Below are 71,813 nucleotides of genomic sequence, written 5' to 3'. Positions count from 1 at the left end.
TTTTACTACTCTAACTGCCTTGGTAACCAGTTAATAAGGGAAATAAGGAATCTCTGGGAATTGTGCTATGTTGCCAATATATAAATGTACAAAGCTAAATGCTGTGTCCCGGCACTCTGATGCGTTGTGCCGAACAACGTAGTTGTGGTGTTTTGGCCATATACCACAGCCCCTCGTGCCTTATTGCCAACATATACCACAGCTATCAGCCAATCAGCGCTCAGGATTCGAAACAACCACTTTATAACTGAAAATAATTAATGTCCTGGCCAAATTGACTCTTTGAACGTCATTTGATCTCATCTTTCCTAACATATGAATCATATGTCAATGAGGTAGACCTATTAACATTTATAGTTGAGTAGACCAGTGAACATATATTAACTTTACCATAACTGCTGAAAATAAATATAGTGAAAAGGTGGTCAAACTTTGAACATTTATGAAAATACAAATAATAAAGTTTGTTCGTGAACAGAGCTGAAGTTAGAAAATATGCTAAGCAGCATAACATCAGGGTCAATTTTCAAACATTTCAATATGCATTTGTAAATGGTCATTAACTAGATATTCATACTCTTGGGGGCTATTTGGCTCTTTATCAACCCTTTACAAATGTTACTTTATCATAACAACTTTTTTGAGCACATTGGCTGCACCTAATCAACGCCCAGATCTTGACTGCCAGAGTGACAGGGAAGAGGGGGAGAGATAGGGATGTGAGGAAGAGGGAGGATGAGCTGAGCCTCTTATAGGTGGCTAGTAGTGAACAGTAGTGAAAATACTGATTACAAAGCATTCCCCCATGTAAATGCATCATACTCACAGACAGCTGAATGGAGTTTAGAAAACCTGCCATCAATTTGTTTTGTCAATTATAAAGCATATCCAACTGACTCCCCTGTTGTTCGGTACTTTTTCATGCTCATGTTATGTGACTCCTAAAAGATATCAACCCAAATGTTTTCACTGTGGTTCTACTATTTGAATATGTTAGAACAATTTACTGCTTCTGAAACTTTTCTTTGGTTTATATCCCCCGAGTGGCAGCTTCATCAGAGATTGGTATGACGTACTGTAGGCTACCTTCACTCTTCCTTATCTAAGTATTTGAACACATACTGTAGTGAACGACACAAACTGATGTCAAACGAATCCACTTTGCCAAGTTATCAACATTTCCAACCTGATACACTGTAACAGTTAACAACTAAAACCAAAACACAGACTGTTATCTCAGCATAAAGACTAAGTAGTCAATCATTTCAGCTTTAAGATTTACTATCGAATAATGTTTCTGGAAGGACTGATCGCCCTCTCATCCCAGTGTGCAACACTGGTGGAGGGAGCCCCTAGATGAGAGCTATTGTAAGACCTGCTAATATGAACCAGATGTTCAACTTGTGTCTTCAAAATGAATGGGCCTAGTGGGAAACCAACGGCAGGACTCAGGGGACATTCCAGCAAAGGCTAAGCTGATTGGTTCGTATTGAAACAACGAGGCCAAAATAAACGAACGATTTTCAGATGGGGGGGTTCTGGACTCTAGTTTGAGTCTAAAATAAATCGTTAGGGCTAAAGGAGGAGCTTAGCTCATCCTCTAAGGAAAACAGAGCATTTTGCAAGTGACTGACACACATGATGACTGTGGCGCCAGAGAGCCTCGGTCTAAGGCCCAGTTGTGGGCTGCTGCCGGGACAGCATGGGAAGTGGGGAGCATCGGGGCCCAGGCAGCGCTTCCTTTGTACTGATGTTACATAGCATAGAGGCTACAAAACTGCAGGGTATTACTGTTTCCAAATCGTTCTATTTATTTTCCCCTCACGACTTGGACGGGCTGTTTTTGGAAGAGAAAAGCGCACAGCTCAACTCAAATGGTCTTGTAAAAGACAGAGTGGCAGCAGGATAATACTGTTGTTTATTCAATCTGATAGAAAGGCTTTCTGAAGCTGTAATGCAGAGCATGCACATGACATCTTATCTGATTGTATGTTTCCTTTTATCTGCCAGGTTTTCTGCCCCAATCCAGGCAGTATGTGAAGAATGGTTACAATTTCATCGGGTCAAATTTCTTGATAAACCATTAACAAGTTGTTTTATTTTTTATGATTGTTGCAAAAAAAAGAAATAATATTAGCTCTTAATTTTTTAGGCTAATGGGCAAAGTACAAACACATTTGAACAAGACTTGAAGGTTTTAGGGTGATCATTGTGGAGGCTCTCTTTACAGCCCATTGGACACATGAGTCCCTTGAGGTCTTTTTCGACACAGGAAGCAGGTCTGCGGCCACTGTTCGCCCCTGAACTACATCGGACAGTAGTTCTCCCACTTTCACCCACATTATGGTTAATGACATGCAGGTTCAAATGATTATGTACAGCCTATGAAAATCTATGGTTATGAATGAGTCATGACTTCCTTATGTAGGTAACCTTCAATAAAGGGGTACCAAATTCTCATTATAATACAGTAGTGTTTTTTCTCAGTGAGATAGGGCAATCATTTTATTGTTTCATCTATAGCTTAAAACCGTAGTGTAACAGTTGTGTCACAAGTGACATGTTAATGAGGCAGGCATGTAGCTTTAGTCGCTGAGGTAATTATTGACGCTGAGGTCTTCCAGCACTGAGAGCTGTGTCAGTGCTCAACAGTACAAAGGCGACGGTCTAAAAAGAGAAGCCCACTTCCACACAATAGCTGGAAAGAAGGAGTGCAGCGTTGCTTTCCTCTGTCAGTGGGCCGGCCAGCCTGTTTTGTAAGCACTTCCATCCTGTGAAAGCCCCTGGTAGACCTCCACCTGCTAGCTAAGCCCAGCCAGGTCGGGAGGAAAAGAGAGGCAGAGAGAGAAAGAGAGAGAGAGGAGGGAGAGAGGGAGGCGCCTCCAAAGCCAGCCTCTCCCCCTCATTTCACTGGCGCCAGTGCTCAATGGGCCCTGCACTTTGATTATTTGTGTTAACAGTTAATTTAGCACCACAGACATGTGCCAAAGCTGGCTTCACTTCCTCATGCATCACCAACAAATGGGACTTTTATGAGTTCCTTTTCACAGGGCCACCCCCTCTCTTCTCCACTCGCCGACTCAATCTCTCTTTCGCTAACCCTCCTCAAAGTGGGAGACTGATGCTCTGCTGCTAACCACCTCCACACCTCTTTCAAAGCACCCGCTTCCACTTGCTCACTGTTTGGTTCTGTCCTAATCTCTTCCACATCTTGCATGCAAAAGTTATTTCTGGCTCTTCAGTTCCCAACGTTTGTATTATCAAGAATATATTTCATGCCAATTTATGGTCGGTTAATACCACAGAGAGAGACTTTCTTATTGATATTTGCTCTCAATCCAGTTAAAAAGAAAAGCTTAACCCCCCCCCCCCCACACACACACACACACACACCCTAGAAGAAATTACCTGAAAATGTTTTTCCCCATTTGGATCATGCAGGGCTTACAGAAAGAACTGCTGGAAGAATTAAGAGAATAAGTGTTTCATAAGCCTTACTTAAAGTCACAATTACAGGCAGTAAAAGAGCAGACAGTTTATTGAAACAGTCGACTGCCAAGTTATATATTCTAATAATTATAAGGACTCTGAAACCCTTGAGGACCACCGTACAGTTCTGCAGAACAAAGTTTAAAACTGTCATATCTAGATAAAGCTGATCCTCTGGCTACACATGCTCGGTGTCCGTGTAATGGAATAACTATGGGCTATGTCGTCCTCTTAAAAGAAATCCCCACCCATGGTTCTCAGTGGAACAACATCCCAAGAGTGTTTTAGGGGGAGTGTAAGTGAGTAGGGTAGAAAAGCATCTTGGATGACAATATGGATGGCTAGTTTAGTTAAGACACTGATACTTAAAGAGACTGGGATGGAAACAGTGCTGAGAGAGCACAAACTAGCCACAGAACACATGAGCTCATGCCAGAAGTATGCTAGTAGAAGGCCACAGAAGTCATGGAAATATTTTGAATTTTTTTTTTTTTGCTTTCTCCGTTCGTCTGCAAAGTAACCAACTGCATCATCTTCTATGGTTTAGAGGCACGTTTTCATGTGGCTTGAGGGAGTCAGAGTGTCCAGACGTTCGGTCTCTCTTGTTTATGTTTTCTGAATTTGAACGGCTTAACATAACAAAAATGATGCTAGGTGTCCCAGCTTGTACCATATAGTAAGTCTATGCAAATGTCGGTTGTATAACTAATGGTAAGTACCAAACAAATTCAACTCAAAAATGACTGGAACACTACATGGGGATTCACTTATCTCTTTAACAGTATATGCATAATATATACAATTGTAAGTAGAAATTGTGTAAGTAGAAATTTGTAAGACCTGATAAAATAAAGGAGAATATGTTTTGTTTTATAAAACATGTAATAGTTCAGTCATTGTGTAGAACATTTTTCTTGTGTTTTTGTTGGGAAACTCAGCAGGTCTAATAACACAACAACCCTATCAATCCCAGACTGCCTAGAAAGGGTCTTTTTTGCATTTAACTGCCACACTTTGCTTCATACAATAAGTTTCCATTCCTCCAGTCACACAGGGGTTTATGGCTGATATACCATGAAATCATTAACCATGTGACAGTCAGCAATGTTTCTTAAAGGAGAAACCCATTCAGAGCCATACATTTATACAATATACACAGTTAAACGATACAAATACATTAAAACAATTTATGTTGTAATTTATTTAGTATTTCATAGTAATGGTAACTTAGCAGCCAGCATGAAATTAGTTGAAGAAATCTATAGAGATGCATGTTTACTAAGAAACATGCACTGCAATGCTTTGTCTGGGTCAGAAAGTACATTTTTAACTCAAGGGGCTTGCTAAGTCAGTAGAAAACATATCAACACAATAATTCAAAGCACATTTGTAAACACACTATACACTATCAATTCAGGGCTTTTAAACTTATTATGGTCTTCTTAAGTGGTAAAGATGAAATTTCTTGCTCAAATTATTTGTCTGTTCATTATAAGTCTGAAACAGAGATACCAAAGAAATGAGATCTGATATGCAATTGTCAATTAATGGAAGAAGGTGTAAGTGTCCACCCAGCAGACAGTCAACCAATCACGTTCCGGTTGTCATATTGTATCACCCAGTTGTTAAGCTAATGCTACTCATAATTGCACATGCAGCCAATTGATAACAAATGGCCAACAAAATCAAGGTAAATTCCTTGCCCACAGTCACTTCGGTGCCACTACTATGAGAAATACCCATGGTAATGGAGTAGTCTTCATTCCTTACATAGTGTGTGTTTGCTTTCGTGTCTACTAGTTTCAAGCTGTTGGGCGTGCAACCCTTCTCAGTCCCCCTTCTTGCATTTTCCTTGGTAGCAACTGGCTCTGTGGGTTTAATACCTTCCCTCTGGTGTCCCTCTATACATTACTGTCCTGGTTGTTTGGCGACACAGTTCACAAAGCCTACCCAATGTAAAGGTTGGCACGGTTGATGGCATGGAGCAATCTCCACATCCTCTCATTGCGTACAGTTTATGTCCCTTGGTAACTCAACATAGGTTCAGATCTTCTCTTCCTCTTTGGAATGGAGGCTTCTCCTCTCTGTATTTGTGTAGATCTAGGTTCGCCAGAGCCAGCACAGTTCTCCTTACTTCACAAGGAAACATGCACTGCCATTGTTTCTTCATGATGCAAAGTGGACGGGTTAGCGCACCAATGACTCCAATACGCATTTCCACTTATAGCTGCCGTCCAGCCCTCTCTGGGCCGAGTCCACTTTGAGAGTCTGTCCCTCCTCCTCGTGGCTCCACACTGGCCCAAGGAGCTATGTGGTTTCCTGGAGTGTTTCCATTTGTTCGACGGATCACCTTGGCATCTACCAATCCAGCAGGACTCTGGCTCTCCCAAGGTGGAGTCCTGCCCCCACGGACCAGGTCCGGCACCTGACAGCCATGTTCGGAAACTCAAGTCCTGGGAGTGAGGCATATGTGTCCTGCCCCTCAGGTGACGCCTGGCCCCAGTTGGCTCTCCTGGGAGGCCAGAAACACCTGTACACGTCCCTGTCCAGCAGTCACCCGCCTCTGGTCTGAAGAGGGCACCAAAGGTGTTACCCCTGAATGGGCTCATCTCTGCGGTCACGCTTCACTTCCCAAACAATGACCGTTCCTCTGGTTCATAGGTTTATTGTGTTGAATTACCCCTTTAAATGGGCCGTTTGTGCGATTTTCACAGTACAGCAGACATCTACAGGGAATGTTTAAGTTCATGTTTCAAATCATTAATTTTATTAAAATTGTTACAAGTGCCTTTGATGTTCCCCATTTAAACTTTCTACCCAGTCTGTCCCTCATACTGGCTTTAGACACTTGCGTTACTATCCAAAATGATTCATGTGGTGTAGCTAAAACTATTCCCGGCCTCATTTGGGAAGGGGAGGAGGAGACTGAAGTCACGTGATTCAAATTCAGTCTCAGCGTAAACGTTAGAGGCAGGATTCTATACAATGCCATTTCAAGACAGGGATTTTTTAATTGTTGAACTCTTATATGCCACTCATCTGAGTACATGAAAGTACAATGGAAACCTGTCCTTTGTGTACATTTTGTGCTTTGAGTAACCTGTAATGCTGCAGAAATGATAGATCCAGATCTGTTACTAAATGACAGTTGAAGATTAAAGGGAGAAGAAAACATATATATTAACCCTCTAAGGCATGACTTTGTATTTTGGGAAAAAATTCTTTGGGAGCTTGGGGGTCCCTGATTATATATCCATCATAAGATTTGTCCCCCCCCACCCCCCCAACCAGATATTGGTTTGTTGCCTCAGGGCAACAGTGTGCTACGAGGGTAATGAAACACCCAGGTTTTCTATAGTACATATGATAAGTGGAATGAGAAAAACAAGTAATATATGCATCAGAAAAAGTTTTATTTTGATAAACATCAACCACAAATGTTTCCAACCTATCACAATTAGAATCCTTACAGTCAAAACATCAAAAAATCTAATTAACAAACTACTACTAATCACAATTAACACCATGTATAAATGTTTCTCACATTTCATATAAACATACAAACCAACATCCAAATGCCTGTGTGTGTGCATGAGAGTGGAGGGCGTGGTTAAGTCAAAACATTATGACCACCTGCCTAATGCTGTTGATCCTCCACACCGCTAAAACCGCGCCGACCTGCCGAGGTATGGACTCTATAAGACCCCTGGAGTCCTGTGGCACCAAGACATTAGCAGCAGATCCTTCAAGTTCTGTAAGTTGCAAGTTGGACTTGTTGGTCCTGCACATCCCACAGATGCTCGATTGGATTGAGATCTGGGGACTTTGGAGACCAGGGAAAAACACCTTGAACTCTTCATGTTCCTCAAACCATTCCTGAACAATGTGTGCAGTGGGGCAGGACGCATTATCTCGCTGAGTGCAGCCACTGCCATCAGGGAATACCATTGTCATGAAGGGGTGTACCTGGCCTGCAATGATGTTTAGATAGGTAGCATGTGTCAAATTGATGTCCACATGAATGCCTGGACACAGGGGTTTCCAGGTGAACATTGCTCAGAGCATCACACTCCCTCCACCGGCTTGTCGTCTTCCCACAGTGCATCCTGGTGCCATTACTTCCCAGGTAAACGGCACACACAAACATGGCCGTCCACTTGAAAAAAAATTGACTTATTGGACCAGGCGACCTTCTTCCACTGCTCCAAGGTCCAGTTCCGAAACTGGCATGCCCATTGTAGACGCTTTTAAAGGTTGTTGGCTTCATCTGTGAGTGGTCATAATGTTTTGGCTCATCGGTGTATGTGAAGGTGTGTGTGTTTCAGCGTGTCTGAATGTGTGCATTGTGGGGTGGTCTCTACCGAGGTTGGCGTGGAACATCTGCAAAATTTTTATCCTCAGTCTCATTGTCAACAGACAGGCATTCTCCTTTAAAAAAGAAAGCAGGACATTTTGAATGTGTCATATACCCTTCTTCATCCACTGACATGCATGCTAACAAACACACATACTGACGCCTAACTGCTGACTGACCCCTGACCTTCGGGGATCCACTCTTCCTGACTCTCTTTTAAGCTCACTGTCCTCACTGTCCTAACTGTTGGTTAATTTTCTTGTTTTCATAAAATGTGCTTGTTTTCATTTCCTGTAAGTATTAGTAGATAGTAAAGTACAACATTGACTATGGTCATAATTATGCATCCGATCACATCTACACACTAGCATAATATTGCCCGAACAAAAGTGGTCTAACTGCACAATGTTGCCTTGAGGCAACAAACCAAAAAACACAGTTTTAGTACATACATTTAAAAAAAGTATTTAAACGATCAAACATACTTCTTTACATACTCATGCATGTAATTTTTTATTTAACATTATTTCCATTTAAAGGGACATTTATCTTACCAATTGGTGGCACTGTGTCACATGCGGCTTTGCTTTCCTGAAAGGACTTCTCCACCCAAGACAAAAGGCCACACACAGGGTGAGGTCCAAAAAGGTGGTTTATTGCCTGAGGGCAACACTATGCCATAGAGGGTTTATCAAAGACATTGGGATGAACCAGAGACAGAGAGATTATTATCATTCTCTGAGTGTTGACCAAAGCAAGTCAAGCCACAAGCACCAGGGGACAGAGCGATTTTCCCTTCTCATATTCCCTCTGCTCTTTTCTTCTTCTGTTTCAAGATGACCCAGAGGGACAGGCAGTGACGACTCATCATGAGGAAAGGCTCTTCTCTTTTAGATAGCCAGGGCTGAGGATGACCACTAGGCCCCATCCAACACAAAGCCCAGGATCCCACCTCTTCCTTCCCAGTATTGTCTGACATCCTGCAATGCCAGGCTCCCCGGTTCTTTGTGGCCGCTGGATGCCACAGTACCACCATCCAACGAGTCAGCCAGGGAACCCTGGGTATGTACTGAAGAACTGTCAGAGACGACAGACAGCAGCAGTCACCTCAGCTCGATGGGACTAATAACTGTTGAAGATGTGTGACTAATAACTGATGAAGATGTGTGACTAAAAACTGTTGAAGATGTGTGACTAATAACTGATGAAGATGGGTGACCATTGATTGTTTAAGATGTGCGACCATTGCCTGTTGAAGATGCAAAAAACGTATCTTTCAACGCCTAAAACCACACAACCATCTAATGCAGAACTGTCAGACACATGTGCCAGTGATTCCTGTCTGCAGGTACCCCCTGGCCAGTGATAAACAAATCTGGAATTTGAAGCCAGTTCCACTCCATCTTTTTATTGCAACTCCCCAATCAGGGATTAATTTTGACCTGGGACACCAAGTGGGTGCAACTAATGATGAATGGCAGAAAACTATCAGGCTCCGGCCTTCGTAGGGAATGACTGGATTACTCGTGCACTAGGCCCTGCATGTTTGACACCCCTGGTCTGGCCTCTTAGACAGGGACGTTACACTAGCTCCGGCTAACTTACGTTGGACAAATGTGTTTAAGGTGGAACGCCAATGTAAAGCAGTGATGCCTCACAACATCAATACAGTCAAATGCCTTTCTTCAGCAGAGCTCCAGAAGGTACTGGATTATAGTCTTAATAGCAACATTGCATGAAGATGGCCAGAAACCGCTAATTAAAACCTGATCACAGTGTGCTGCGTTTGTCAGGAACCATACAGCGTTATTAAGCACAAACAACCGTTTGCAAGGTAAATCATTAGTACGACCAGACTTATAACAGGACCTGTAATGCTGACAGATGTAGCTCTTCTCACAGTCTTCTACTAAAATATGAAAGAAGTGTAAATGAATCAGAAAACACAACACTTAACCACGCCTTCAACTGTTTTGCGGTGGAGATTTCTGGAAATGTAACATCCAACTGAAATTGTAGCAATCGAAGCCATCGTTTCATTCAAATTGGTTTTGCAATTCAAAAGTTCACAGAAAGGTTTACACCTCCATGAACGCGTGGGAGACTACCACTGATTATATTACATTTCTGTTGAAATCGTTATTACATCCTTCAAATAATTTTGAAAAGAGGTCCACACGGACACAAAGTAAGATCCAAGTGTTATACACAGACTACAATAAAAAGGAGTGTCAATGTGATGGGCTGAACCACCTCAAAATGTTGATGTTCCAAGTGGCCATAGAGGACTAAGAGAATAGTAGACTGGACAGTCATCCTGACTCCAAGGTTTTGTTACTGTTGCACACAGTCCTCCCCTCAGTATTATTCATAATATTACTGATGGCACTGTGCTGAGAGGGTAGGATTAGTCCATACACTTCTGGAGGACAGTCGCCAGCCAGCCGCCGCGTTCCCCTGCTTGGCTACTATACATATGGGATTTGACTTAACTTTCTTAAACACAGCGAAATGGGAAGCCAAAAATATTTGTCATTTAAGAGCAATTAAGTGGATCCCAGTCAGAATCACTGGCTCCAGTGCACCGCAGAGGGAGTGGGGGGGGTTATTACCCATTTCCTTTCCCTTTGCACCAGCAGCAAGAATGCTCACATTTCTTTCACTAAGCCACATTTCCAATGCCAGAAACACACATACAGGGACCACCATGATTAAGTGTGAGCCAGTGCTTCCCTAAACATGCGAGGAGACATTATAAGAGGGAGACATTATAAGAGCTCTCTAACACTACAAGTGTTGTGTTCCAAAAATTTATAGTGAGGTAATTAGAAACATCCAGCTGTAATTTAATAGTTCCCGCAGAGCAGAGACATGAAGTCTGCTGACTTTTCTCTCCTCCGTATAAATAACTGCAATAAGTACACAGCTTATTTGTTCATAGTTTTTTCTCAGCATTCGGTCAGTTGATCTGAGGCATTTTTTTATGTCACACTGGCACAATAAAGCGATTTCAATCGACGATAAGACAGCGTGTAAATTCTCTTCGCAGAACGTGGGCTTTAAGATAGAGAACTTCCCCCTAACTATCTGACCTACCCTTCTATGGATCTTGGATTCCAACAGCAGTGAACACAATGGGCCATGAGCATACACAGACCTAGCTATCTGTATGAGTATGCCTGTGAAGTGCATGTCAATAGCCACGGGAGCCAAGACTGCATGCAAACATGTGGTTCCAATCTGTCCCTTTTCTCACAGTGAGTGCAGGCCATTCATGTACTAGCTCACTGTAAATACAGCACTTAAACACACAACAGACCTTGTTCTCACAAACCAAAAAATTATTATGAGCCGTTCGCCCAACAGGAGAAATGAGTTGTAATGAACAACAGAAAAAGTATCCTCTAACATCTACATAGATACACAAGAAGTCTGAGTGAATATATGGTTTGATATTTTTCCACATCGCCAGTGTTGCCTGTACATCCTTTGTTGAAAATTGGTCTGAAATTGCTTCAATCCCAGAAGTAAATTATATTTATCTTTTCATTTAGTTTGTCTACTTCAGACTAATTTTGCACAAGCTCAGCCCCAGACTAGCATTCGGTAAATCTTGACAAATGTATACAACAATGTGTTTCTGACAGACAGACGTTCTCCATTACCACCCATTCCTCCTGTCCTGTGGGTTGTAAAAGAGACAAAGCTTTTTACAGTACGGACAGACAGAAGAGGTGACCTTTTGGCCCCGTGGGGCAGAAGGTGACAACTCTGGGAACCCACTAAGGAGAGCCGGCCCCAGCAGCCTGTCTGTAGACTAGCCTCATGTCCTCCTCACCACATTCCTTCCCAACTTAGATCACTGAAACGCTCTCAGGCTGCCTTCAGCTCTTTCACTAAAACCTAAACCAACCAAGTACTGATTTCACACGCTCACAGCTGAAGGAGCATCGGTTCCCTGACTGCATAGGTCAGGAGCTGAGCACAGGAGAACTGAGTGACAATTTGGGGTGTGAAAAGTTGAGTAATCTCAATATAAGCTACAGTATAAACTTCCTGTAGAGAAGGTGGCCAGAGAAAATAAGACAAATGATTAAATGTCTTTGTTCAGGTGTTCTGAGTTAAGAATCAGATTAGCGTGACAGTACTGGAGGTGAAACAGTCAGGTGTGGATTTGCTGCACCCATTATTAAGATTAATATCTTAGGTTAAATGCTTTATTATGTGGAGAGAAGACTTTATTCAACATGCCGTTAGTATGCATTAATATATTCCTGTGCATGTAATTGGGAATGGGAAAGGTTAATAACGCCTTCAAAAGAATGACTTGTAGGAAATGCAACGGCATAGGTTTGTATTGTATATTGGGGTGGGCAGGGTAGGGTCAATCTATCCCAGGATTTTCACTCTTTTTAAGGGGGGTCACATTGACCTGTCTGTAATATTGGGGGGGTCATGACCCCCCCGTCCCCCCCAATTCTTTGCCCCTGAGTAAATGCATGGCTCTTGAGAAAGATCACCAGTTGTTAGTAATATAAAAGTAAACTCCCTGTGCCTTTAATGCATTTTTCCACATAAGGTGGATAAACTGTCATGAAACACTCACATCCCTATATTCGAGAAAATATATAGAATATGCCAATCATCCAGCCTCAGTACTTTTAGAGTATAATTTACTGTACATACTTTTTTTGTTCTGTAACCTAATAATCTCCCCTCTCAATGTAGTAATCAGGAACTCCCAAGGATGGCCCTATGTCATTACAACTCCAGGGCAGGTGTGAGAGACGTCCCGCCATGCACATCTCACTCTATTTTCCTGCTTATTTTTACTACCCCGGCGACCAGGAAGTTTACACAAGCATACATTCACTGGAGGTAAGCCAATGTGAGGCATTTACTTGATTTCCTGCGCATTCTGTCACAAGATACAAGAATACATGGAGAGGATTCCATTGTATTGTAATGACAAGTAGAACTACAGAACGTAGTTCCAGTTCATTTCGAACCCATTCATATACCACACAACCCTAGGTGCCGACCAACAGGTTTACTGCCTATAGGGGCTATGCACTCCATTCACTCCATGAACAGCAAGTCATAACTTGTGCAGGCCATAATTCCAGTAAAATACATTACTTTTATTAATATTATGACACCTCTCATTTTCCTGCGCAAACATTGCACAAGACATAATTACATCAGCACAAAGACAACAATTAAGATGCTTCTAGTTCTCCACTATAGAGCGGACATCTTGGGGATATAATCACACGCGGGTGTCCAGAATGATGCCTTAATTGCAGAAATTAATCATTCATAGCCTGTGCTTTGGACGCCATTTGATAAAGCATAATGAGGACGTGTGATAACCAGCAGTTAATAACAGGCCATCAGCGCAGCATGGGCAGCTAGTGCTATCTCCCTTCCCTTTGGCTAGCTCAGGCTGAAGCATGTCTGTCTCTGAAGAGTCATGTAAATGAGCAGCAGTGGAGGCCCTGGAGACAAAGCCAGGCAGGATCACACTGCTGCCCCTGCTTTTGAGATCTGTTATGGCCCCTGGACAACATGACTGGAACAGAACGCTTCAAAGTGAGGACACCTCGCAGCAGAACTCACAGGCATACAGCTCCCTCTAGGGGATGATGTCAGAGCAGATTTATTATACAAGGGCTGAGGATTTAATCATCTTCCCTTGATTCCTCCTTGAGCGCCTTCTCAAATCACAGTAGACTTCCAGGATAGGGAAGATAAAGGATCAAGGAAAGAATATTCAGTTGACCAGGGAAGAGATCCCCCAACACTTACCACATCCCCTCTGTTCACAGCTGGTTTCTCACCATCATCAGGAAAAATGAGCGGGTAAATTAGAACTGTGACTAACCCAACGTGATGTGTACAAATCAAAACAATATGGACACTTATATGGTGTGCTTGTCAGAATGGGTTTCCTTTGTATATTTATGTTCATTTAATGAGTTATTCTGCTGTTACCGAGATGGCCATGCTGGTGTGCAGTTCAACATGAGTGTTATTTACAATACAGAAAATATTCGGATAGTGCTTCGTTTTCCCTCTAATCTTGTGGGATAGCATTTATTCAGCGTTTTCTGTTCTGTTGAATATATCCGTTGTTTATGTAAACCTATCAGCCTGAGATGACATCTATGAACAAATCCAGCAGAGAATGAATGAGCACATCTAACAATGGAAATGTTTGTGTGGCTACGCTGACATTGAGCTCTCCCATGCTGAGGTTATGTAGTGTGTGCGCACACAGTGTGTGTTGTACATAATCAGATGTGGTGTCCAGTCCATAGCAATGTAGGCGGTCTACTTTGCATTGGACATGATGTTTAGCCAGAAGACAGTCAAGTGGTCACTAAACAATGCAGTCCATTACCCGAGTGTCCCATCCCACAATCCTTTGTACCACGTAAGCAGAAGTATACTGCTTCAGGACACTAAATCTTGCAATACAGCATTCTGAAAAAGAAGACTAGTAAAAGGCATGTATTTAATGCCCAAAATGCTAATACAATGAATTGGTACATGGCTATTATAATCTGATCAAATAGCCTAATGTCATTAATGTAAATGTTTTGATGCAAATTTCTACTTCACGGCATCTCATTGAAAGAGAAATGGTACCAAAAAACCTGCTTCTCTGCTTAAAAACTCATCACTCAGAAATAATATCACTCAGAAACCTATTACTGACAAATGTAACAAAAATATGTGATAATTATGGCAATAAAAGTCAGCCTTGTCTAAAACAGATTAAATGATACATAAAATGGTATGTCAGAGACATTTTGTTGTGTTATAGACTTCATTTATAATTGACCAAAAACAACATTGCCATGAATCTACACACAATACAAAGTGCCCATCTACTAAAAAGAAAGGGTCTAAAATTATTCAGACCCTTTATTCAGTACTTCACAGCTTCAAGTCTTCTTGGGCCTTTACCAGCTTTGCACACCTGGATTTGGGCAGTTTAACCCATTCTCCCTTGTAGATCCTATCAACCTCTGTCAGATAGGATGGAGGGCATCAGTGAAGTGCATCATCAGTGAATCTTAATGTCACCCCACATACAGTGGAGAGAACAAGTAATTGATACACTGGTACTCTAGGTACTCTTCAACTGTGAGTGACGGAATCAAAAAAATCCTGAATATCACATTGTATGATTTTTAAGTAATTAATTTGCATTTTATTGCATGACATAAGTATTTGATACATCAAAAAAGCAGAACTTAATATTTGGTACAGAAACCTTTGTTTGCAATTACAGAGATCATTATACGTTTCCTGTAGTCCTTGACCAGGTTTGCACACTGCAGCAGACCTTATACAGACCTTCTCCAGATCCTTCAGGTTTCGGGGCTGTCGCTGGGCAATACAGACTTTCAGCTCCCTCTAAAGATTTTCTATTGGGTTCAGGTCTGGAGACTGGCTAGGCCACTCCAGGACCTTGAGATGCTTCTTACGGAGCCACTACTTAGTTGCCCTGGCTGTGTGTTTCGTGTCATTGTCATGCTGGAAGACCCAGCCACGACCCATCTTCAATGCTCTTACTGAGGGAAGGAGGTTGTCGGCCAAGATCTTGCGATACACGGCCCCATCCATCCTCCCCTCAATACGGTGCAGTCGTCCTGTCCCCTTTGCAGAAAAGCATCCCCAAAGATGCCACCTCCATGCTTCACAGTTGGGATGGTGTTCTGGGGGTTGTACTCATCCTTCTTCCTCCAAACACGGCGAGTGGAGTTTAGACTAAAAAGCTCTATTTCTGTCTCATCAGACCACATGACCTTCTCCCATTCCTCCTCTGGATCATCCAGATGGTCATTGACAAACTTCAGATGGGCCTGGACATGCGCTGGCTTGAGCAGGGGGACCATGACAGCGTAGTGTGTTACTAATGGTTTTCTTTGAGACAGTGGTCCCAGCTCTCTTCATGGCATTGACCAGGTCCTGCCGTGTAGTTCTGGGCTGATCCCTCACCTTCCTCGTGATCATTGATGCTCCACGAGGTGAGATCTTGCATGGAGCCCCAGACTGAGGGAGATTGACCATCATCTTGATCTTCTTCCATTTTCTAATAATTGCACCAACAGTTGTTGCCTTCTCACTAAACTGCTTGCCTATTGTACTGTAGCCCATCCCAGCCTTGTGCAAGTCTACAATTTTATCCCTGATGTCCTTACACAGCTCTCTGGTCTTGGCCATTGAGGATGGAGTCTGTTTGATTTAGCGTGTGGACAGGTGTCTTTTATACAGGTAACTAGTTCAAACAGGTGCAATTAATACAGGTAATGAGTGGAGAACAGGAGGGCTTCTTAAAGAAAAACTAACAGGTATGTGAGAGCCAGAATTCTTACTGGTTGGTAGGTGATCAAATACTTGTCATGCAAAAAATGCTAATTCATTATTTAAAAATCATACAGTGGGATTTTCTGGAATTTTAGATTCTGTCTCTCACATTTGAAGTGTACCTATGATAAAAATTACAGACCTCTACATGCTTTGTAAGTAGGAAAACCTGCAAAATCGGCAGTGTATCAAATAATTGTTCTCCCCACTGTATGTTCATGGGGTTCAAATCTGTGTTTTGGTTGAGCCACTCAAGGAAATTCACCCACTTGTCCTGAAGCCAATCCTGTATTGGGCTGTGTTAGAATAAATCGTTCGTATAGTGGTTAGTAAGAACGTATTCAGTCAAAAGTCAAGGGAGAAAGAGAAGCTTTATTAAAAGCACTGCATATGAGTTGTCTGATGTTACATGTTCAATCGATCTCACTGTTAAAATGGTTGCTAGCGTTTATATATGTTGAAGGGCGTCTACCTAGCACAGTAAACATTCCACACTCCTGAGGCTGGCACAGCGTGACCTATTAGAGAATAGAGACCAAGATGTTTCTGTTATCATCATCAAGGCACATTAGACTTTCAGTGAAACATATACATGTAACTTCCACAGCTGTGTGCTATAGCTCACTGTGCCGGAGTACCTGAGGCCCTGGGTGCTCTGGGTTGTTTAAGGAACTCTATTCAGATGTAGCACTTGGGATTCAGGCCTAATAATTCAATATTGGCCTTACCAGACCTGAGAACCTTTTTCCTCATGCTTCTTCAGGCAGAATGTAATGTTTTATTCAGGAGTGGCTTCCATTTAGCCACTACAATAAAGGCCTGAATGATGGAGCACTGAAGAGGGGATTAAAAAGCATTCATTTATAAATTAAGCCTTTAACACAACAAATGGCAGAGAATGATGGACATGAATACTCACAAAAACCATGTACATATTTGTTTTCATCACAAAAGTTCTTTGACTTTTCTCCCCTCCCAATTCCATGATGTCCCATCACGTCAATGACCTGGCCTCATTGCAACAACTCCACGGCAGGTTATGAAGTCATAGATGGAGCAGAGTCTTCTGAACTTATTTCAACAAGTCGCTCTGCTTGTCAAACAGCTCCCGAAACCAGAAAGCATTAACTGCAGAGTGCAGTCCCTGGGCAACATCTACAATGAGCATGCAGGTGCCTGATCTACCACAAGGAGATGCCGGACACGGGACACAAGGACAATGATGGTATGCCGCAAAGAGGAAGGTGAAGAATTATTTTTTTATGACGTTTGTTTTTTTCAAGGCTTTTATTGACAGTTGGAATAATACAGATGACGAAGGGAGTGGGGAAAGGTAGACCAGTACTGATACAGGGTTTCTGGTGGGGACAAACACATAAATGATGCCAGGAGTGTTACCACTGGATCATGGCTTTGCACATCCTAATTTCTCCTTCTCAAAACCCATTGGGGAAGGTCAGAGGGGTGGGACCTCCAGCTTTCTCATCCAGTAGGTTTGAAGGAGACTGTCTGTAAATTCACATCCAGCCCCACTGCCCTACACACAGCCAACCATGGAGAGCTCTCAAAGCATACTGACAAAACTCTTGAGGTTAATTTCCAGGACATTAATAACTCCATAAACTTTGGAACACATGTGATTTAAATAAATTGCATAATGTACTAGTATTTCATAATTCGTTATTGGACTCCACTTCGCTCTAGAAACACACAAGCTTGTCTAGACAGGAATGTAAAAAAAAGTTACACAATGGTCTAGTCAGTCCTAGATAACACCTCATGTTTGACAAACATCATTGACTTAAAGCAGCTCAGCATAGAGGGCAAACATTGGTTGCAGTCATGGTGGCTTAAGGTGGTGTTACTAGTTTGAGTCTAAGAGGCTGATTATTTTTCAAACATTGATTGGGTGTTGAAAATCTAAACATCCAGCGCAAAACAGACAGGGGGCGAGACATTTTTCACAGCACTATTTACACCAAACAGCCATAACATTATGACCACCTGCCTAATATTGTGTAGTTCCCCCTTTTGCTGTCAAAACAGCCCTGACCGTCAAGGCATGGACTCCACTAGACCTCTGAAGGTGTGCTGTGGTATCTGGCACCAAGACGTTAGCAGCAGATTCTTTAAGTCCTGTAAGTGGGGCCTCCATAGATCAGACCTGTTTGTCCAGCACGTCCCACAGATGCTCGATTGGATTGAGGTCTGGGGAATTGAGGCCAAGTCAACACCTTGAACTTGTGTTCCTCTAACCATTCCTGAACCAGTTTAGCAGGGCGCATTATCCTGCTGAAAGAGGCAAATGCCATCAGGGAATACCGTTGCAATGAAAGGATGCACATGGTCTGCAACACTACTCAGGTAGGTGGTACGTGTGTCATAGTAACATCCACATGAAGGGCAGGACCCAAACACTCCCAGCAGAACATTGCCCAAAGCATCACACTGCCTCCGCCGGCTTCCCTTCTTCCCATAATGCATTACCTGGAGCCATGTGTTCTCCAGGTAAGCAACGCACACGTGCCCAGCCATCCACGTGATGTATAAGAAAACATGATTCACCAGAATGTGTATCAGTGTTATTCACTTCACTGGTCATAATGTTAGGGCCGATCGGGGTACAGTTCGTCAGTCACACTCACATGAGGTAAAAAGCGGTCTCTGGTCTACTTATTATCATCTGCTCACTCACCCATCTTCCAGATATAAAAACATGTAGCCAGTGCAGGGGCAAAAAGTAGACCAGAGTGGCTCTATACTGATGGATAAGAGCAGTAGTATACTATTAGGGTATGTCCCCAGGCAATTATAGCACCTCAGATGGAGTAACATAACTTTATGACCTATAATAATCATAACCCGCCATTTAAGACACCGGTCAATACAACATATTCAGGACCTTCCGATATTTAATTAGACCATTAGTAAAAATGTATCCAATATGCAACATTTCAGACAGTGATTTTAATGCCAGAAAATCACAAGTCATACATTTATCATTTACACCAGAAGTTAAATGTAAGGGTGACTTTTTTCAGACTTAACTGTCTGTATGTTGCAGAACAGAATAACAGTGTCAAAAACACAAAAAATCTGTCACAATTTTGCTACATCTTAACCTTGAGCATTATATTCCAATTAAACAACTAAATTACAATTTAGAATGTGACTTAGAAACATTTTATTAGTTAGAGCATGCGATCATACACACATCTCAAGTCTTTTAGTGCCCTGCCATTCATATCCACTTTGTGCCTCAAACGAGATACATCACAATCTTAAAGCTAATGTTCATACAAACTTTGCACTTGTGGTCTTCAAATGGTATCTTCATTCTTAGTGGGGACATCTTAGAATGAGCATATGCTAACTAAAAGGAATGCCCCATGTTATGAACGTCCTGCCTGGCTCTCAGTCTACATCACTGGAATAGCAGTGTGAGCATTCCATACTTGAATTAAAGGCCTACACAATACTTTCTAAGAGAATAAGGTTTAAGACAATAGGGGACCAAAGTAAACAATCCATAAACAATTAATTGCTGTAGTTTTGTCCTTCTGGTGGTTGTGGAAGCTTCATATTCTCTTTGGACATCATGAGACGCCTTAACTCTTGAAGAACAACTTTAATGCTATAAGAATTTTGCCATTTAGATAGAATTGGTATGCTACGTGTATCCACCTGAGAAAAAAATACAATCAATCAATGAACACCCTTTGATGAGCACCACTCACCAGAACGCTACGTTTAGCACACTAATAATTAAAATGTATGCATGAGCCGCAGTTCAAACAAACTTACCATCCCATTGGAATTATTTATGCCATTCATGCTAATTTTTGTTACAAATCTAACAATCGGTGGTGATTCAGGATATTTTGGACCACATTCCACTTTCAGACTGTATATCCTGTTCTCATAATTAGTCTGGAAGAGAAAAACAAAAATTGCTTGGTCAGGGCAAGGTCAACAGTGACCCATTCTGTACATACCCCATAACCATCCGTACCTTTAGGGAAATGTTATTGCATTTTTAACTTTTCCCTGAGCATCGGGGAACACACACACACACACACACACACACACACACACACGAAATGCCATGGAGACGCTTGCGTTACACAGGTGGCGGGGCAATCAAGCCGTATGTGCTGGGTAACCGTGCCAAAGGCTAGCAGCCATGTGGCGCGCAGAACACTCGTACTTACTCCTCCTGCAGACACACTTACTCGTGCAGGACCGATGATCATGCCCGTCCACCGGGTCAGAGTCATGTCCTCATCGTCTTCCAGGCCCCAGCTGACTGTCCCGTCTCCAACACCTTTCTGACCCTCTTCAAGCTCCTCCAACAAGCGGAAATTACGTGGAACTTTAACTCCTACAGGAAAAGGAGTTGAGTTAGAATACCGGGTATCGTAGCAGGCAAAACTGTTCAGCAGTGCACAACTATGCCTATTTCATATCATACCATGGATTTGAAATATGTGAAACTACTTCTTTGACCTTAATATTTGCTTGCGGCTAAAAACAAGCAAGCCAACTGTCAGCATTCCTTCTGCTCATGTCTAAGAGAGTGTTTCCATTGCATACTCCTGCCTTGCTATATCCTAATTCCCTTCTCAAACCCACTGGGAGGGAAGGTGGGGGTACCTAGGGATTTCTTACCCAATGGGTTTTGGAAAAGTAGATGAGAATATGAGAAGTGTGCATTCGAAACCTTCCCTATGAGCAATTTTGAGTGGGTGTTGTGTTCTGGATCATTCTGCATGGGCAGAAATGTGCTTAGCTATGAAAGTAATTAAATGTAGCAATCACGGTCATGACTCATCAAAATCCACTGCCACACTCACACCTGGCAGTGCCAACTCCGTTATGGTAAGAAAAGGACAAACCAAACAGCACAGCTACAATCCTGTCCTGGTCTACATAGCATCAATATATATGTAGTCTTCAACATCAGTCAAGAGACAAAAAATGTATTCGGTTAAGTCAGTCAACCTGAAAATCAGTTGTTGTTGGCAAGAGTATGCCAACAACAACTGCATAGCACAAGTTAAAACTTGTAAGCAAAATTTAAAAAAGTGATGTTTGTTTTCGACAGGTGAGAGAAATAACATGCAATATTGTCCATATCTGGATGTCAGTCTGCCAGTTAGCTAATGTACCAACCCAATGGGTTTCAAAAGTGCACAGTGTATTGAGGTGCGTCCAAGAGCAGCTAACCAGTGTAACACATCGCTTGGTCTCTAATGCAGATAACATAGCCAGCAGCATAGCACCCAACATCCAACTACTGTCTTGCCTGTATAGTAAAGCCGTGTCTGCCTTGCTCAGTCCCTTGATGGGAGACCAGATTCTGCTGGAAGTGGTGTTGGATAGCCAACAGGCAATACAACAATTTGTATCTAAATATCATATCCCAATGGTCCACATCCAAAAAATGTGAGGGCCATATTTTTGTCCCAAGACACATATCGTAAGAGTAGGGGTGTTAACCGTGTCCTGGTTACATTTCCAAACTGGCCCTCATCAGTCATCTAATAGTCCCTAGCTTCCAATTGGCTAATCCATCTCCTCTTTATCTCAATGTTATAAAACCAATATGTACTACAACAGATAGATAAAAATGTATGCAATCAATAAAGCATGGTATATCACTTTGGATTAGAGCATCAGCTAAAGGGGAAACAAATAAAAAATAGAGTTCCAACCAACTTGATTGCCTTTTAAATAGAACAGCCAAACTAATTCATAAGCGGAAACAAATATTTATATACTTGTTTCCGCTATTTATATACATCTCTTCCCAACGAAAATTTGCTGACCATACATGACATGAACAACTAAAAACTTCCGAGTGTTTGGAGTAAACGTTATGTTTCTAAACGTTTTGCAACTAAACCGTTTGGTTTGCCGGAATAAGCACACCCCTGGTCTCATTGGCCGAAGGGGTGCCATTGCATAATTAGTACTATTGTTTTAAACGAATCCATTCAAATTTTGTAGCTGCGCATAACACGTAATCAATTTGGGCATCAGGCGTGTCGGGATAGGGCTGTGGAGTTGACTATGGTGTGGAGTTGCACAACCGCTAAACTACCTAGTTTAGCTAGCGAGTTTTCCTGCAGCATGATATGCATCTGGGTGTGGCAGTAGAAACTATCAAATTTACAAAAACGAATAACTAACGTCCTTAAAATACGAACTTTTATCCAGCAAGCTAATTGTTATATTTTGCAACAACCACTGTAAAAGTATGCACCGCACTGCACAGTAATACCCAAGCAAGCTAACGTTCCGTAGCTAGCTAGCTATGTTAGCTAGCAGGTACCGTAGTGGCTGAGTAACGTTCTAACCATATCTAAAATGAAGATACTCAGGGATAGGCTAGCTAACAAGTCTCATAGTAAATCATGAGTCGTTAGTGAAAAACTTTGTGATGAAAACCCATACAAGAGAAGTCTGGTGTGGCCAAGTTAAGAGTACTGACTGGGAATTCACCACCTTTCAATTTTGATATATAGCTAACAACACAAACGTTGGCCATCACTTCCCTGGTGACCACTTTTCTGCAAACGTTTGAAACTTCTGGAATCTTTTTTTTTTTTTTTACAGTTTTCAAATTAATAACCTATACCAAAAATACGACCTATCTAGTTACTATTACGCTAAATTATAAATAAAACCTTCACATGTCTGAGTGAAGCAAACAAACCTGAGGAGGCCGCCATCTTCTTCAGCCAAATCCAGAAGCACACAAAAAGTGACATCACGATAATATAACCGCACTATAAACGAGGGGTGTGTCAGGTGTTTATGCAGAAACCGATCTCACCGGTTCCTTCTTGTATTCGACTACATACAGGGTTTGATTAATCCATACCAAGACAAGATGCATGTGCGGACAAGGTGGTCTTTCTATGGGGCAGTCGGTAGCGGTGCACATTACACTAATTGCATACTGCTACGAAATAGGCTTGATGACATATTAGTAGCTTACTCAGCTAGTAAAGCCGGAACAGAATGGTCTGCCGTTCTGAGCTGTTCCTCTTTAGGTTTCTTCCATTTAGGGTGTTTTTCCGGGCTAATGCGCTTTTGTTTCTGTGATTTTCTTTTTTTGAGCTTCGTAACTAATGCACAACTGCTAAAAAGGGCTTTATAAAGATACGTGATTTAATTTGATTGTAGATTAGTCCTAGAGAAAAACACAAGACTTACCCTAAGGATTTTGTCATATTGGAGTTTTGAAGTTGGAGGACGTGAAGTTCGAGGAAAATCCTGTAAGGGAAGTTAAATAGAAATCATACAAGATACGTTTGTAGAAAAACCCACAACCTAAACCCTCCCTGTTTTTCAACTGGTGATAGTGAAATAATAAATATTTCATTTTGCCAAACTAAAATGTTTTGTTTAGTTAAAATAATGTAGCCTCTACTAAAGTGATTTTTATTGACAAAAAAGGCTGAGAAGACACTGGATAATATGTTGGTTTCATGGCGTGGGGGCAGAAGCTCTGCAAGGTCCTGTCGATTACAGGCTTGAGGAACTGGGTCAATGTGCGTGGTAGTATAAATTATATTCTGTGGCTGGTGGACTTTTTTTTTTTAAGGCATTCTTCAGACACCATCTGGTGTAGCGGTATTGGATAGTGTCTAATTTGATCCAGTGATGATTTGATCCAGTCTGGTTTGCACCACCTTCTGAAGAGCCTTGCTATCAAGTGTTAAAGTTGCCATATCATGCAGTGATTCAGCTTGTCAAAATACACTCACTGGTGCAGCTGTAAACCTATCGCAAATATTTTCGCCCTGTGAAGGTGTAAGTCACTGATGTGCACTTTAAATATCTTGGTCCCTTAAACTTAACTCAGGGATTGATTTAAACCCAGGACGCCAGGTGGGTGACATTAATCAACAGGGAGAAGAGAAAGCTATAAGGCTGTGGACCTTGTAGGGTCAGTTGAATCATTCTGGTAGCTTTGGTCCACATAGTTTATAGGTGACTCAGACAAAAAGCGTAAGGTCTTTACCACTTCCGCCACTTCAATGTGGATAGTGGCATTTTTTCCCCTTTACTTACCTGTAGGCCAGCTTCTTTGTCATGGTGACATAATTGTCCTGGCACCACAATGCCAGTTCCCTGACCTCTTCCTTCAGGCAGAACAGCATTGCTGTCATCAGTAAACAGAATGTAAACTACCAGAATGTGTTGTCAGCAAATTTGATGATGGATGTGGATTCACACATTACCAAATCATGGGTGAACCAAGAGTAGGTATGGAAGATACACAGGAGGGTCATCATCAGGAAGTCTAGGACCTAGCTGCAGAAGAAGAATGTTTAGTCCCAGATCTGATCTGAGTGCTACTAGATGATAGTAATTTAGGCATGTTGACTTTGCTTTTTTGGCACAGGGACTATGGTTGGAATGAAGGTTGAGTATGTCTGGTATGCTCATATGGTTTGGACGCATACAGCTACAGATTCTTTGTAGTTTGGGATTGCTTGCAAGCCCATTTTTAAGGGAAAAAGCTGTTTTGATCACTTTTTGATCAAAAAGCTGTTTTGACCAATCAAAACCGGCGTGCCGGTTTTATTGGTCACTTGACGTCATGCGTGACTCTGTGACAGCAGTAGCTCTGCCCTTTAGCCAGTCAAAGTTTTACCTTTAATATAGGTTGGACACCTTTAATGTGCTCATAAAGCAGAAAACTGTGTTCCCTAGTGCAGTCTTTGTTCATAAGACTTACAGCTTTTCATCAGCCATCTTCCAATTTCTGCTTGTAGGCATTAAGCTGGGGAGGGCCTTGTATCCATTTTGTGCCTATAGTAAATGATCAAGAGTTTTTCACCTCTAATTGAACAGCTTACAGGTCACTAAAAGTAAATAGGTTTATTTCACTGTATTAAAGTCACTGGCTCCTAGGTGTCCATTAACTGCACACTGGAGTGTCACTTACTAAAACAGGTCGAGCGCAGATCTTCCCTGAAGGCAGAAATTAAATGATAGTTTGACTCAATGGAGAGGATGGAACTTTGAAACAGGTTGCAAGTTGACATTTGAACAATGCTTGTCCCTTACCCTAACCATTTTAGAATCAAATTGAAGTTGAGTGATTTCAGAGTTGAAATATAAACTCTGCCTCACACGGACTCAATCTTTCATATAGCTCCGAATGCCAACATCAGTTCTGGGATAGATATATATATACACACATACAGCATTATTTTTAAGATTTCTTGGTAGATAATATGGTCTGCAGCTTACTAAGGTATTTTAACTCAGGAAAGCAAAGTTGAGACTTAACCATAGCAGTCACACCAGCAGTTGAGGCAAACACCTCCCTCTTCTTACTGGTCTGCCCTTCGGCCAGGTCAGTGTACAGAAACCTACGGGAAGTACGTCATTATCCTCATTCAACCATGACTCTGTAAAGCAAAGAAATAGTTACTCAGGTCTCGTCAATAGGTTTGTCCCAAGGGTCATTCAATTTGTCATATGCTGGACGTTCACCAACAGTCGTGATGGCAGTGGTGGTTCATTTTGCTCCAGGTTGTAGACTGGTTGGAATGTTGCCTGGCTTGCCTCTTGCTGAACACTTGATTTTCACAAGTTCTCGGTCACAGGAAATGACAAGAGACGACGCAAACACTGGAAAATCCCAAATGACATACAAAAGTAGTACTTTATTTCTTACCATATCATCAACGCATCCTGGCACTATCAGTAATCATGACACAAAATGCCAGTCCCTACAGAGTCATCAACATTAACAAGGTCAAACATTAAATTTTTTACAGGTCAGTACACAAGTACACAAGAAGTCGCTGCTACAGAAATAAGTGACTGTACAAGGAAAAGGGGGAGATCGTATTTCTTCACAGGAGACGAACAGTCTTTCCAGTGACTGTCAGATAATCCTCATCTGCCAAGGCCCGCAGAGCCTCTTCAAACATGTCCTTTGTTATTGCCTGAAGGTTAAATAGGAGGGGGGAGGGGGAATAAAACAAGAGAATAGTACACTACTGAGAAGACATGCTTACTCCAATTGATGAAGCAGTCTGGGACTTTTCTCAAAATGTTTAATATATATATATATATATATATATATATATATATTATTTTTTTTTTTAAACCTCCCATTTTAGGTTAAATGTGCCTAATCTGTAAGTAGCAGTAACCATCATGCCGTGAAATTCACGTTTGAACGAGTGGTTTTGATGACATGGGGTCCATCTGCATATACAGGACATTGTCCATAATGTCCATGAACGCGCTTTGGCTCAACATTAACACTTTCACCACCACGAGTCAAGAATCCCAGAACGCATCTTAAAATGTACATGAATATTCAATTTTCATCAGGTACTTGTCAAGAGTGATTTCCTTAGTCCACATCAATAGGAAAAGCAGAGCAGGGAGTTAGTACTTACAGCTTCAGACTGGCCTCGGAGGTCATCAAACAGCTGCTGGTATTTCATGGCAGGAGTCTTCCCCTTGGACTGGATCATTTTCTTTAAGGCCTGGGCTACTTCCTCCTTCCGTTTACGGGCCGTGGCACTCATTCCTGGGTTGAGGAAAAATCCAACACGTTAATACTGGCACCATATGGGACAAAACACCTTCCACATTTGAACAGACCTAAACGTTAAACAATGGCAGACATTAGAAAGGTATTTAAAAGAGCCATCATGAATCCCAAAGGAACTATATATAGATGAAATCCATTATACCAGTGGTGAGGATGGAAATGTCCACAAAGCCTGTCCTGGGGTCGGTAGCGGACTGCTTGAGGGCTTCACGGTGTAATCGCTTGGCCTCCTCAACGTCGATGGTCTCCACCTTGTCAGAGAAGCGCACCTTGGCGTGGGCCTCGGCCAGGCGAATCAGGGACTCCAGCTGTCTGGGGTAGGCAGACACCATCCCTCGTCCGCTACCGATCTTCCTCATGTCCACGTAGGCCTGAACGACAGAAACACAGCACCTGACACTTCAAAGCTTTGCCAGGATTTTTCAGCGCAATTTTAACCCCAGAAAGTGTCAAACAGTCAGAACTCGTAAATGTCTTCTCTGGAACCAGTGAGACGCTCCTTAAAGCATGTGGTTTTTGGCCCGGCACTTATATCCAGTCCTGAACTTCCTGTATTACAACCCCTTTTAGGAAAGTTTTTTAAATTCCTATCGTACCTCAATGAGAGCCTGACTGGCTTCTTCATTTAGTCTGGGGTTGATGTATGTACGCGCGTATGCAATGTAGTCCTTCAGCACCGCCATGTCAAGGAGCTCTTCCTCGATCTGCTCCTCACTCTGGTAGTAGAGTGACACCAAGTGGTGAGCCAGGCGACGGTCGTAAGCCTCGTCTTGGGGATCCAGCATCAAGAAGATCAGATCAAATCTTGAGGGAAGAAAATAACAAAACATTTAACGTCAGACAGTCAAATCTTACTGGGCATCTGTATTTTGAGGGCTGTTCTTCTGTTGCCCACAATGTGCATTTTCAATTAGTGCCAAATACATCCTTTGGGTTTTAGTGATCATCACTAAAGCAACCGGGTCCTTTAACCCAGTGTGACTTTCAGTTAGTGCATCACACCTGAAGATAGCTAGGAGGGACCCCCCCCCAGCTATTAGTGGTGAGTACATCTTGTCAATGAAGTGGCCACGCTTCAGAGTCCAAGGCTGCTGAACCAACAGTTCTCACCAACCTCGAGAGCAGCGTGTGAGGGAGCTGAATGTTTTCAATGGTCGTCTTCTTGGGGTTCCACTGTGACTCCACTGGATTGGCTGCAGCCAGGACAGAGGTGCGAGCGTTAAGCTGGCAAATGATTCCAGCCTGCACGCAGAAAACAAACAAAATGAGCGACTCCGCCTGCTTACAGTTCTTAACAGACTTTCAGAACAACAACAACAACTGTAATAACCTTGGCAATGGAGAGGGTCTGCTGCTCCATGACCTCGTGCAGCACCGAGCGCGTGCTCTCGCTCATCTTGTCGAACTCGTCGATGCAGCATATCCCGTTATCGCTAAGCACCAAGGCCCCGGTCTGCAGCACTAGCTGCTTGGTCTCCGGGTCCTTCATCACGTAGGCCGTGAGGCCCACGGCGCTGGAGCCCTTCCCGGACGTGTACTGGCCACGGGGCACTAGGTTGAAGACGTACTGCAGCAGCTGGGACTTGGAGGTGCCCGGGTCTCCGCAGAGCAGGATGTTGACCTCGGCGCGGAAGTTACCGCGGCCCGTCTGGCTGAAGTCCTTACGGGTGCCGCCGAACAGTTGGAGAAGAATGCCCTAGGAGAAAAGATCCCGTTTTAAGAAGGGGCCGGGGAACAAACGTGAAAACCTTTAATACAGACATTAGAGCGAGGAGACTAGTTAACAAGTAAATGTGCCAAAGGTTTACAGACCGCAGATAAACCTTACCTTCTTGATGTCCTCATGTTCATAGATGCTGGGGGCCAGGGCAGACGAGAGGCGCTCGTACACGTCTGGTTTGGCCGCCAGCTCCTTCAGCGTCTTGACGCGCTCTTCGGTGAAAAGCTTCTGGTCGGCTTCTTCATCCAGCCCATGAAGGCGCTTCTCGTCGGTTTTACGGAAGTGGATGGCGTCGATGTGGGTCTTGTACACCGACTTGACGTTGCTCTGGCGAGGGTTCTCGCGCATAGGCACCGCTCTGTAGATACCTGTGGTGGGATTTAGCAGCGACAATGGGACCACGTCTTATTCCAACTGCATTAAGGCACAAAATCACATCAGTGTGTGTGTGTGTGTGTGTGTGTGTGTGTGTGTGTGTGTGTGTGTGTGTGTGTGTGTATATATATATACACATTTTAGTTCTGATTTGGTATGAGAGTTTAGGCATGTTAGGAATCAGTATAGCCTATATCATAGATTTAGTTAAAACATGGCTGTCTCCACTGAGGGTGCGTACTAGACATCTTGACAGCGATTCCAGACCAGTTTGAGTGACGTGTCACGAGCGAATCGACTGCCTGGTTTCCGCGTGACCCGCCCGAGGTAACGTTCAACTTCCTAGGCCTTGCCGGCCATCCTGTATCGAACAACCACAACGGTCAGAGGTCAAAACCACGGCTCACCGGTGATGTTGATGCGGTCCCCGGGCTGTACTTTGTCGACCAGGTCATTGTGGGCGTACACCACGGTGGTGTGGGGGGTCTGGCCGGCCGGCATGTCGTCCGGAGACTCCTGCACTTTGATCTGAAGAGGAGACCACGACAATCAGGGAAAACACCCCAGGATGCACCGCTGGCGTACAGGACCAGACCTGACAGACCTACTGAACCACCGTCACCATTTCGGTCCAGCAGCACCCGAGATAATGAAATCATCCCCCTGAAAGTGGTCCGACCGTCTCCCTGTAGAACAACCACCGCTGGGTGTCCCGTCCTGCGTTTACAGATGGCCTAGAGCCCCCCCCCCCCCCCGGATCTCACCATCTGTTTATCGGAGAAGGCAGAGCGGTTGTGGATGAGGGCCAGGCTGTGGGTGGTGTTACAGTGGCGACACACTGCGGGCTCGGCGATGCGGCCACGATCCACCTCCACGCGGGTGGAGAAGGCGCACACTTGGCACTGGAAGAAGGCCTCCTGCATCTCTGGGATCAGCTGGGAGGTCCGGATGACCATGCCACTGATGGTGATCATCTGGTCGATATCTGAGACGGGGACACAGGAGATTTGCATTAAATGCTGAGCAGATTAGTACGAGATATGGATTGAAAGGGTTTTGGTTCTGAACATTTTAGATGTGCTTAAATGGGCTTGCCCAGAGGAATTAAACAAATGACAGTCCTTAAGCCCATCTGCTGCATGTTTAAATGCTAAAAGGTTTGAAGAAAACTAAAACAGGAATACCACTGGAGGAACCACAGATGATTCATTGCAACTAATTTGCATGTGTTGTTCAGAGAAGCCACACATCCATCAGATGACAGAGTCTATTACCTTCAGGGTTCAGGCTCCTCATGTTCCTGGTCTTCAGGGCATTGTACGGACGCACCTGAATTTGGTGCTCCAAGATGGAGTCTGGGAAACGCTCAAAGAACAGCTCGTTGACAGCCATGTCAAAGGTAGGGATGACTTCCTGTGATAGAGAAGCAATATCCTCAAGGACCATTGGGATTGGACAGGCCATATTATTAAGCTAACTGGTATGGGTATGCCCATGGAAAGAAGCAGCACATTACAGCAAACAGCTGGTTCTAGTCATCACAAATTGATTTTAGTACATAATGGGGAAAAGGTACATTTGCATTCATAGCCCATTATCCTCCCTAAATATTAATGCGAAAGACCATCTGGTGCTTGCGTGTTTACCTGGGGGTAACAGATGAGTTGCCTGTACAAGTCTGCGTCAAAGGACTGAACGTGGCCACAGTTTACATTCAGCACAGGCTCACCAACCACACTGATCTAGAGGGATGACAGAAATAGAAAATGAACATCAATGCTAAATAAATAGCGCAATTATGCAGAACTAACATGGAACTCAGAAATAAATCAAACATGGAAGGACCGTTCAATGACCGTCCTCGGTTTGATATTGGACTATAACATGGGGAGAGGGGACCTACCTCCTCCAGCTTCTGCATGTAGAGAGGCTCATTCAGGTCCAAACCAGCATTCTCATCCTCGTTGGATGTTGGGTCAATAAACCTCTGCAGGAATCTCTTTGGGGAAACAAACAATAAAAGCCTTCAGACAAATTACAGTTGTTTATTTTCCCCACCATAAATAAAATCCCACCATACCTGGAACTTCTCTTTGCATGTTCCCACGTTGACATCAGTTCCCCATATAACCAGCTTCTGTCCCACTGACGGCTCACTTGCTACTGCTCCATCTGCACTTGGCTGGTAGGAGAAAACTGAATTAGTGGGTAGATTTCCTAACAATGTTATTGTATAGCTTTCAGAGATGTTCTATGGACTTTGTAAGTCAAAAACAGTACTAGCTGATTCAGATCAAGAATATCCTTCTATACTGAATAAGCTGTTGCCAACTCTCATACTACATTCTTCCCTGAATAGGACAGTTTCATTACTCACAGGCTCAGAGTGGAGGTCCACTTGGGGGGCCTTCCTGACGGAGCCCAGGTCAGGGCGCTGTCTGGCTGGGGTGCCACGCGCACCGCTACGGGGGGTCCCCTCCACCCTGGAGCTAGGAGTCCCATACATTAGAGGGGAGCTCATATCCACCTCACTAGGAAGAACTGCAAAGATGAGGAAAGGATATTGACATGACTGAGTCAGAACAGAAGGTCTTTCAGATACTGTTCTTTATGCAGCTGTACATTGGATCTGGACTGTATCCACAAATCATAATAGCAGTGTTGATCTAGGATTAATATGTATCCAATTCATTATGATCTAAAAAGTTAAAATGCATCCTAGATCAGCATTCCTACTCTGAGCTGCTTTGTGGATAGTCCAGATCATTGGCACCGCAGAAAAGGTTTCTGTCTATCATAACTTATGCAACAGCAAAACTTTTTCTTTAACAATCTTTAAACTTTGGTGTTGTGGTTACCTGAGCGGCGTGGGCTGGAGAACAGAGAGGTGTCGTGGACTGTAGGGCTGGCAATGTCTGTGGCTGGAGACGTTGGCATTGCAGGGAGATCGGCATTAGACGAATCCTGACCTCGTCGACGTTGGGAAGGAGGGGATGTCGAGCCTATACTGCCTGCTATATGCAGAAAATAATAAGTCGATTTGCGAAGGCTGCCTTCACCTCATTGGATCTATAAAAGTATCTAGTTGTTCTACATAGAATTTAAAAATACACGACTGTAGAATATCATTGTAAAAGAGTACATGATCAATCTGTAAACTACTGCTTATGGTACTCTCAGAACTAGTTGCTCTTAACTTACGAGTGGCAGGAATGTCATTCCTGTTGCGTTTCCGTCCACCGGGAGTTGATGTAGGTGAAGACATCCTGAATGATCACAGGTCCTACAAATAAAATCTGGTTTATTAAATTAAATAAGCAATTTCGTAATCTTACTCAGCCCCCAGCCGAGGAACTACACATTTCCACCAGGCAGTAACACACAAAACAGGATTATTCGATAGCTAAATAGTGCAGGTCCCAGCAATAACATGGATGTGTAGCTGTAGACACCTCAAATTACTATAAAATCCTAATCGATGTATTAATATACATTTAGCATGTTTTACGATTGAGAAAGAAACGTTTTTGTGTTTCCAATAACCTCCCACTAGTAATGTTTGTTAACCGGTAAAATAATCGTTCGCGTTTAAAACAAAGATTCTTCGAAGTACCGTACATATCGCGTACACGATATATTCGCATTGTATAACCTTAGGTACTAGCATCCTTTCGACTTGTCTAATCACTTGCAATGTCTCCTGCTAGCTGGCTAGAACCAGAAGAGTTTAAGAAATATAATATTGATAGTTTAAACATAATCCAAACTTTTTTCCCCCAAAAAAACAATGATATACATTGAAGACGATGGCCAAAGATAGAACGAAATTACATTTCAGTACTGTACAGTACCTAAGACAGCAATGACAACGTTGGTTACACCAGCCGAGGAAAGACCAATATTACTGCACGATCAAGTGTTAACTCTCCTGAATACACACAATTTAGATTTGCTTTAAAATACGACGAGATCAGTCAATTGCGTTTAATTTTTTTAAGTAATGGAGCAATAAAAAGTAACAAGCATTGTCTTACTTTCTGTATAACGCGAGTTGATCTGCTGCTTCCAATGAATTTGGCGCGAAACTGTGGTTATGACGTCACGTTCCCGGGAAACTTTCTACCAATAGCTAGACTAAAACATAACGCGTGCGAACTATAACCGTTTTAACATTTAGGGGTCCGTCACTAATATCTTAGCTGTACAAGGAAATACGATGGTTAAAATTGTTAATCAAATGCAGGGATAGTAGTATTTCTTAAAAGTATTTAACCTTTATTTTAAGCTCAGTCATTCTTTCAAAGTAAAAACTGTTTGTTCACCTAAAAGATCTCTGAACCCCTATTATTCTGTTTTCGTTTCGCCCAACATATTCCACTAAGGTACGTCAGTATGACATGTTGCCACAAGGTGTCGCATGTGTCATGGTCATAACATGTGCAGATAATTTCTGAATTTGAAGTGTTAGTAAAATACAAAATGGGAACCCTAACCCTAACCCTATTATTGTAAGTAATTAATCTACATTCCCCAGCTATATTGTAATAAAAAAAATACATTTCGGTTGTCCTTCCACATGTGAAGATGAGAAAACAAAAAGGTTAATATATAGCCAGAGTCATAAATATTAATATACAATGCAACAAGAAAGTTCTATCTTCGCAAACCCCAAGGCACTGTTTGTAAGATGATGTAGTTTCGTTGCGATTTCTTTCTATTCATGAATCTAACTTTTGACCACTTTTGACATCATTAGTATGATCTAAAGCCATGCATTTTGAAGATCGAACCTTCTAGACACATGCTCCCGATCTCTACATAAACGTTCTTAGATATATTAGGTAGTAACATTTTCACTGTCCACAATGTCATATGAACTGAGATATCATTAGACTTAAATGTTACATGTGATTGATGGTGCCTGTAAATCTTGTCTCTACATACGCAGCATGAAATTGTGAGATTGTCAATACCAATGGTCAATACACTAAAAAGGGTGGCATGTGCACACACCCTTTTTTCCTCAAATCGGAGCTACGCAGACCACGTGATTCAAACTTGACTCGACTGGCTTGTCAAAGGGGGTGGTAAACCATTGACGTAAGCCGGGGAAAGATACAAATTACACTCCGCGAAATAAGGACGACTCAGAGAAGCTAGAAGTTCGATACAGAAGACTTAACCTACATTGATTATAGCGCCACTATTTTACGATAAAACTAAACATCACGCAAAAGAAGCTAGGTTGTGGAAAAGAAGAGAAGCAGCAGGAATACTGAGTAAGCGGGATACATTGTAAAATTGTATCAAGCTTATTCCAACCATCTGGCTATCGACATCCATTGCCGTCCGACCCCACTAGGACAGAAAGCAGAGTTCATGTGTGATATATACAGTCTGGATTCCCAGTGCGTGTCTCCACAATGCAACATGAGTTGGGCGATGGAGCCTACAAACTTCTACGACACCAAGCAGAGCAGCGGTCTCCAGGGGGTCTGCAAACCCGGGAGAGGTGATACGGGTACAGGCGATGACACCACCATGGCCGAGCTAAGCACAGCCTCTGCAATGTACGACGATGAGAGTGCCATTGACTTCAGCTCCTATATCGAGTCGATGACTGCAGTACCACACCTGGAGCTCTGCAACGACGAACTTTTCCTTGACTTATTCAACACTGTGAAGCAAGAGAAGGCAGACTTCTACATGCCAACCTCAACTGCATCGTCCAGCAACATACAGCAGCTGTCAAGCTGTTCAACCAACGCATACGTAGTCGAAAGCCAAAAAGATTTCCAAAGGAAACTGGATGGTGGATTTGACAAGGGCGTGTTCAGTGCACCGGTAAAGCAGGAGTCGGACTGGAGTGACAGTGACATGTCGTCGTCGTTACCTTCCCAGATCGAAACCTGCGCACAGACCTCTGTGAGCCTTCCCATGGGGCAACCAACTCCACCAACGACCCCAGAGCCCCGCTCAAGCCACTCCAGTCTCAGCTCAGCCCAGTCATCTCCTCGGAAGGTCGGCAAGGAAAAGGGAAAAAAGAATATTGACAGGTACAGCCAAGAATACCGCCAGAGACGCGAGAGGAATAACGTCGCTGTGAGGAAAAGCAGGGACAAAGCTAAGCAACGAAACGTGGAAATGCAGCAAAAGATGCTTGAACTGGGTTCAGAGAATGACAGATTACACAAAACCATCGATCAGCTAACCCGTGAGCTCAATGGGCTGAGGGACTTCTTCAAGCAGCTTCCCAAACAGAACTCCTCGTTTCTGGGGTCCACAGTTGGGGACGGCCGGTGACTAAAGTCACTTTCTCATTAACTGAACTTTTGAAATACATACCTCAACATAGACTTTTATTACCATCTGTAACAGATGCATTATAAACAAGCTTACATTTATGGCACTGGAAATAGTACTGGAAACGTAGGCCTACTCCCATGTTGCTGCCATAATCCTTTGGGAATTTTTTTTTTATATTAAATTATTTTACCAGTTCTATTTACATGTTGTTATACCAGTTATGGTACGTTTTATAATTAAAACATTTGTATAAGAGACAACGCATGTTCAAATTTTTATGTAGTTTATATAAAAACAACTTGAAATATTTGTCTATATGGAATCTCTAATAAAAGTGCTGAAAAGTCATACAAATCAACTGGTCTATGAGTATGTTTGGGATGAATATATATTATTAGTACACATCTGTGATTATAAATAACCTGGCAGGGTAAATATGTGGTTTGTGGACCTGGTGTTGCCAGTGATCTACCTCTGAGGAAGTTAGACCACCCCCTCTGTAGAAAATTGTTGACAGAAAATTGAACAAGTACACTAACATATAATACATCATTTATTGACACCACACAAGCACCATTCATCTTCAGAGATATATTAGGACGTAGATATTCAAAGAAACACAGAAATGTGTTTCTATTTACAGCAAGACATATTTCACATTCACCAGTTGGCCCCATGTGGGACAGGTTTGACAGATGTTTGCATCTCTCTGACCTGTCAGTTCTAGCCTTGGGCTGTCAGCTCATAAGTGATCAGTAACACACACATCCCCCCCCCCCCCCCCTTTTAGCTATTGTGTTTGGAGAGAACCTGTGGGGCTGGGCTGTGGAGGCCTCTTTGTCCTACAGATTGATTTCATGGGGTCCCACTCCTCACCGCCTCGATCTCTTCCAGGCCGATCCACAGAGCAGGTTTTCTGGTCACCACGCGGACATAAGAACTGAGGGGGCCAATCTCCTTCCCCAACACATTCTCTACATCATAACCTGGGAACTGCAGCACATAGACAATGAAATACTTACAAAGGCTCTATAACATGAAACTAGTTTAAGATCCAAGTTTGACAAGCTCAATAACAAAAGTTGGGTCTAAGCTAACCATTAAATCTCAACGTTATTCCAGCACATCTTTTTTCAGGGTGAAAAAAAAATACAAGAGAGTATTCCAATCCAGAGCAGAAAGTCAATATAGGCATGTGGTGTTGACCCACTTCAGTTAACCAGAACTGTTGTTCTGCCAAGATTCTCAATGCTGGATTTGAGGTTATGAACACTAGATAGTATATATGGGCAGACAGTATGAGTCATTTATTCAGATATATGGCTCAGATGGTGCAATGTGGTGATAATCACGGTTATTGATTAAAGGGCGAGATAGATCCAACTCTGGCAACACTACCACTGTCTGGCTCCTCATAAGGTGTTTGCTCTACGAGTGAGTCAGGTCACCGTCTTAAACAGATCTCTTATCACAGCCTGTACACAACTGTTAAGACATTACACTAATCAGCGTTGTCACGGTCAGCAGAAAGCCAGGAGAGGATCCAAATGCCTTCACCTGTGCACTGAACTGATAGGTAACAGACACCTCAACACAAGGCAGGTCAGTGGTGTTATATGGGAGAGGAGAGAGGGCTTACCACATGGTCGGACGTTGCAGAGTTCAACAAGGAAATGATGGTGCTCTGCTGGAGCTGGAAAACAGCAGACAATAGTTCCCATAACACAACTGTCTTACTGTTATCGTCTCCATTACAAAACTGCACATCCATTTATGATGATGAAGGCCATAAGCATGGTCTTTATGTCTGGGCGTTTTCATGTCACCGTAACGATACAATCTGAGACGACTATATTTGACAGGGGGACTACAGGGAAATACAGAAGTAGGCAGAACGTGAAAATATACTGTTTTTAGCTCACACTCTGATTAAGATAAGATGTGATAAATCTTCCTTTTAAGCAATACGGTTATGCACTGCTATCTCACACACTGAAAATACAGACATACACCCAACAACATTTCCACTCACCTTAACTTTGACAGTACAGTCCTTAAGTGTAGAACAATTCACGAACACATCAAGTTGGGCCTTCATGGTTGGTTGGTCCACCAGCGAATCACAAGCCAAACAATGGAATGCTTTACTGGGGAAAACCAAGTGTTATATCACACAAAGAATGACTCAGAATTTCAACCATAATAATGCCATTTCTTGGAAGTCATCATTCTTTTGGAGAAGCAGTAACATTTCATCCGTTCATTAGGCTCATTCACTCCAGCTCATGTGCAGGTGAAATGAAGGCTTACGGTCTCGGGGGTGACATCTCCAAGCGGTCGCTCCCACACAGGCTGCACACTGGCCAAGTGTAGGCCGTGTCCTCATCCACACCAACGATTATGCCTGCCAAAAGAACACAACCATCAGCACTAGACGGGGAAACAAACTATAGGACACCACACTCACTGAACAGGCTATCAAAGGCAAGCTGTGTGGGAGGAAACTGGGACTTGACGATGTAACCATTTCTATCTTCTTGAGGCCATGGTGGTTTGGCTTGAAAGCAAGAGATAGAAGGTCAGAACGAAAATAAGAATAATTTATTTGTAATTTTTTGGGGGTCATTTTAGGCCCCATATATTCTTATCTGTGAGTCAATAAGGATAGCAAGTGTTAACTCCCTGAACTAAATGAAAACAATCTGAAATCTCAGCTAACAACTTAAAATGTTGGCCCACACACACTCACTCGCAGACACCATCTGTAACATAGACACATTCTTTCCAACTGATACACAACTTCACACTAAGCCAGGCACGCAGCCAGAGTGCAAATAAATATACATTGCGTGCTTTTCACACTACAGAACCAAGCAGAGCTGTGTTGGTCGAATTATGCATATGAACCAAAGTTTATTTTCAATTTTTAGGTTCCAGCAACTATCTAATACCCCAGCACAGCATGACTCGGTGATGTGAAGAGTGAAACAGGCGTTGTTGTTTGCTGTCTTTCTTCCACCAGCTGATCCAACACGAACAACCAGTGTGGGCCACCACAACTAATCCAAAGGGCTCATTGTTTCACCTTTGACTTCATTAGTGTGACAAGGTGCTAACAGATGCAAGTCATCTTGATTTACTCAACTTTCCCCCATTGCATATCAAATAGACTGTATAGAGACAGTATCTTACTGGCTTAATGTACTCTTGCTCGATTAGATCACTTAATCAAAATTCACATCATCCTCACTCGGATGAGGAGGCATTCGAGAACATTTACTCAAACGTATTAACCAACTAAAAACAACACAAACCATTTTAAATGTACTCACAAAGTACTCCACAATCTACACATTTCTGAGTAGAAATCCTTTATTCGTTCTACTCAACAGTCCTTAACTAGCTATATTGTTGTGCCCTGAAATGTTGTCAGAATCAGTGGCTAAACTGCTTGTGGGAAACTGTGAACAACAGCGGAAAGAGCATGATGACTTCGCCTAACCACAAGAAGTCCCCTCTGCCGGTGGAAGTATAAAACACCAACCGGCAAACAATACAGCAACGTTCAAGTCAAGCCTGCAAAACAACTGAAGGAAAAGAGAGTGCGACTGTCATGCCACAGGTGTGAATGAATATGACGTTCGGTATTCTGCATAGTGACCTGAGAAGGTGCAGAGAGAGTTGGGCTCTGTTTCTGAGCTCAGAGGGTCCAGCCGGGCAGATTCTGGTAAGGCCCAGGGAAGGGCCGTGCGGGGTGACCGTGGCCCTGGGACCGCCATGCTCTCCGGCTCTGAGCGCCGCACAGACAACAGAGGTTGTAGCTGCACAACAGTCTGTTCCACACACAGGATCACGCCTGAACACGGAGACAAATCACAGCATCACACAGCAAACACTTTGACATGACGCTGGAGGGGCTTACATTCTGAACCGTGTCAGAGAAGCAGCAACCATGTGACTCCAGATGTCCTGTAGTGTGTTCTATGCCAATTTCATTCTCTTTATCTCTCAGATATCTGCCAAGGTGTGAGGTTGATAGTACACTGCTCCAGTGATTTTGGATGTTTTACGACCACACAAGATGACAGGCTAGCGACATTACCATGCTCCCTGACAGCGTCTCTGAATGACAAGAGACAAGCGCCAAGGGTGGGGTTGCTTATTGCCATGGCAACTGAGGAAGTGAGCACGCAGGAAGTGGTCAGGCACACGGCCTGCGTTCGTCTCCACAGTGGCCCCTCGGGCTGTGGCTCCTCCTGCAAACTGGGGTCAGTCACCATCAGCCAAACCTCCCCCGGGCTCTGACCCACATCACCACTCTGAGACTGGAGGGAGAGAGGGGGCGGGGATATCAGTCACCACAAACACAAACAGCCATTAATGCATATTCACCAGACAGACAGACAGACAGGAGAGAGACCGAGACACAGGCTGAGGGAGAGAGAGACACAGGCTGAGGGAGAGAGAGACACAGGCTGAGGGAGAGAGAGACACAGGCTGAGGGAGAGAGAGACACAGGCTGAGGGAGAGAGAGACACAGGCTGAGGGAGAGAGAGACACAGGCTGAGGGAGAGAGAGACACAGGCTGAGGGAGAGAGAGACACAGGCTGAGGGAGAGAGAGACACAGGCTGAGGGAGAGAGAGACACAGGCTGAGGGAGAGAGAGACACAGGCTGAGGGAGAGAGAGACACAGGCTGAGGGAGAGAGAGACACAGGCTGAGGGAGAGAGAGACACAGGCTGAGGGAGAGAGAGACACAGGCTGAGGGAGAGAGAGACACAGGCTGAGGGAGAGAGACAGAGAGAATGGGGATGGAGAGACTGTAAGCTAACTTGTAAACTACAGCTGTAAGTGAATTAAAAGACACTTCTCAAATGTCTTCGTGATCTAACACTTTCTGTATCTGAGGGTGAAATAAAACATGGCTCTGTTGGCTCAGATTCATTTATTTGATGAGTGACAGTCACTTATTGAAAGCATTGGACTTCGTCACTGGCTTTGTTCGGGACTGTTATCCCCCCCCCCCCACTGGTCAAAGTGCAAAGGTTTAACTGAGTGATTGTAAGGAACACCCGCTAGATAGGTCAGTATGCATACAGATAGTGAAGGCAGCTCTCTACATCAGTCTTATCAACAGTCAATTTAAATGATTCCCTACTAATCACCAGTGTCTGTCAATCAGAGCAAGGCGGGATTCCACTCCTGTCAACTTCAACTATGCATTGTCACATCTACATGTCTACAATAAGGCACATATTATGGAACACTTTCTCAGTCACACCGTGTCATTATTAAACCCAAGGTGCATTGTGAAGTACCTGGATCCTCTTGTGGAGAACAGTGGCCAAAAAGCTGCAGCGACGACCGCTGAGCTCACACTGAAACAGACATCGCAGGTTGTTAAAACTTTCTCGCAAAAGGAAACGTGGCAACAGTGAACAGTGTTGTCTCCTACTAACGACTTACTGCCCCTCTGGGCCCATCAGTATTTTCAGAAATGCTCGACCCCTACGCAAAGATGATTCAATCAGCCATGTTGAGTCAGAATCATGCCATTGTTGTCCGATATATCATGCGGGTTAGCAAGATTCATAATCCTTAGATATTCATGAGCATGTGTGTGAAATGTCATCACTGAGTCAAACAGATCAAGTGATACAAAGTTCATAGTAGTACTGTGTGGTTAATATGGATGTCCTTGCATTTGTTGAGTCTTGTCAGTGTTTGCAACATGTGTACCAACGGTTGAAAAGATACACATATCCTTGACTAATTTGCACACATTCATGTCCCAGACCATGCACTGTCTGAAGTAGCGTCAGTGATTTTCCTGAGATTCAGAATGCTGGAGGAGAGGGACCTGTGTACCAATTTTCAAGTAATTAAGCAAATCATTTAGTAATTTAGCAAATGCCACATTGAGGACAAGACGCGTTATTCACCCATAGTTGGTTTAAACTGAGCCATTGGTGTCTGAGACACGTGTGTACACAGCCCACTCCACAGTCCCACTCCCTCCTTTCATTGTGGGGGACAAAAACTTCATCCAGTATAAACAAACTCAAATGTTTTGAGGAGAAACAAAAGTATTTCAAACCGTTGAGTTAGTGGGTTGTCACTCTGCCACTACATACCAGCGTTATGTCTCTGAGGGTCTGTTCTGTGGGAGGCAGGTATAGGGGCGATATAGGCTGTCCCTCTATAGGCTCTACAGAGTTCTCATGGCCTGACAGCAGGTAACAGAAACTGGGGGCTGGGCCTTTTGTCCTACTGTCCTAGAACAGACCAAACCCACAAACAGTCATTACAGAAAGTTCTCATTTGCAATTGCTTGTTCTAATGGCTATGAATGATGTTGCAATATAACCTTAAATCTATTCAGATATGTACAACTTCTTAAATACCAGTCCAAACAACATCCCATTTACTAGAGGTAATTAAAGAACCAACATTGCGACCGCCCTCCTTTGCTCCAAGTACTTTGAGGGGCTCCAGTGGTGGCCAGAGGCTGTCGATCAGGTTGAAGAGCGTGGTACACCTGAAGATGATGATGGGAGAAAACAGAGAGGGAGGTGCAACAATGTCACAGTTGGTTTCACTTGTATGAAATCCCAGATCTGTTAAGACATGGCACTTGACAGCTTTTACTGAATAAACAGAAAGCATGCCGAGACTGGTGCGACAGACACCCACACACAAACCTTTCAATCTTTATCAATCTTAAAATACACTAAAAAGTGCAGAGCAAATACCCAAAGTAAATAACATGCAAAAACCAGTATGGCTTCTGCTCGTTTAGACTGACAATTCTGTTACCTGAGGCGTGGATGAGGCGCACCTTCTAGAAAATCAAACTAGGTTACTGTTTCAAAGGAATACCAACCCCCAACACAATCACCAAACAGCAAAATAAATGAACCATGTCCTTGTGGAGCTCAGGGCCTGCAGTAAGCCAGTGTACGTGAGAGGTGTCTTCATCATTCTTCCTTTTTTGGTGCTGCCACTGCCTGTCTGCTGTGAGGAACCAGTTCCCCAGGTCCTAATCACAGGGTATCTGTGTACAGAACTGGCTCTGCAGCCAAGGCTGGTCCAACTGGTCAGGGTGAGCTCACTTCACAGAACAACCCCTGTTACTGGGTTCCTTACTGTAGCTTTATACGGTTCTGTGAACAGGTTTTAGCTCCATTTTATATTCTCACTTTTTTATTGGTTATGCCACATTGTCTAGCAAAACCGTATTTGAAAACAGAAATATAAGTGAAGAAATACAGTTTCAAACAAACATTGTTGATCAGCCTCACATCCCTGAAAGGATTTGTCAGGCAGAAAGTACAGCTTTATCTCAGCCACCTTTGTGAGTTGCTGCACATGGGTCTTATCAGAACATCGCATTTGGGCTAAGTTCTGAACATTGACCATTCCAAACCGTTTCTCTTGTTTTTCAGACATTCTGATGTGTCATGCTTGGGTATTTGTGATCATGTTATATGACCCAGGCAAGCTTCATCACCTCACCCACAGATCCCTTTAGAATTATCTGATCAAGAAATGTATGGTTCCTTTAATGACAAAGTCTCCAGGTTGTGCTGCAGCAAAGTATCCTCAAAAGGCCTCACTACTGCCTACACCAAGCTGGACTGCTGATACAGTGTCAGTAATGTGGAAGGCAGCGCTTGGTTTCCGCGGGACCCTTGTTGTTAAAAAACAGTAATCTAAAGTTTGCCAAACGCACCTGGAAACACCTGTCAAGACTCGTCAAGATTTCTGAAAGAATGTTCTATGAAAAGACTTGTCAAAAGCTGAGCTCTTTTTTAGATGACACAGGTCCCATTGTATCTAGAGATAATTAAAAAACTATTCAAAAAAACGGACCTGACACCAAAAAGAGAAACAAGTGAGGGAAAGACAGAGAGAAATAAATATTATGGCCATCTCACATGTTTGACCTGTGACAGGCTGGGGGGGGGGGGGGGGAGGGGGGGGGGGGTCACCATCTTGCTTTCACCTGTCCAACCCTCTCAGATCTCTCCCAGTGCACAGGGTGTGTAGACAGCCCCCTGCTGATGCATTATGGGATGCTGTCTGGCACACAGAGTGGTTCCTTAATGTCCTCACACTAGCTTGCCAAACATACTAATCTGAGCTCCTGACTGTGGAGGGTAACTGATAGGTCTAGTGTGTGCACCAATGGATCATTTTACTGGTAAACATGGGACAGTGACATGGCAGAATGATCGGAGGATGGCCATCTTGAACTCAGGTTGGAACGTTCTTGAGAGGCATAAGTTAAAAGAGGGCAGTGGAAACATCAGGGACACATTTGGCAGTTATCAAGAATTCACAGGTCACACCTGTTTTGTTTTTAGCTTTAGCCTCAGGCTCAAAGCTGCCTTGGCTATTAAGCACCAGATTCATTTTATAATTCAAATGTGTCTTGTGGAGTGTAAAGCATGGCACTTGAATGCTAGGGTTGTGTTTATGATGGTTTAAGTCACTAAACTAAGAAGCTCTGGATACAAAAGTCAGCAAAATCACTTAAATGTGAATGTAAACTATAATCATCATCAAAATCTTTAATAAATGGTTTAAAGTGAATACACGCAGCCGGCTAACCAGTTTGCAGCCCTTAGTTGAGGGTTAGGTAGGTCAAAGGGCATGCAGGAAGTCTCCCTCACCTTTCCCGAGTGACCCGCTGGACCACTTTGATGGCTCGCAGGACGCAGGTCCGGCCCTCCCACTTGCTGGTGTAGTGGGGGAGGTCCTCAGAAGGCAGGGGGCGGAGCTGGACCACGCTAAACATCCCATAGCTGTCCTGGACCAGCGCACACAGACTGGAACACAGACAGAGAGATTAAACGACAGACAGTCTGGAACACACAGAGACAGAAATAACACAATAGACAGCCTGGAACACACAGCACAGATGAAACGACAGCCTGGAACAGACACATTTATATCGAAATTGCAATACTGGCTTTTACTTAATGAAGGCGATATTTCAAGCCAGCCATTATTTTTTTAAATGCCACTCAGCTGCATGGAACCGTTTTGATTGTTTCGGCCCTCTTCTCCTTTCCTCTTAGAGTTGCCACAGGCAGGTACGCCCCCTGGCTGTCACTTATACAACCCAGTCTCTCAACCTGACTGTTAGAAGTTCTATACGTTTAGGGGCTTGTTAGGTCAAATGCAGTCAACCGATTGTGAAGAGTGTTTAGGTTAAAGGGTTTGTGGCTGGTTTGAATGGCGAGCTGCTGAGACAGAGGGGACCTTTAGCCCAGTAAACAAGACATGCTGTTCCATCACTGCTCTCTACTGCTCCCAGCGACGAAGGAAGACAAAGAGAGAGAGAGGAGGTTACTAGGAGGCATCGTAGGAAGTTACTGGGAGGCATCAGAGGAAGTTACTGGGAGGCATCAGAGGAGGTTACTGGGAGGCATCGTAGGAAGTTACTGGGAGGCATCAGAGGAAGTTACTGGGAGGCATCAGAGGAGGTTACTGGGAGGCATCGTAGGAAGTTACCGGGAGGCATCAGAGGAAGTTACTGGGAGGCAACAGCTTTTTCTCATTAGGAACCCCAAAAACAATAAGGATTTGAAATTGATTTAATAGATAAACGATAGCGTGGCCTCCCCTCAACTGGTTTCTTCGAGTTCATTCGTTCAAAATAACATTACACATTTATTTTAGGATCTACCCTTTTTGGCATAATTTGCCTGCTGACACGTTAGTTAAGGTAGAATGAGATGGTAGAAGGAGATAGGAGTTCAGACACAGCCCCCATACTGTTCCAGTTCTACATATCCACCAGTTAAAGACACTAGGAAGAGGAACACTGCTCTTGCTGCTCTATGCCCTCAGTCAGCAGAGAGCAAAGGGAAGGGGGCTGGGCTATCCAAGCATACACACTTCCAAGACACTAACAACACTTTCAGTCTACTGCTCTACATTCCAAACACCTGCCTGGCTATAAAAAGAGCTGTGTTGGTAAACATTTGGTATGTGTGTGTTTATTTCAAGGCACCTGAAAATCCCACATCATACCACTTCACTTTTTATTTGTTTCAGGAACACGCTTCTCCACAAAATGCTCCTGATTTCTCTTCCTTCCCCAATGTCTAATTCACAATTATGGCATTCCTGCACATCACAGCAGTCGGGATGTGTCCTCCAATTCACATCACGCCAAGCCGTTGGGCTTCATAGCACACAGTGTCCTCACCCAGGAAGTAGTCCGTAAAAACAACCACCCAGAGGAGTGTCATACGACAACAATGACGATGACTGGCCACACAGACATGCTAGAGCGGGAAGAGGCAGGGCAGCCATGTCCGGCATCATTCTCCAGCCAACCAATCAGGACTGAGACAGGGCATTCAGGGTGCATTTCAACTTGTTTTATTATTACGGGCAATTACTTATGGAAACTAATTGCGTAGTGCCGGCAAAGGATGTGTCCAATACACAAATTAAGCAGGCTTGTACTAGACTACCGCACATTGTTTTTAATCACTCCATTTCATTGTGGAACTGTGTACTGTACATGGGAGGTCCATGGGGAAAGCCTTAAAGGAAGTCTGAAAATACAGATCATGACATTTATTGCAAGGAAACAATCTCCATTAATGATACACACACACTTAAGGGAAAATACCTCTCTAATGATGGCCTCGGGGGAGACACTTCACTATTGGGGGGTAAATTGTATCATCTGCTGTCAATCATAAAATAACTGCAGTTGGGGAAGACATCCAATATTATTATATTACCTAAAAATAGATTACAACAAAACAGTTTAAGATACCAGGCATCTATCAATCCCTCAAATAAATAGCATAATCAGCCTCCATGGTTAGTTGTAATGTATTGATGTAGGCGTGTAACATAGAATACCGCCATCATGACAAACAGAACTACAACCAAAATGTAATGGTTACGGTGACACTGAAGTGTTGTCCTCTTGTCCAATCACGTTTTACATTTCTTATTATCACACATAACGCTATGAATATACAGCTCCGGAAAGAAGTAGGTGACCACTTTCTCTTTCCTTTCCAAAAAAGTCGAAAAGGAAATGTTTGAGTGAGGAACAGGAGCGTTAAAAAGGTACAGTGGTCTCTTAATGTTTTCCGGCGCTGTATATAACCATTTAGAACTACATTCATTTGAGAAATGTATCTTTGGAGGAACTGAAAAATACCTAAGCATCTTTTTTACTAAATGTTGAAATATGACCAAAGAAGTCTAAAATCGGACCATGAATAAAATAGCCTGGCTGATTTTGTTGAGATTAATCAGATACTGTTTTTGAGTAAACTGCAGCATAAAACACACATTTGTCTTCTTGACAGCAGAGCCTGTTCAAACCTGACACCCTAAAGTAGAAGCTAATTGGTGAGGAGGCAGTCGGGGGAGGGATGAGGGACAGAGTACAGCAGTACTAGCGTTTTGACATTTAAAATCATGCCCCCAGACAGCATCTAAATTAAAACTCTCCCCCATTTTGCCCCTCATTTTAGCCTTTTCTAGGACCACTTCCTCAAACACTGCCCACAACTACCTAAAACACCCTGTCATTGGCTGACTTCAGGAATTTGTTATTGTGAGCAATCACAGGAATTCTCAGCAACTCTGGGTTCTTCCAGGAATCCATTGAGCTTGTCCACACATTCACAAGCACACACCCGCGCATGCGCCGAAACGCCTCATTGGCAGGGGGCGCATGGAGGCGGGATTACTTCTTCACAGTCAACCAGTAACATGGAAGAGAGTGATAAACATACTTGTAACAGGATCCCTATAGCACATTGTGTTCCCAGTTCTACCATGAAAATACACAGCCTCCTCCTCTCCTCTCCTCATCCTCTGCCCCTCATCCCCTCCCACTCATCCCCTTCTCCCACTCTACTCATCTCTCCCTCCCTGCAAACAGTTACTTTCCTTGTTTATTCAATTCTGCATTTACTGGAACTAAACATCTTTTTCAAGCTTAAATATAATCCTGGTTTCCTCTGTCCCCTGTGAAGGAACAGGCTGTAAAATCCAACAACAAAAAGCACCACAGAAAAGTTGCTTACCAGAAGAGTGAGTCATATGGTTTGGGGACAGGGGAATAGAGTTCCATGGGGAACTGTAGCTAGAAGACTCAACGGGGCCATTGGGCCAGTGGACTTGACCTATAATACACTAACCTATATTTCTAAAACAAACAACCCCTTAATAAAGACTGCCTAAAATAAACCCTCGCAGATGATGTACTACGGACACTACCAGCTGAACCGGAGGCAGGCAGGGGTTCAGTCTGAAATGGGAGACACACTGACCATATTGTGACCATTGCCACCTGAGCCAGCTCAATCTGTTGTGGACTAGCATGGCAGTGGACGGGAGACTGCGTTTCCTGTGAGACCACATGTTTGTTGACCAACACGAGCACAGGCATCCACTTACCACTAGCAGTCAGTCAGTGACAGTTCAGTCAGCTGACTCACAAACGAACGCATGCGCGCGCGCGCGCACAAAACGAACGCGCGCGAACACACCTGAAAACCACTGCCTTGTGTGTATTACTGAGCGGCAGGCCAGGGAAGGGAATGTAAGGTCATGCACTACAACAGCACATGATCCAGGGTGGGGCTGGTGTGTGCTAGTGTGATGATTAACCAACACAACAAGACCACTCAGATCCCACCCCTGCTCAAACCAAGTTGTTTTGAAGTCACTGAGAAGGCTATTTTCCTACACTTTAAGTGTGATTGATTTCTAATGATGTGTTGGGTTCAGTAGCAGAGTTATTAGTATGAGTAATTGATTTAAAGTAACGCTAGCAGGTAGAGATTCAGCACTGCACTTCCAAAGCTAATAATACTCCATGTGGAACATTAGGATAGTGGGATAATAGTGAAGTAGTTCGAGAAGGTCTTTCCACCAACAGCCCTTCTAATAACAGCTCCAATCCGGGGTCGGATTTTAATCCAGGCAACTTTCACGCCTGCCTGATATATACACCACTCTGAACAATACAAATAAAATGGAAAGTGATTTAATGTCTTCGCCAATTCTTCAAAAGGTTAACACTGTCCCACCTGGAGGTAAGAGATGGGCAACCCTGTGCCAACCTGTGGACAGTGGGTAATATTGGGCGATGGGCATGCCCTCACTGGGCCCTGGCATACTGCTGTAGCTACAACACAGCAGGACCCTCCGTGAAGCTCCCTAACACAATATGGCTTCTATAGCTCCAGAAAAGTGCCCTGATGGATAAGGACTTTCTGCACAGCAGGTCTGGCTTCAATTAGAAATGTTTGTGTCCTTTGTCAAGCAATGCCATATGGCTGGAGACAGAGAGAGCAGTCTTCAGAGGGGCTCAGATAACAATAGCTAGGAACTCCACTGGGGCACATGTTGCCACCACCAAGGAGAGCCAATGAAAATGTCTGTAGACAGGCAGGGGACTTACAGCAGCAACATTATTTTATTTTGTGTATAAACATGTGTTAATCGAAAAATGAATCAATATTAGAAAACTATTCACTGCCAACATTGCTAAAAGTTTGAGCGTTAGTAACTGTAAGAAAATGAAAAGTGATTCAAATATATTTCTCTGATGTCCCATTCCATTATAAGACTGCAGTAATTTAGCAGACGCTCCAATCCAGATTGACCTACTTAGTTCGCCATACAACTACACACAAAGGGCTATCGTAATCAACCAAATGAGGCCATGAAACAAGACCAGCCAAGCAGGGAAGACCTGTTGCTGAATTCTACCTGTTCTTGCACTTCTGGACAGGAGGTGCTGTAGGGGATCCGCCAGGGGGTCTGGACTTGAGTAAAGCATGGATGGAGCGCTCCCTGACAGGGGTACAGTAGACCCTCTGGACCACAACCTCCACACCCTGCCCCACCCATCCAGCCTGGCCCAGGCCCTCCATGGCCTCCAGCAGGGAGTCACACCTCCCACTGCTCCTTCCCACTGGGCGTCCAACACAGCACAGAGACTGGGGAGCAGACACCTTTACAAAAACAGAAGAACAACACTTACTGGACCCATATATCATATTTACCAGACAAACATTACTGCCTGAAAGTGTGAGCCTCTATAGAATATTTTTGTGTTCACCATGAAATGTTCATTTAAATCAGAAGTCTTATCTTTATCTGACATTACAGGTTTATAGTTCTTTGTTGGTTTAGCGGAAATCATACTTATAAAGAGAGACAAGAAACCTGGTCAATTTGGTGTTACCCATACAGGTTGAAAATAATGGAAATGTATATAAGGTTTAATCTGCTAGTAAATGTTATAAAACAAAACCCACCTGTTGGACCATGCCCTCTACCACCGGTAAGGACTTGTGTATCTCCAGCTGGCCAAAAATCCTCACCAAAGAGTATGGATTGCATTTTTCTATGGGCATCGGGCCTTGGCTGGCTGGTTTAGTGTCAGAGTATACTTTCTGGCTGAAGTGTGTATTGAGGATAATATTGTGTTGGCCTTCCATCATGAGACGTTGCCTGCAAAGAAAAAGAAAAAAGAAAAAAAAGAAAATAGTGTTGAGTTTGCTCTACAGAGAAAAATATTTGTAAAAGATTCAAAATCTTTTGGAAATGGGCCAGTAAGACAGAACTGTAGGTTTAATTTGGCTTGGTCATCTGTCACAGACATAATACTCAGGTTTTAAGGGGAGTGGAAATTTTCTGTAAACTAAACCCATAGATCTAGAGGGTCTCATAGATCTCTGTTCTTGCATAAGACTGCAGAGGCAGGAAGGCTAAAGAAGATGTATGATGAATGTAGATCGATTGATAAGCAGGCAGCCACCTCTCTAAACAAACACCCTACCCCCAGGCACGTAGCAGGTTTAGGTGGGTTATAACCTGCCCCTATGCTCCATGGAAAAAAACAACTCAACTGATGATTTTGGAATCTTTCACTGTAAAGGAGCCTTTTTTCCATATAAGTAAATTCAGACACAGGCTTGTCAGAGAACAGTGAAAAGCAGCAACCCTAACCGACCTGGCTTTGCAGTAAAATCTACACTGAACAAAATTATAAATGCAACACTTGTTTTTGCCCCCCATTTATCATGAGATGAATTCAAAGATCAAAGACTTTCTCTATGTACACAAAAGTCCTATTTCTCTCAAATATTGTTCACAAATCTGTGTTAGTGAGCACTTCCTTATTCGAGATAATTCATCCACCTCACAGGTGTGGCATATCAAGATGCTGATTAGACAGCATGATTATTGCACAGGTGTGCCTTAGGCTGGCCACAATAAAAGGCCACTCTAAAATGTGCAGTACCATCACACAGCACAATGCCACAGATGTCACAAGTTTTGAGGGAGCATGCAATTGGCATGCTGACTGCAGGAATGTCCACCAGAGCTGTTGCTTATGAATTTAATGTTCATTTCTCTACCATAAGTTGTCTCTAAAGGTGTTACAGAGAATTTGGGAGTACATCCAACCGGCCTCCCAACCACAGACCACATGTAACCACACCAGCCCAGGACCTCCACATCCAGCATCTTCACCTCCAAGATCGTCTGAGACCAGCCACCCAGACAGCTGCTGCAACAATCAGTTTGCATAATCAAAGAATTTCTGCACAAACCGTCACAAACCGTCTCAGAGAAGCTCATCTGCATGCTCGTCATCCTCGTCGGGGTCTCGACCTAACTGCAGTTCGTGGTCATAACCGAGTGGGCAAATGCTCACATTCGATGGCGTCTGGCAATTTTGGAAAGGTTATCTTCACGGATGAATCCTGGTTTTCACTGTACAGGGCAGATGGCAGACAGCGTGTATGGCGTCGTGTGGGTGAGCGGTTTGCTGGTGTCAACGTTGTGGATCGAGTGGCCCATGGTGGCGGTGGGGTTATGGTATGGGCAGGCGTGTGCTATGGACAACGAACACAGGTGCATTTTATAGATGGCATTTTGAAGATCCTGAGGCCCATTGTTGTGCCATTCATCCACAACCATCAAAAACATCCCAGTTCTTGCATGGCCAGCATACTCACCGGACATGTCACCCATTGAGCATGTTTGGGATGCTCTGGATTGGCGTATACGACAGGGTGTTCCAGGTCCTGCCAATATCCATCAACTTCGCACAGCCATTGAAGAGGATTGGACCAACATTCCACAGGCCACAGTAAACAACCTGATCAACTCTATGCGAAGGAGATGTGTTGCACTGCATGAGGAAAATGGTGGTCACACCAGAATCTGACTGGTTTTCGGACCGCCCCCAATACAGTGAAACTGCACAATTTAGAGTGGCCTTTTATTGTGGCCAGCCTAAGGCACACCTGTGCAATAATCATGCTGTCTAATCAGCATCTTGATATGCCACACCTGTGAGGTGGATGGATTATCTAGGCAAAGGAGACGTGCTCACTAACCCATATTTAGACAGATTTGTGAACAATATTTGAGAGAAATAGGCCTTGTGTACATAGAGAAAGTCTTAGATCTTTGAGTTCAGCTCATGATAAATGGGGGCAAAAACAAAAGTGTTGTGTTTATAATTTTGTTCAGTGTATAATCCTTAATCAGAGATAACTGACATCTGGTCCTTTGTCTGGTTATTAAAGCTTTCATTCGCAGTGTTTTTGGCAGCATGCTGATTTCAAATTCAGCATAGTATAAAAGTACATTCCAGATGGGACAGAAGGTAGCCGTTTGAGCATTGGGCCAGTAAGCGAAAGGTTGCTGGTTTGACAAGGTAATCTGTCTATCTGCCCTTGAGCAAGGCACTTAACCCTAACCACTCCAGGGTTGCCATCAATAACTACTGTTTGGATGGACATGACATTTGTTATGAATATGCAAAAAATAAAATGCACTTCACCAATGCACTTGCACAACACAAGCCAAATACAAGCACCCCATATTTACCTTTGCAGAAAGAAAGTCTGAACAACGAGGCTGAAAAAGGACAATGTTGGGTTTCTCCAGCAGAACCAATCACATAAAAATGTAATAGTGAGAGGACCACAGAATGTATGCCTTTTAGTGCTCTTTACGTCACACCTCTCTGAACAGTCACATACCAGGCAACATCCAGCCTTTGAGCTCCATCATTAAGACGGCACAATCACTCTATTTTGCGGATGAGAAGTTCTGACTGAATATGTCTTTGATGCGACAGGTAAACGCAACGCGCCTTCCATTGACGTAGGTCCAACAGCCCTACATGTTCCATCCTGTATCTGACGGAGGACATGACAGAGGAGGCCGGATATTAAAATCACACTTTATAGTGGCTTTCCATACAACACATTTGATATGACCATTTTATCTAATATTCGTAAGATGCACATTTCTTCTAGTGGCGCTGAATCATCAGGAAATGAAAAAGTATAGATTAATGTTTGAGATGGGGCCTGGATGTGACCGAATGCATACACCCATCGCCGATACTTTAGTGATCATGTAGCCCAAGATAAAGCTATGTTAACGAACTCTCTTCATAAAAAGTGCTTCAGTAGTGTCACAGTTTGGGGGGGGGGGGGGCATTTTCTACTTTTAATCTACAGCTCCGGAAAAAAAAATATGACCACTGCACCTTTTTCTTTCCTTTCCAAAAAAGGTCAAAAGGAAGGTTTTGAGTGAGGAACAGAAGGGTTAAAATTAAGAGACCACTGCAAATTGAACGCTTCGGTTCCTCACTCAAGACATTACTTTTCAACTTTTTTTGGAAAGGAAAGAGAAAGGAGCAGTGGTCTCTTCATTTTTTCCGGAGCTGTACGTCCAACTAGATCAACTATCAGTTCCAACAACAGGAAGTTTGACCCTGCATAGATGGCTGCTGGGAACTAATACGTGTGGTTCACTTCATGTCATCAGACAGGTAGTCAGGATAAGGAGTGGCTGCTTTCGTCAGAGCAGCGTAGGTGAATACTGCCGACAGGTATTTCCGCTCCACTGCTGGCTGCCTTGGTGCTGGCTGCCCACTCACAAGGCGTGGGAGGCGGAAGGGGGAGGGCGGGGCTGGCCCACTCAGTGAGAAAGTATGGGGGAGGGAATAGTTCACGTGTCACACAGGAAGCTGGTAGATAAGAAATAGCTAGAATTGCAGATTCTATTAATTCCAGAATTTTTCCAGCTTCCAACTCTAAAAGTCGTTCTTTTTATGAACAATGACTAGGAATGGGGAGATCACTTCTCTCACTGCTGGTGAAAAATATCAAAGACTGCTGAGCCAATGATACATTATATTACACTGTGTATGTGTGAGTAGAGAGAGAGAAGGAGAGTGAAAGACAGAGAGAGAGACAGAGCGAGAGAGAATGTGAATGCGTGTGTAGCAAAGCAGCATGTGTTTTCAATCCCGTCCACTTGGCTTATTCTACTGTTCCCAAATGATCCCAAAAAAAAAATCCCTGTGTGTTTTTTCCCGGGCCGGCTTGCTGGAAATGACCTAACTACTCTACTACCAGGAAGAGAAATATGGAGCAGTGTTCCCTGGAGCAGCTTGTGACGTCAGACAACCAATGAGGCCCCTGGGCTGCTGCCAGGCCAGCCCCACAGCCTGGATATTCCCGAGCTTCACGCTGGATTCTCTGACTAAACTAGAACAGCTGAAACCAGCTGGAACCAGCCTCTGCCTTGCTCAGGCTCCAAAACACCTTCCCACGCCCATACTACACTGACTGTCTATACATACACACTATGGCACGGCATGTGTTCTGACTGGAACACAGCAGGAACAAAAAAAGGTTTCTGGACAATTGTTTCGAACCGATTGTGCCTTCATTTGTTATTACTTATTCTCTGCCAGGGCACACTGGCTCAGAATGACAAAACGTTCATGGATTATGTTAAAAAAATAATAATACTGGGCATACTGACAGCTGAACGAGTACAGATGTTACCTTACCATGGCGGATACACATGGATGATGTCTCTAGGTGTAGGCGTGAGCCGGGAGGCTGTCTCCTTACTGAACAGTACCAGGACACGGGCTCTGCTGGTGGTGGAGAGATGGGGGCTGCAGTCAGTGGTGGAGGGGTTGTGCTGGACGGCTCCGCTGGTGGTGGTGGTGGAGGTGTTGGATAAAGGCGTGTGCTGGTCTGTAGCAGGGGTTTGGTGTTGATCACACAGGGCCAGCAGCATGGAGCTCTCCTCCCGGACTGACAGGACCTCCAGCACCAGCACCCCAGGCTTCTCCACTGGAAGAGGGGCAAGAGCAACACAGATGGGTTGCTGGGGGAGTGGAGTTTATATGAATTAGACAAGATTTGCAACAAAAACCAGGATGTATTCTGTTGTTGATGTTTCAGCAGCAGCTGCACTGACAGAATGTATAGAAAAGCAGGATAATTGCACAATGGAAAAATATGCATCAAAAAGGCCCTCTAGAAAAAAAAAAGTGGTAAATTGTAAGATATTAATAAATGCTAAATTGTCTCAAATATGTTGGAATGGTTTCCACGTCCACAGGCTGAATGTACCCATTGCCAGACTTCCGGTCAAGTCCCCATTTCACCCAGTCACAAAAAAAAGACAAAATCAAGACAATGCAGCTCTATGCTGGAGTATTTGACAACCGTTATTTGCCTGCGAAGAACTGGGGAGAGAAAAAATGTCAGCGTGAAGCGGATAGAATTGTTACAACATGCATCACACCCAGATACAGCTCCGGAAAAAATTAAGAGACCACTGCATCTTTTTCTTTCCTTTCCAAAAAAGTTGAAAAGGAAAGTTTCGAGTGAGGAACAGATGCGTTGAATTTGCAGTGGTCTCTTAACTGTAACCCTTCTGTTCCTCACTCAAAACCTTCCTTCTTTACTTTTTTGGAAAGGAAAGAAAAAGGCTGCATGTTTCTCCTTGTGTGACCCACATAACGTATGACAATAAAGAGAGACCACTGTTTATTACAGGGCACATGAACACAGGACAGACTGAACAAAGTCCTGACCAGTTAGATTCATTAATCAAACTAAAGCAGAACACTGTGACGATACAACAAATGTCTCACACACACACACACACACACACACACACTCCTCTTGTGTGGATGAACGTGTCATAATGCTAGTTGTGTAATAACTACAAACACTGATTTTCACAGCAGCTTCTCAGACAATGAGAAAGACAACAATAGAACCCTGTAACCCAGAACAAATCCGCACACTAGAGATCACAACACAAGGTGCAACTTTGAGCAAACGGTTTCACCTTGACATTCTACCCACTGCCCGTTCCTCTCTCACTGACAAACAGCCAAGCCACCTCACTGACCTACTGCCTCAACCAATTGGAAAAGGTATGAGTTTTGACTGTCGCGATTTTCCACGACCAACTGTCATGCGAAAACAGTGGTTCAACCTAATCATCTAGGAGCCAATGGCTAAGAGGGTAGACTTGTGCTTCAGTAACACCATGGAAAGAAAATACGCCAGTCAGCAAGCAGAGTGCTTCCTGTCACCTACATACTGCCCCGACCGACCCTGTTTGCTGCTGCCGCAATTATCGACAAGAACCAGCGTTTCCTCCATGCTCCCTCTCCCTCCACGCAACCACAGATCTGAACAGAAAATCACACCTGGTTGAGACGCTGAACTCTGGCTCAGAGAGAGCATCAAATCACAGTTCATCTTGCACCTGACAGTAGCCAGGGGTACATAGGAGCATGTGACATGGATGAGCACCCCTTCGTAAGCTCCTACGGGGGATCCTTTCTTTAACCTGCAAGTGTGTTCCACCTCACTTCTGCATGGAACCATGCTTTTTGTGTTTGGCACCATTAATGTCAGAGATGGACTGGTGTGCTTGTTTTATGCTTGTTGTATTACCTGTGGTGGTACCATTAATGTCAGAGATGGACTGGTGTGCTTGTTTTATGCTTGTTGTATTACCTGTGGTGGTACCATTAATGTCAGAGATGGACTGGTGCCTCCAGAAGCTGATGGCTGACCTCTGTCTGCACTGCAGTCGGTTCAACCTCTCCGCAAGGCCACCACTGCAAAAAAAAAAAAAAAAAAAAAAAAAACACACACACCACACAGCAACTTGAATTCCCTTAAAAATTCTGCATAAAGTCTGTTCAGAACAGGAAGAGGAACTTCGCAGTGATTTGCAAGATGTCAATATTCTGTGCCGCCCATCAAACTGTCAAATATCAGAGGAAAGCAAAACGGCGGAGTTGGTTATGATCCTCTGTGGAGACTAACGCAGCGGTATCCGAGGGCCTGCAGTGAGACAGTGACATTTGGCACCCCCGTGTTGTCACCCAGGTGGCCTTTTGATCAGCGCTGTCGCCCTGGAAATATCTGCAGACGGTGTGTCTGTCGGTGTCACACTGTGATTTTATCTTTCTTTTATTCTCAAAATGATGCAACAACGAGCGTTAGGCTTGTTTACATTTGCTTAATGACGTTCTCTTTAATAAGTCAAACCTTTGAAATGTTCTCTTCTTTTTGGCGGAGTCCTCCGGGGTCTTGGGGTTCCTGGCGCCCTGTTTCCGGGGTGTCTGCAGGCCTGCCTGAGCAGACCTGACCCAGTCACTGACTGACCTTCTGCTGCCCTCCCTCTCCCCAGCCTGCAGGCTACTCCGTGCCAGGGTGTCATGGCTCTCTACCTCATTCTCAGACTGGTATTCTGAGATCTCAGGCACCTGGGGACCATCAGGTTTATTAATTAGGATGATTATTACTGTCATTCTAAGCTTCAAACAGAGCAACACAACACTAACGGAATATGCTCATTCTAACTTTCATCATTATGGTAGGAGTATTGTCCTTTACTCAAAGAAAGGGGTATTCGTCCTCAATGGAACACCCGAAGAGGTTAAACGCACGCTGCTTATATTCTCTTCATCCACACACATGCATGGGTTGCAGCGGTGTGTCAGCGTGACTGGAAATATTTCATACCAACAGGGTCGCAGCCAGGAACACGATTAGAACAGACCAAAGCTGTGTGAAATACATTCTTCAACTGTTGTTAAATGCAGAATTAAGGCACTCGAATGTAAAGGCCGCACAAAGAAACATGTCTCGCACTCGCAATGACATGACAGTTTCATTGGGCACACACAGCGCACCTGAGGATATCAGTTCCTATCTCTCCACCCTGTCATGTGCAGACAAGACCAGCATACCAGCCCCCCTTCCCTGTCAGCTTTCCGCCCCAGTCCATCCTACGCAGCGGCAGCCAAGCACAGTGCTCCTAGCTGAATTAACTTGACCCTGCTAGGCAGAGTGCCAGCAAACGTCACATTCTAACTAGCTACAGAGAGCAGGAACACAATGTTCCTGGCCCGCGCTCAAAAATGTGTGAACTCACCCTGCTTGCACTGCAGTGGATGCACTGGAAGGAAGTGCACAGCTCACACAGCTCTCCCCGGGCCTGTGAGTGCTAGAACCTGTCTCCTAGCATGTTGTTGCTAAACCAACAGCAGTAATGGTTAGTTTATTACCGGGGCTAGTTTATTACGCTACCGGAAAGGCCCAGATAACCAGCTGCGGCTGACTTGGGTTCAAAAACTAACTGAACTCTTTCGAACAGTATGAGTGACCGCTTGGGGTTGCCAGTGCCTGAAACGCTGGTCAATTCGGGCAGGGTTGGAGTTATTTCACTGGTTCCATTCCCAGAAGTCAATCACAGGCATTGCACCAAGGTCCTGTTTAACCCAAGCTTAGATTTTGATATTCTTCTATCAGAGTAGAGGCTAGCTGGCTATACTCATCTACAACACTACATTGAAATATAAAATAACCATGGATTTTCTTCCCATCTACCCACTACAAGGGGTTCTAGCAGATCAAAACGCAGATCCCAAATCCTTCATGTAGTGATTGAATGCAGTTGAACAATCTTCCAGTAAGATTCTGCTAAGCTATTATATTGGTTTCTGTTAGGCTCACTTCATTATTCACTGAAGATTATAACCGCAACACTTTTGTTTTTGCCCCCATATATCATGAGATGAACTCAAAGATTCTTTATGTACACAAGGCCTATTTCTCTCAAATATTGTTCACAAATCTGTCTAAATCTGGGTAAGTAAGCACTTCTCCTTTGCCGAGATAATCCATCCACCTCACAGGTGAGGCATATCAAGATGCTGATTAGACAGCATGATTATTGCACAGGTGTGCCTTAGGCTGGCCACAATAAAAGGCCACTCTAAAATGTGCAGTACCATCACAGCACAATGCCACAGATGTCACAGGTCTTGAGGGAGCATGCAATTGGCATGCTGACAGCAGGAATGTCCACCAGAGCAGTTCCCCGTGAATTGAATGTTCATTTCTCTACCATAAGTTGTCTCCAAAGGTGTTACAGAGAATTTGGCAGTACATCCAACCGGCCTCCCAACCACAGACCACATGTAACCACACCAGCCCAGGACCTCCACATCCAGCATCTTCACCTCCAAGATCGTCTGAGACCAGCCAGCCGGACAGCTGCTGCAACAATCAGTTTGCATAACCAAAGAATTTCTGCACAAACTGTCAGAAACCGTCTCAGAGAAGCTTATCTGCATGCTCATCATCCTCGTCGGGGTCTCAACCTGACTGCAGTTCGTCGTCGTAACCGTCTTGAGTGGACAAATGCTCACATTCGATGGCATCTGGCACTTTAGAAGGTGTTCTCTTCACGGATGAATCCTGGTTTTCACTGTACAGGGCAGATGGCAGACAGCGTGTATGGCGTCGTGTGGGTGAGCGGTTTGCTGATGTCAGCGTTGTGGATCGAGTGGCCCATGGTGGCGGTAGGGTTATGGTATGGGCAGGCGTGTGTTATGGACAACAAACACAGGTGCATTTTATAGATGGCATTTTGAACGCACAGAGATACCATGACAAGATTCTGAGGTCCATTGTTGTGCCATTCATCCACAACCATCAAAAACATCCCAGTTCTTGCATGGCCAGCATACTCACCGGACATGTCACCCATTGAGCATGTTTGGGATGCTCTGGATTGGCGTATACGACAGCGTGTTCCACGTCCTGCCAATATCCATCAACTTTGCACAGCCATTGAAAAGGATTGGATCAACATTCCACAGGCCTCAGTCAACAACCTGATCAACTCTATGAGAAGATGTGTTGCACTGCATGAGGCAAATGGTGGTCACACCAGATACTGACTGGTTTTCGGACCCCCCCCGGACCCCCCCTCGTGCAATAATCATGCTGTCTAACCAGCATCTTGATATGCCACACCTGTGAGGTTGATGGATTATCTCGGATAAGTGCTCACTAACCCAGATTTAGACACATTTGTGAACAATATTTGAGAGAAATAGGCCTTTTTGTGTACATAGAGAGTCCTAGATCTTTGAGTTCAGCTAATGATAAATGGGGGCAAAAACAAAAGTGTTGCGTTTATAATGTTGTTCAGTGTATGATTGTATTCAGTGGTCTATGAATACAGTACTCTTTGCAAAGAGAATAAACAACATGCGCAGAACACATACTGCAAATGCGCAGGAGATTCGGAAAGAAACTCCATATCTTCATAAAGATTGAAAGTTCTGGATAAGAGCCATGGCCTAAAAAATTAAGAAAAAAGATAAGAGCACTACGCTGGAAAACATATCTAAAGTGATTCACTTAGATCTGTCAGAAGGTAAAAACAAAACAAACCATGTCAGTATCCTGTTAGATCCAGTCTGATTTACTATTGGCAGTAACCATCCCATCCTCACTCTTACCCTACTGACCAAACCTAGGCAAGTACAGGTGAAAGTAATAGGCACTATGAGTACAATGAATAGGGAAACACTAGCTTTTAGTTAGCAAAATAATACTGAGCAGTAAAATAGGTTTAGCCTCAATACCAAAACTGAACCAGTGCAACTACAGGAGACAAGGGAACAACATTCCCAAGATTTTCATTGTCAATAATTTGTTTTTACTTATATACTGTTGATGAGAATTATTGGCAAGCTGCAGATTTGGAGCACAAAACCTGCTGAAGTGTGTTGCTAAAAAACAGCTTTGTATTGAGAATATTGCGATTGAACAGAGGTAATGCTCATTACCATAACAGTACGACACCTGCGACCCACTCAAAACATCCGGCAATTTGGGTGTTGCCTCATTAGTTTAGGAGCATTGATTCAGACAAAGGCAAAATCGACTGCACACCCAAAACCAATTTCATGAAGGTCATGATGGACTAAAGAGAAAAAAGGTATTTGCAGATTCTAGTCAGATGGAGATTTATTTTAATTGTCGCCGAGCATTCAATCAATCAACATTAAGAGCATCTAAAGCATGGTCATTGTTAAGCTTTAAGTGAAATAGTAGTAGTCATTCAAATTAATACAAAAGTATGCAAATATGTTAAGCATCCTCAACAGATCCCCAAATGAACAAAGTAGAGTTGGGGCTACAGCTCTCACTGACTAAAAGGACAAACCTGAGATTACAGGCAGTATCTGGACACTAACTTAAAGAGTAAATCTTCCATTGACGTCAATGCACAGTTTAAATAAAAACGTTCAAGCTGTAATGCCTCTCAACTTGTGTGGATTCAGCCTTTTGAGATAATCTCTTGGTTTCAGTGAGGCTCCAGACCACAAGCCTTCAGTTCAGGGAGGTTAGATAGGTGAACTTTGATGCCCAGAGAGCTGATAGCAGCTGTGAAAGTAAGGGATAAGTGGCTGTAGCTTCTGTGGGGGTGATGACTATCGGCGTCTGAGTTTCCTGAGGAACCGAGCCTCGGCTGAATTACTTCTAAACAATCTAACAGAAAGCTCCTCCAGAGGCACATTTTAACTTGTCAAGACAACACACACAACCACTGAAACTTAATCAAAATGTGCATGCAGCAATTTAAGTCAGTCACAGTATTACCTCTGTAACATGGTCTCGGCTATGTAGCATGGTTTACTGGGGATCCTTTTGGCCCTATGCATTTCTGCATCTTCTTGGAACATACAGTAGGTTCAAGTGCTTTCATGAAATCCACAGAATTCTCATCTACATGACAGAACTCTAGTTTTCTTCAAGAAAGTGGTTAAGTGTTATTTCCATCATTACCATAAACTTTATCAATCAAAATGTCCTAGTGGGTGGGGACAAGTAGAGAACAACAGTTAATCCCAAAGTGACAAGGAAGAAAATTCTACAAACTTGGAAAACATTGAAGTGAATAAAACTAGTACATTCTCATGGGGCCGGGCCAACCTTTAACAAACACTGCTGAATCACTTCTGACAAGTGACAATGCAAGCCTCCGCAGGAAAGCAAAGCAAATCGTTTCCCTGTTTACTCACAGAGGAGGTGAAATAAATGTATCATGGACGGATTCTAGTGGCCTTATTAAACAAGACCTGCTAAGGCCCTCCTAGAACGCTGATAAGCAGCAGTGGTTCTTGGTTTGTGGTATTTGTATACTTTTGCACTCATTTGGTATACTGTATGCAAGAGTGGGGTGGGTGTGTGTGTGCGCGCGCGCACGTGCGCATGGTGTGAGTGACTGTAAGAGAGAGGGAGGGAGTGAGATGTGGGAGGAAGGGAGGGAGCGCACGTAGACATTCAAGTGTAAAGTTAACTAAACAATAAAGACACTTTCAGTGTTTCAAAAACATTCTAGGACAGGTTTCAAAAGATCCTCGCTCGTTGTGTCCAAAAAGGCAGTATTTGTTTTACTACTGACCTTGATCAGGATCAGGCAAACTCAAACATTAAAAGCTTCATGTTACTGTGACTTGTGTATACTGTATTAACCCATTCTGATATAGACAGCCCTCCTGGAAGTGAGCTTGATTAAGATGCTTTTTCATGCTTTTAATCAGTGTATTTATTCTTCTAAAACAAACATTAACAATACTGGACTTACAATATTAAATGTGTCTTCTAATAGGCTCTTTGAGTCTCATGATGTTAGTGACATAAAGCTAAGTTAGGCGGCACTAAGGAATCCAGTTAAATATAGACTTTAGACAAAAACAAACACATTTAGGTTAAACGTGTGTAAATTGCCAGAAATAGAGTTTAGTTTATTAATACATGGACACTGGTTAAGTGGCTGCATGTTAATGTTTTGAGACGTGCCTTACCCCTCTCCACAGACAGTACTCCATTCAGCAACATGAACTGGGACAATTTAGAAAATGGCTCCGTATTCCAGCAAATGACAAAAGGACTGTGAGGTTAAAGTACAGACCGCCAGCTGTAATTTGAGAGTATTTCACTACTCGTCAGGTGAACCATTCAGAAAACACAGCACATTTTGTACACAGTCCCAAGGTTTTAGAGGCCTAAAAGTATTTGTACAATTGGCTTCGCAGCTGTTTCTCATTATGCAGGGGTGTTTGTGTCATTTTTCGTTGAACATAGCTGTCAATGCGTAGTCTAGATTCCATTTTGATTCATCTGGAAACGGTTGCTGGCGTCTGACAACATTAGCACCAAAGAGGTATCGGTAATATGTCAAGCTGGAAATCATGAGCCAGAGACATTTGAATATATTGACTGACACATTCATGTAACTGCTGATGACAGCAGCGGGATGAAACGTTGAAAATGTGCAGACATCTGCTCAAACACAATGAAATTCCTCAAAGATTATTTGACCATGCTTCATCGTGCAACAAGATAAGGACCCAAACATAATGCCGTAGCGTTCAGGACTGAGAAGAGCAAGGTTCATGCCTGGCAAAATGAATCACCCCATAAGCATTCAACTGAACATAAAGGCAAAACGGCCCTGAAACAACCAGGAACTGACAAATGCTACAGTATGGGCCTGGCAGAGCCTCTCCAGATAAGATACCCAAGGCCTGGTAATGGCTGGGAGTCACGCACCTCAGGCAGTCATTGCACGCAAAGGATATGCAACCTAAACATGAACTACTTTGTTTGTACGTAATGCGTCCAAATTGGTACCCCGAAAATTGCACTTTGTGCAAAACGTGCTGTCATTTTAGGTGTGTCAGAGTCCAAACCTTTTGAGTTCAAAGCACTACATTTAAAAGCACTACGAAGAAACAAAGTCCTGTGAGAATACAATTGACATAAGGTGGTTCCCTGGAATTTAACCAACACTCCCGGCATTGTAAGCACCCTGTTCTAGCAAACGAGCTGGAGAAACATGCCCTGCATATCGCTGTAATGGCATATGCCTGTCAGCCCAATTCTGTCTTTTAATACTCCATCTAGTGGTAGAATATAACAAATATATAAAAATAAAGAACCAGGCCTTAACCTTGTGGATGTGGGGATTAGTGCTATAAATAATACGGTTGCCTTAAATGTATAAACGTAATGTTGCCTTAAATCACTGTGTTGTTTACATGGGCTAGATTTGATCAGGTGTAGCCTAATGGACAAAGCATGTGGCCCTGCTGACATGCCGACAGGTGTAACAGGAAACCACCATGCCGCTATGATGGCGGTATTATTGCGCACATGTTCACCACTACGCTCCAACTGAATGATCTCCACAAATGATTCAACTGGGGGAATTATAGTAAACAGCTCTGCCACACTGGTATATAATCTAAGGGAGCATTGGAGACAATGGAAGGCGCATAGCGCCCCCCTGGTGTCTTGGAACATCACAGACCATTAGAAGTGCATTCTCCACAATCATCCTTTACAGTGTGTGTACACTACAGTTAGCAAACGGTATTGTTGTAATATTGTGCCCTTTTTTTTTATGTAAAACTTCAGAATATGAGGACAGAGGCATGCTGGATCATTTTGGTTGAGAGTTTCTAAGATGTTTCTTCATATTTAGGCTTTTTTTATGTAGTATTTTACTCACAGTTGTAAGTTTAGGTGATGATTCTTGTGGTTCCTCAGAGTAGGACACAGAATCACAGTCAGAGATGTTCTCCTCCTCTCCCTCACAGCCAGGCTCGGCCACATCGCTTTCTGGATCTATCGTCAGAAGCTCATCTAAAAACATGTTTACACATCATGCACAGCTGAAGACATAACACACATAGCTCCGGAAAAAGTTAAGAGACCACTGCACCTTTTTTTTCCTTTCCAAAAAATTTGAAAAGGAAGGTTTTGAGTGAGGAACAGAAGGGTTAAAATTAAGAGACCAATGCAAATTTAAGATTCTCTTCCTCACTCAATACGTTCCTTTTCAGCTTTTTTGGAAAGGAAAGAAAAAGGTGCAGTGGTCTCTTTATTTTTTCCGGCGCTGTATATACACATCATATTAGGGCTGGGAAATGCCAAGGACAACACAATATAATATTATCACAATAATAAAGTGTAGATTTGACATGCATTGTGAATCCATATTTGCATTCCCTCATTTAGCAGACACTTTTCCAGAGCAACTTGCAGTTATAAGGACATGCACGTTCACACTGAAACAATGGATTGTTGGCACAATTACAAGCAATAACAGCTTAAGATATCAGACATAATCAGCTAAAACCCTATAGTGACTACTATAACCCTAGAGTATTTTTCCCATTCTTAAATACAAACCTTTACGGCACTATAAAGTGTCCCTCAAAGCCAAATACATACAGTTAAAACAAACCACCTTGCTATTGACGTAAGCTAAATGCAAACGGAACACCATAAACCGTGGAGACGTACCTGGAGCATCCCACTCAGCGTTGAGCACGCGCCGGGCTCCGCTGCAGGCCTGGATGGGGGCCGCTGGTCTCCGGGGCCGGCCGGGCTCCTGAGCCACAGCCCTGCTTGAGAGGGGGGGAGGAAGATGTGTGGCATGGGCCTCACTGTCAGACAGCTCACTGTCACTGGAGCTCCACGCAATGTGTACTGGGTCCTCATCCCACTGTGGACCGCTGCTCATCACTGGACACACGCAGAGGTGGACAAAGACACAATCATTCTGACGGGACGCTAAGCAATAATGGATTGTCAATAATGGATGAAAATGCCTTTCAAGAGTTTGCGTGAATTACACTTAGCGATAAACCTGAGACAAGTTATACAGTGGCCAGTTTATTAGGTACTGCACCTTGTTCATAGAAATGGTTTGATTTTACAGAGAGTGAGTCAGGCAGAGGGTGCCAGTTACACCATGTCAGAAACGACCTCTCCCTAGGGCTTACAAAGAATACAGGAACAAATACAACAACAAAAAAACAGATGGGGTATTGCAGCAGATGATCGTCAAAACAGGACAACTGAGGAGTGGAAATGCCTTGCTTGGTCAGATGAATCCCAGTTCAGTTTAGTTAAATGGGCTGTGCAGTCTCCAGACCTCACCCCAACAGAGCATTAACAAGCTGTTTGCTGTACGCATGTACCACCATCCAATCTGCTGCCACTCAATGATGCCATCTAGTCATAGTGGACCAGGATCCCCGAGGAACACTTAGAAGACATCTTACAATCCATTCAGGCTGTTCCTGAGGCAAAGGGTTCCAACCCGGGACAACATCACACTTTGAGAGCAGCCCGTCAGATTTGAAAGAAACCTACCATACATACGGTTTTGTAAAAGCACTTTGTGACAACTGCTGAGGTAAAAAGGGCTTTATAAATAAATCTGATTGATTGATATTAACCCATTGCAGAAGTACTCAGGATCACTCTTGCATCTGAATAAAACATTCAAGAGATAAAAGGTGCTTAACATTGATCATTTATATCCCGCTGTGCCATTAGACAGCCATGTGTTAATCGCTAGAAGACATTTCTAAAACTAACAAGTTAACAAACAGGTAAGTTTTAAACCTTAAAGTCAGAGTTGGAAAACAAAATTAGGGGGGCGCCGGTGGAAATTTCTTATATTTGCAGCCTCCTTTTAAATGTAATGACATCAAAGATGTTTGGGAATATCTGTTTTATTCCCTTTTCTGTAACCTTTTACTGTCACCTTTCACAGAACCTACTAAAATCAGTAAATGAGTCAAAACCACAAACATCTTTGTGGTGGTAATTAGTTAAAAGTTTAAATGTCAATTTGATTTACATTTCAGGGAGTGACGCTAAATTGCAAGATGTTGGAAGAGATAGAGCCATTGTTCAATTTTATTTTTAGTATTGAAATGGGATCCACCCTGTATTCAAGACCACGATGTTTCTCAACCAATGGTCACAAATCACAAAAACTTCAGATGAGGTTAAGTAGGGTACAAGCTATAACATACTGAAAGAGGAATACATTTGAATTAGTCTGAGGTTCATTTCTGCTCATGGATTCTCTTTTCAATCTTAAACAGACTACTGGTGTCAGTTGTTAGGGCTTCAGGTGACATTTTAATGTTAATGTCTCAAAGCGATCACTGAAATTCACTAAAAAATGTTTACATAACTGACCAGAAAAATCAACATTGTGTAAAGGTAATGTCAGCCTCCAGACTTGAATTCCATTGAAAACCTATGGTTTAGATTGAAGAGGGCAATCCAAAAGTGTCAATAATAGGATTAAGGATCGGGCACTGTTCTGCATGGAGGAATGGGCCAATAGCTCATCCAAAAAGTGTTATTACCTCATTAAAAGGTTAAGTGTGGTTAACAAGGTAATGGAACTTTATAACGATGGAAACAAATATAAAACGATATCCAAAGCCTTGGAAATGCCAGTCAGTACTGTTCAATCACTTATTAAGAAGTTGAAAATTCAGTTCTCTTGATACCAAGCCAAGGTCAGGTAGACCAAGAAAGATTTCAGCCAAAACTGCCAGAAGAGTTGTTTGGGATACAAAGAAAAACCCACAGGTAAACTCAGGAGAAATACAGGCTGCTTTGGAAAAAGACGATGGGTTTGTTTCAAGGAGCACAATATGACAATACCTGAAAAAAAATTAGCTGCATGGTTGAGTTGCCAGAAAAAAGCCTTTACTTCGCCAATGACACAAAAAAGCCCAGTTACAATATGCCCGACAACACCTTGAAACGCCTCACAGCTTCTGGCACACTGTAATTTGTGACGAGACCAAAATAGAGCCTTGTGGTTACAACCATAAGCGCAATGTTTGGAGAGGGGTCAAAAAGGCCTATAGTGAACAGAATACCATCCCCACTGTGAAGAATGGTGTTGGCTCACTGATGTGGCTGATAATACCAACTAACTATATTTGCAAGTGATCAGATAATACTTGTCTTTTGGTATGGGTGGGGTATGCCAAACAGGCAAACAGCGTTTTGGCATTCAGGTTGAAAAAGTCCTATTTTCAGTAATTCTACAAAGGGGCAAATAGGTAACATGTAACCTTTCATTTAAATTAAAAGGAGTGCTGTCAGGGGTTCAGGCTGGGGCAACAAACTCAAAGCAGGGTTCGAATCCTGTTTCAGATTACCCCGGGGGTCCTGCAGAAGGCAGCCCAGTTGGCAAGCACGTTCTGGTTCTGGGTTGTTCCTCAGCAATATGGTTTCCTCTCCCCGCCACTATAGCAACACCTTGTGGCTGCCTGGGTACCTGAAAGCTCATTTCTAGCAGCACATAAGGATTCTGGTGTAGACTTCCCGATTGAACAAACAGCGCGGTAACAACAGGAACAGCAACGGATGCGTTTCGGAATACATCTCAACATTGGCTCTCCTGAGTCTGCGGTAAGTTGTGGCATTGAGGCAGGGCCTTAGACACCATGAAAGTGGGTGTCAAGCGGATTTATCCATGAGTATCAACAACATGAAGCACTGCAAACCATAAATCCGTTACAGTACCTTGTGCTGGTGACTGGGCATGTTGTCGTACAGCTTGCCATTTCTTTCCAGAACGTAGGTTCTACAAACAAATACATAATGGTGATTATGGACCGGGCTATTGGACTTACAATGAAAAGAGAGTGACTGTGTTAAGAAACAAAAATTATTACAAAGGGCTATAAAAAAAAAAGTGTTCTATTTATTATGGTTCAAGTCAGTAATTTTCTCCTACCTTAGGGCTGTGCACAAAGTTTAAAATAAATGGGGACATTTAATAACAATCCCTAAACATCCCTAAAGTACTTTTTCGTTACAATATTAAAATCGTAAGTGCACACATGCTTAGTGTACATCCCAGCTTGGGTTTTCCTGAGCTAACTAACCAGACGTGTGTTCCCCACCTTCATAACAGGAGTGTCCAAAAAGCTGTCTCCACATCTCTCCCAGGACTTGGTAGCAGAATTGGCAACCGTGACTGAAGGCTCTCTTCTGACACCAACTTTGACATCATCATCAGGAAAGAATATACACTTGATGTCCTTGGAATATCTTTTGCGCTAAAAAAAAAAAAGTGAAAAAAGTGAAACAGTGGAACGTTTCTAACGAAAACAGCCACATTGTACCCAAACTAGTCTTCAAAAAGCGCTTGTCCATCGTACTGAAAGGTAGTTTGTTTCTTTCGTGTTTTGACAACCAACATTCTACGCCTGCAGTTAAAAAAGATCTGCATTCCAGACAGATTCTTAATTATGTTAGTTACAAAAGTAGAGAAACACTAACAGTCAATATCTCGAGTCAAGAGAAGAAAAGAAATCCTCTATCAGAGTCAATAGAACGTTGTGACCGTCGCGCGGTGGAACTATACATAAGCTAGCTAGCGAGTTAGAAAGCGGAATGGATTTATGAGAAACTTACCTTTCTATGAAAGGTCATGTTGGCAGATACCTACATGCCGTTTTGTATGACTGGTTATCACATGAAATGTCTATAAGGGTGCTTCAGTATTATGTGATAGGACAGTATCCACATGAATTATTGGCGCGCCTCTCCGCCGTAAAGCTGCCAGGAAGTAGTCAAATATTCTAGGGCTTCTGGTAAATGTAGGAAAACATTTGATGCATCGAGTGCTTCTGTCATTTGCTTGTAGCAGCTCTCACTGTACATCCATTATGTTTATTAAATATGCTTGTTTATTAAATATGTTCGCTGAAAGAAAAGTTCAATAAATGTAAATTTGTAAAAAATAAAATCACTTATTCCACTTCAGGATGGACAAAAAGATAAAAACTACCAATACCCAATACATTTTGGTACAGACTGACCAGGGGAAAGGTGCTTGATACTACCAATGCTTTTGACTCAGATCTTCTTTGCGTGTGGCACTCATCTCTGTACTGCTGCTGATGTGAGCACCCGTAACTGTGGCCCTTCTCTCAACACTCTAGCTTTGCTACTTTTCCCTCTGTTACAGGCAATGCACACCACTCTCCTAAAAAAGTAATTATTATTATTATTATAAATATATATCAGTTTATAAATACAGTGATTAACCTATTTATTTTGTGAAAAGAAATTCTCCTACCCTACCATAAAAAGTTAAATAACCCACTGCACTGTGCACTGAACATGAATAACACTAAAATACAATATAAAAATACTAATAGTACTTAAATACAGAAGTACTGGACATTTATACCAAAATAGAATGCTGTTTGAAAAGGTACAGACTTATCTAAAGTTGTAAAATAAAAATGTCTGATAGGTTATCAATTGTCACTATTAACAAATCACTGTAGTGGTGGTCTATGACTGGAAAGCGTACCAGATAGCTTAAACATTCTTAACTGAAATCACAGCCTTACAACCTTTTCAGAATGTTTAAAGCAGACCCCATAGAACATCTGGCATGACATTGGCTTGGCTCTCGTCTTGCTCACTACTGCTGTCTTCTTTGTCAAAGTTGTTCCTCCCAAATCAGCTGCAATTGTGCAGTTTTTTATAGACAGCTGGCCCTAGTTTTCCTAATAGTGCTGCCTCTGGGTCTTTTGCTCTGCCTGGTTACTGACTGCTTATGTTACATATTCGGGAAACTACAGTCTAGGGAACATGATCTTTGTGATCACAACTGAAATTCATTATTTTTAAGTTGTCTGGTCTCCAAATGATTGTCAGGACCTCAAAGTTGGTGCTAATAACAATACATACACTCACCTAAAGAATTATTAGGAACACCATACTAATACTGTGTTTGACCCCCTTTCGCCTTCAGAACTGCCTTAATTCTACGTGGCATTGATTCAACAAGGTGCTGAAAGCATTCTTTAGAAATGTTGGCCCATATTGATAGGATAGCATCTTGCAGTTGATGGAGATTAGTGGGATGCACATCCAGGGCACGAAGCTCCCGTTCCACCACATCCCAAACATGCTCTATTGGGTTGAGATCTGGTGACTGTGGGGGCCATTTCAGTACAGTGAACTCATTGTCATGTTCAAGAAACCAATTTGAAATTATTCAAGCTTTGTGACATGGTGCATTATCCTGCTGGAAGTAGCCATCAGAGGATGGGTACATGGTGGTCATAAAGGGATGGACATGGTCAGAAACAATGCTCAGGTAGGCCGTGGCATTTCAACAATGCCCAATTGGCACTAAGGGGCCTAAAGTGTGCCAAGAAAACATCCCCCACACCATTACACCACCAGCCTGCACAGTGGTAACAAGGCATGATGGATCCATGTTCTCATTCTGTTTACGCCAAATTCTGACTCTACCATCTGAATGTCTCAACAGAAATCGAGACTCGAGAATCGAGGCAACATTCTTCCAGTCTTCAACTGTCCAATTTTGGTGAGCTCATGCAAATTGTAGCCTCTTTTTCCTATTTGTAGTGGAGATGAGTGGTACCCGGTGGGGTCTTCTGTTGTTGTAGCCCATCCGCCTCAAGGTTGTGCGTGTTGTGGCTTCACAAATGCTTTGCTGCATACCTCGGTTGTAACGAGTGGTTATTTCAGTCAAAGTTGCTCTTCTATCAGCTTGAATCAGTCGGCCCATTCTCCTCTGACCTCTAGCATCAACAAGGCATTTTCGCCCACAGGACTGCTGGATGTTTTTCCCTTCACACCATTCTTTGTAAACCCTAGAAATGGTTGTGCGTGAAAATCCCAGTAACTGAGCAGATTGTGAAATACTCAGACCGGCCCGTCTGGCATCAACAACCATGCCACGCTTTCTTTCCCATTCTGACATTCAGTTTGGAGTTCAAGAGATTGTCTTGACCAGGACCATACCCCTAAATACATTGAAGCAACTGCCATGTGATTGGTTGATTAGATAATTGCATTAATGAGAAATTGAACAGGTGTTCCTAATAATCCCTTAGGTGAGTGTAGATCAGACTAGGGAGTCTTCAGAACACAAGTCTTTGTGGTTTCACACAAGCCTTGGTATCCATCAAAAGGTATGGCTCATTTTACAAAGGGAAGCCCAGTTACTGGGATTCAAAGTTCTGGGTATATTTTGGTGGAAACATGGCTTAAGTTAAATTACCCAAGGCGCCCAAACAAACAGGTCGTCACTAGTGGTGCACAACATGAGAAGACAGCCACAGCATTAAAGGCCAATCTTACTCTAATTTCAAATTATATGTATTTGTATACCTACATCAGGGGTGTCAAACCGGTTCCACGGAGGGCCGAGTGTCTGCAGGTCTTTGGGTTTTCCTTTAAATTGGTTCCCAGGTCAGACCTGAACAACCAGGTGGGGGTAGAAACTAACCAATTAGTGAACTCATTAATCAATCAGGTACAAGGTGAGAGCGAAAACCTGCAGACACTCGGCCCTCCGTGGAACCGGTTTGACACCTGTGACCTACATAATCAAAAAACCAAGAGCTAATTATCCACGGTATGACCACCTTAATCAAGCTCGACAACTACAAAATCACCAACAAACTACATTGATACATAACACAGCCTTTAAATGACAATTACTGTACAAATGCCCTTTTCCAGTTGTTGAATTAC

General features: G+C 43.3%; 4 protein-coding genes across 9 annotated transcripts; 1 reads left to right on the top strand and 3 right to left on the bottom strand.

Moving 5' to 3' along the window:
• Positions 1-19,170: 19,170 nt before the first annotated feature.
• Positions 19,171-23,489, bottom strand: ube2v2 (ubiquitin-conjugating enzyme E2 variant 2). Of its 3 annotated transcripts, none has more exons than XM_020040735.2 (4): positions 23,444-23,489; positions 20,434-20,603; positions 20,027-20,152; positions 19,171-19,906 (listed from the first exon to the last, which is right to left on the bottom strand). In XM_020040735.2, exons 2-4 carry the CDS (start codon positions 20,497-20,499, stop codon positions 19,760-19,762), a joined length of 339 nt encoding a protein of 112 aa, XP_019896294.1. In that variant the 5' UTR covers positions 20,500-20,603; positions 23,444-23,489; the 3' UTR covers positions 19,171-19,759.
• Positions 23,490-25,891: 2,402 nt separating this feature from the next.
• Positions 25,892-36,136, bottom strand: mcm4 (minichromosome maintenance complex component 4). 4 transcript variants are annotated; one of them, XM_020045110.2, is made up of 17 exons: positions 36,028-36,136; positions 32,113-32,194; positions 31,770-31,925; positions 31,289-31,452; positions 30,992-31,093; positions 30,815-30,910; positions 30,558-30,653; positions 30,186-30,324; positions 29,676-29,896; positions 29,319-29,439; positions 28,645-28,904; positions 28,147-28,512; positions 27,931-28,058; positions 27,413-27,620; positions 26,959-27,187; positions 26,659-26,792; positions 25,892-26,196 (listed from the first exon to the last, which is right to left on the bottom strand). In XM_020045110.2, exons 2-17 carry the CDS (start codon positions 32,174-32,176, stop codon positions 26,104-26,106), a joined length of 2,577 nt encoding a protein of 858 aa, XP_019900669.2. In that variant the 5' UTR covers positions 32,177-32,194; positions 36,028-36,136; the 3' UTR covers positions 25,892-26,103. The 4 variants fall into 4 exon arrangements, with proteins under 4 accessions (XP_019900669.2, XP_010884082.2, XP_010884061.2 ...); XM_010885780.4 differs by lacking the exon at positions 36,028-36,136 and adding an exon at positions 32,946-33,186 and having other exon boundaries at positions 31,770-31,922; XM_010885759.4 differs by lacking the exon at positions 36,028-36,136 and adding an exon at positions 32,946-33,179.
• Positions 34,036-35,524, top strand: cebpd (CCAAT enhancer binding protein delta). The gene has a single exon (XM_010885738.3). The coding sequence runs from the start codon at positions 34,291-34,293 to the stop codon at positions 35,212-35,214; it is 924 nt and encodes a 307-aa protein (XP_010884040.1). The 5' UTR covers positions 34,036-34,290; the 3' UTR covers positions 35,215-35,524.
• Positions 36,137-38,977: 2,841 nt separating the features above from the next.
• On the bottom strand, positions 38,978-68,866 carry spidr (scaffold protein involved in DNA repair). Its single transcript, XM_020045116.3, has 15 exons — positions 68,703-68,866; positions 68,189-68,344; positions 67,806-67,866; positions 64,761-64,982; positions 63,964-64,097; positions 56,631-56,848; positions 56,091-56,194; positions 54,110-54,401; positions 49,536-49,731; positions 48,985-49,229; positions 43,893-44,048; positions 41,668-41,755; positions 41,352-41,492; positions 40,536-40,595; positions 38,978-39,542 (listed from the first exon to the last, which is right to left on the bottom strand). The coding sequence occupies exons 1-15, from the start codon at positions 68,718-68,720 to the stop codon at positions 39,219-39,221; spliced, it is 2,415 nt and encodes an 804-aa protein (XP_019900675.2). The 5' UTR covers positions 68,721-68,866; the 3' UTR covers positions 38,978-39,218.
• Between the last annotated feature and the right edge of the window lie 2,947 nt (positions 68,867-71,813).

The sequence above is a fragment of the Esox lucius genome, chromosome 3, assembly GCF_011004845.1.
Source record: "Esox lucius isolate fEsoLuc1 chromosome 3, fEsoLuc1.pri, whole genome shotgun sequence".
Taxonomy (NCBI): domain Eukaryota; kingdom Metazoa; phylum Chordata; class Actinopteri; order Esociformes; family Esocidae; genus Esox; species Esox lucius.
This window is presented reverse-complemented; position numbering and strand designations above follow the sequence as displayed.

Excerpts from the sequence above, each read along its gene's own strand:
- spidr (XM_020045116.3), bottom strand. Across the intron at positions 40,596-41,351 it reads CCCTCAGAGACATAACGCTG|TGTGAGCTCAGCGGTCGTCG; the intron begins GTATGTAGTGGC and ends TGTCTGTTTCAG. Across the intron at positions 39,543-40,535 it reads TTCTCCACAAGAGGATCCAG|TCTCAGAGTGGTGATGTGGG; the intron begins GTACTTCACAAT and ends CTCTCCCTCCAG.
- ube2v2 (XM_010885792.4), bottom strand. The coding sequence starts at position 22,995 with ATGTCACTTTTTGTGTGCTTCTGGATTTGGCTGAAGAAGATGGCGGCC. Across the intron at positions 20,604-22,940 it reads GAAGATGGCGGCCTCCTCAG|GAGTTAAAGTTCCACGTAAT; the intron begins GTTTGTTTGCTT and ends CTTTTCCTGTAG. Across the intron at positions 20,153-20,433 it reads TAAGTGTGTCTGCAGGAGGA|ACTAATTATGAGAACAGGAT; the intron begins GTAAGTACGAGT and ends TTTCTCTTCCAG.
- cebpd (XM_010885738.3), top strand. The coding sequence starts at position 34,291 with ATGTGTGATATATACAGTCTGGATTCCCAGTGCGTGTCTCCACAATGC.
- mcm4 (XM_020045110.2), bottom strand. The coding sequence starts at position 32,176 with ATGTCTTCACCTACATCAACTCCCGGTGGACGGAAACGCAACAGGAAT. Across the intron at positions 29,440-29,675 it reads CCTTCTCCGATAAACAGATG|ATCAAAGTGCAGGAGTCTCC; the intron begins GTGAGATCCGGG and ends TCTCCTCTTCAG. Across the intron at positions 28,905-29,318 it reads GGACCGCATCAACATCACCG|GTATCTACAGAGCGGTGCCT; the intron begins GTGAGCCGTGGT and ends ATCCCACCACAG.